A 71,142-nucleotide genomic window follows, 5' to 3' on the forward strand; every position below is an offset into this window, starting at 1 on the left:
ACAACCAGCACAGACTGTATGCCACGCTTCACTCTGAATGCTCTGCGTAGTCACTCCTGATGAGGATCCTATGAGGAAGGTGTTTCTGACACTTTCTGGGAGTGTGAACTAAGCAAATCATTTAACCTTTCTGTGCCTCAGTTTCCTCATTTGTAAGATGGAGGTGACAATAATACCCATTCAGGGTGACTGTGGTGAGTTATTAATGTAATGCACTTGGAACCGTGCCTGGCATGAAAAGAGACTGGAAAGAACGGATGCTTGAGTCTGCCACAAAGTCACTAATTTGCTTCCTTGAGGGAACTATAGCAACCCTTCATTCTAAGGTGGAGGAAGCTGCCTCAGAAGTGATGTGTCTGAGATCACTGGGCAGGGGCTCAGAAGCCCCGAGTCTGGGTCCCTGTGTGTCCCTGGCCCCACCACCACTTCCTTCTGCTGCCAGGGACTTAACTCCCGAGTGAATAAAAGAAAGGCAAAACCAAGAACGGGCAAAGACCCCACAGCTTCTCAGAAGCCAGAACTAGCTTTGTATATTTAAGTCAATAAACGAGGAGAGTTTTCATTTCGTTGTAGGGGGAGCATCAGAGCTACCGGGGTCAGACCGGGTACCAGTGGCGCGAGCCAGGCCCCCTTAACCTCTCCTCTCTCGGCAGGCAGAAGCGACCAAGGACGGGAGATGTGTGCGAGGGACTGGGGGAAAGGGGTGTTGCAAGGGCTGTGTCACTGGGACTTCCCCAAGCTCCCAGGAGCCGGGCAGTCCTGGGTTGGGATCCCAGCTTGGCCCTCACTAAGTGCGCGTCCTTCAGCAAGTTACGTATCTCCTCCTAACCTCGGTTTTCCCACCCGCAAAATGGGCAGGACACTCCCTGCGCCCCCGGGTGCTGTGCGCTGCAGCGCTAACTCGGGCCTCGCCTAGGGCACTGCGCAAGGGCTCTGCGCCCGCGGACACGTCCGGGGAAGGGGGGAGGGGATCGGCCGCAGCCGCCCGGCTCTCAGCAGCCGGCGTCAGCGCCGAGGGGCGGGGCGCGCTTGGGGAGACGGCTGGAGCTGCGCCGGTGGCGGCTCGGCGCAAGCTCGCCGGCCCGGCCTCCGCCGCCCGCTGACTCGCATCCCCGCTTCCCTCCCGCCGCGTCCCCGCTCGAAGATGGCAACAGACGGGCTGCACGAGAACGAGACGCTGGCGTCGCTCAAGAGCGAGGCCGAGAGCCTCAAGGGCAAACTGGAGGAGGAGCGGGCCAAGCTGCACGACGTGGAGCGTGAGTGCGGGCCGGGGCGGGGCCGGGGTCTGCGCGCCGGGAGGCGGGCGGGGGAAAGGAGACCGGCTCCGGCTCCCGGGGGGGGATAGGGGGAGAGGATGGAGGGGGGCGGCCCGGGCCCGGAGCCAGGCCCGCGCCATCGCCCTGGATGAGGGCCCCGGTGCCCGGGCGCCAAATGAGACGCGGGTAGCGGCCCGAGCCCCCGGACGCGCGGGTGGGGGACCCGAGACGGACGCTCGCGGGCTCCCGGCACCTCGCAGAGCCCCTGCCGGCTAGTGGAAGCCAGCCCGCCTCTGGGCGGGGGCGGCCCCTGGCCGCTGTCCTCCTGACGTTGGATCGTGGGACCAGTTACGGTCATCACCTGCCTGCCTGGGAGACGCAAGCTGATCTCATTCTTGCCCTTCCCCAGCGGAGCGGGGTGGGCGGGGCGGGGGTTGGTTGTCAGCAAGGGCAAGCGCAGCGAGCTCTTGTGGACGCGGCCTAGGGTAAACTCCAGGGTTTTTTGGTAAGCGTTTTACTTTCTCCATCACTGTTGTCTTTTCTCAGTTTTGCTTTTGCAAGGACCCAGACTCTGATATAAAAGCTCACTTTTCCAGTCCGAGAGTGGAGAGCCAGATGGGGGAAGGGAAGCAGAGGAGCTTACCAAATCCAAACATTTAGTTCCTTTAAGGCTGTTTAAGAAGCTTTTGGATGGATGAGGTGTGGTTAGCATAAAACAGCAGTAGCAATCTTAAATAAACTTACATTATTGACCACGACCATAATTCAGAACCGGTCTGTGACTTTTGTGAGGGAACAGTTAAATAGCCAGGTTACATGACTCTTAGTGGGATCAGCTTCCCCTTACTCTGTGGGATGCTTTGTGCTCAGTAGTGCTTGGGCTCAGGCCAGGCTTGGGGAAGCGGCTTCATCTGCTTCCTTTTCAGCCCTGAGGGTGGCAGCTCCCCTTTGCTGAACAGGGCCTCCTCATGCGTGGTGTTCTCAGGCACACCTATACATTGTGATCCTGCTCTTTTGGCACCACCCCTCTACATTCACTTTGGAAAAGAAAGACGGGGTTTATGCTAGGTCCTTTAGCACCTGATTCCTTTCTTTGGAAAAAAAAAAAATCACTTGATAGAAGCAGGTGACCTGAATTTCAAATGTGCTGTGCTTTTGTAGGAGGCAGGCTAAGCCCCTATATCATTTAGAAATGTATTCAGCTACAATTAGCTATAAACCCCAAATAAAGTAATTAAGCAAATTGGGAGTTATTTTTCTTAACAAGGACAAGGGTAGGCGATTGTCAGCTTTGGTTCAGCTGCCCGGTGTGCTCTCAGGAACCCATGCTTCTTTTGTCTCCACTACCTCAGAGCACTGGCATTTGCCCCACGATTATAACTGCCACAGCGCCCAGCATCACCTCCGTATCCAGGGCAGGAAGAAGAGGGAATGTGGCACCAGCTTCTGTTTCTCCTTCTCTTCAGGAAGGCAAAAGTTTTTTCAGAAACCTCCTTTCTCCCCAACAGATTTCTGTTTGCACTTCATTGGCCAGAACTAGGTCACATGGCTACAGCAAGGGAGGCTGAGAAAGGGAGAAGTGAGCTGAGTACGCTGCCATCCCCAAACAAAGTTGGGTTCTGTTATCAGAGAAGTAGGGAACGGATAATGGGTCTGCCCCATTTCCCTTTGCAAATTCCTACACTCTGCAGATAATAGTGACGATGCTGCAAGCATGGTGTTAGTGCCTCGGAGGTAGGTCGTCTGATTTCTCCATTTTACAGACGAGGAAACTGAGGCACAGAGAGGTGAAAGGACTTGCCGAAAGATCCCAGCTAGTAAGTAGTGGACCCAGGATTCCAGCCCAGCGAGTCAGAGCTCCAGCCCATCCTCACTTCAGCTTTTTTGCCAAACGTCTTAGTGCTCAGTGCAGAGGGCATTCTCCAGAAACGCTCTGGAGAGTAAAGGCTGCCCACTGGGATATTTTTCAGGCTTTTCTGTGAATCTGGTAAATTGCCTAAGGCAGAGGGATGGTCAAGATGCAGCTTTTCAACAGGGAACCTCTGTCCTGCAGAGAATGCAGTGCTGTCAGAGGTCAGGGCCAAATTTTGGACCCACAGTGGAAGGATTTATCCCCACCCTCATATGTTAGAATTTTTAAGTAGAAAAGACCAGAAGCCATGTGGTCAGGGTTCCCTTTATTCCCTCTGTATCTTCCGGACCACTTCTCTTCCACTCTCATGTAAAGCCCTTGTTCCTTTGAGGCTCCGAGCATTCAACTGATCTCCCTCTCCATGCTGCTGTCTCCTGACCCCCCAGCCAGGATCCCTCCGTTTTTGAGGACTATGGCACATGGCTCAAGCCTTCCTTTTGACCCTAAGCCCTGTCCTATCCCTGGTGTCTTCAGGATCCACAAGGGTGAACAGGAGAGTCACTCCGTCACAGCCCCCCGGGGTCTTGTAAGCACGCAGCACTGCTTCTCCTCTTGTGACCGCAGTCTCTCCCACAGAGATCTCCATGATCCCTGGGCTCTTCTCTCTTCCAGTCTCTCAGCCTCTTCCTGAGCATGCGCGTTTTTGCATTTTGGTGATGTTAAATCATAGGTTGCCCTGTGGCCCCTACCCTGGTCGGGGAAAGGTCTTTAGGCCGTAGCCAAGGTGACCAAGTCATCCTGGTGCACCTGGGACTCTTGGTTTTAAAATGGAAAGCCTTGCATACTGGGAAGCCTTCAGTCCTGGGCAAACCAGGACAGTTGTTCAGCCTTCTGTTAGCTCTGACTTGCCCAAATTCTTGCTGTAAAAAACTCAACACAACAAAACTACAGAGCATAAACTTGGAGGAAAGAGACCTTAACTGAACTTCAGACTCTCAGTTCTTCAGCTCCCATCCCTTTGACCCTCAAACCAGCATCCATTTTGTTGGACCCTCATTCCCCAGTCAGACCCTGGGCCAACTTTAACTACAGGAAATGGCCTTTATGGGTGGCCTAAGGGGAAGCCAGCCTACATCAAACTCCACAGCCCCAGGCCTCGGGCCCCTGCCCTGCCTTTCCCCTCACTCCTCCAGCATTTCCTGCTTCTCTCCACATGTTTTCCGTCATCACCTTCTGCTTACCTTCTCCCATGGGTAGGTGCTCGCTTGTTGGATTCTCAGGCATTTTAGAACCGTGAGGTGGCAGCTTGTGTTAGTTTCCTATCGCTCTTGTACAAATCTCCATAAACATAGTGTCTTAAAACAACATAAATTTATTCTCTTACAGTTCTGGAGATGAGAGATCTAAAATGGGTCGGAAGGGTTGCATTCCTTCTGAGGCTTTGTGGGAGAGTCCATTCCTTGCTGTTCCCACCTTCTAGAGGTTGCCTGCATGCCTTGGCTTGTGACCCCACCCCACTCCAACCTCGTTTCTGTCATCACATCTCTTTCTTTGACTTTGATCCCCCCTGCCTCCCTCTTATAAGGACCCTTGTAATTACTTACATTGGGCCCACCTGTATAATTCAGACTACTCTTCCCATCTCTAGATCCCTAACTTCATCACATCTTCAAAGCACCTTTTGTCACATAAGGTAACATATTCACAGGTTCTGAGAATTAGGATGTGGACATCTTTGGGGGGGCCTATCACACAGCTCTTGAAACTAGAGGGGTCACCTGCTTCAGCCTCAGTTTTCGGGCACAAGAAGTTTTCTTCCCCTCCCAACAACCCTCTCCCCTTTCCTTGGGGCTGAAGTAGCAGCAGAGATCCAGGGAAGGGTTAAGGGATTTCCCAGAGGTTATGCAGCTACTCTAAGGGCAAATGGGGAGTACAGCTCTCCTTCTCACCATGCTAGACGGTCTCTCAGAAGGCTGAGAGTCACATTAAAATGGAAAAAAAACAGAAACGAAAAACTAAATCTGTGTGCGTGTGTGTGAAGAGGTGTCAGTATTGAGTAAGAAAAAAAAAGCACCCAACAGTGTGTATGATATAGTCTCATTAGCTTGAACAAGAGCTGCTTGTATATGCATTAAATTTGTGGCAGGAGACACAGGAAGCTTGTTATCTCTAGAGAGGGGAGTGGGGGGATGTAGAGGTACGTTTTACTTTATACACGTGTGCATTTATTGCTTTTATAATAAAAAATGAATACTGAAATGGGAGTCAAGATCCAGAGAAAAGGAGAGAGTTCAGTTTTAAAGAGTTCTTAACTTGAAATTAAAGGGACAAATGATCTGGAAGACAGGCTGAAACCAGACAGCAGGAGGGAGGCCGTGTTCATTTTGGCCGACATACGTGGCAGCCTTGTGGGCCTGTTTGGGGATGACTTCATTCCGGTTCCCAGCTCCTTTGGGGAAGATTCTGTTATTATCTAGGAGCAGAGCAGCTCAAAAAAGATTTGTGTAATGTCTTTAGGTTAAAAATCAGACGAAATATGGGAAACCACAGGATTTATCATCTGATGCTATTCCCTTTTCTTTGTGTTCTAAGTGTAACTTTGTGAACTTGTGGCTAGAGCCTTGGGCTATTCTGACTTTACAGTGTAAGGAGAAATTTAGGAAAACCGTATTTCTGGATTAGTCTGAAGCAAATATGTTGATCCACTTTTTCCACGTTCTAAGGAAATATGCTGCGTGTACTGAGGCTTACAAAAGTGAGTTTCCCAGCAGAGTAATCTGCTTCCGGCTGCTCTTCCATGTGTGGCCTGTGGAGTCAGAAGGAGCAGAAAGCAAACTTGCCTTTCATTTCCCCGCCCCTTCCTCTTGCTAGAAAACTGTCATAATACGCTAACGCCACTGTAGCAGATTCAGAAATACAGGAGAACAAGTCATCCATAACCCCACCACCCAGAGGTAGCCACTTTTAATATTTTGATGTTTTCATGTTTGTGTGTGTATTTATGAGCTTACTTGGGACTTTATAGCTTACGTTTTCATGTCTGTGTATGTATTTATAAGCATACTTGGGATTGTAGTAGGTATAGTTTGAGTTTAGTTTTTTTTTTTTGTATGAGTCTAGTTTTAATTTAACCCAATGGATTGAATAGCTCCTCATGTCATTTTACAGTTCTTTTTAATGTCAGTATTTAAAAATTATGATTTGGAACCATATAGTATTCCATCATAAAGGCTATACCATAACTTAACCCTTCCAACTTGTAATTCAGGAATTCAGGCTTTTTTGTCTGTGGCTAATTTATGGTTTTGGGGCAATTCAAAAATCTCTGACAGAGTGAAATAAGTCAGATAGAGAAAAACAAATACCGTATGCTAACACATATATATGGAATCTAAAAAAAAAAAAGTGGTCATGAAGAGCCTAGGGGAAGATGGGAATAAAGATGCAGACCTACTAGAGAATGGACTTGAGGATATGGGGAGGGGGAAGGGTAAGCTGCGACAAAGTGAGAGAGTGGCATGGACATATAAACACTACCAAACGTAAAATAGATAGCTAGTGGGAAGCAGCCGCATAGCACAGGGAGTGGGAAGCAGCCGCATAGCACAGGGAGATCAGCTCGGTGCTTTGTGACCACCTACAGGGGTGGGATAGGGAAGGTGGGAGGGAGGGAGACACAAGAGGGAAGAGATATGGGAACATATGTATATGTATAACTGATTCACTTTGTTATAAAGCAGAAAGTAACACACCATTATAAAGCAATTATACTCTAATAAAGATGTTAAAAAAAATCTCTAACACAAGTGAGGTAATGTGCTTATAAATATTTTCCTTCCATCCAGGTGTGTGAGGGTTTTGTATACATCCCACCCCATTCTACCTTGGGGTAGAATCAGACAGAATGAGTTTTCAAAAATTAGCTTTGGATAAGTTTTCTTCCTTGATTCCTTTGATCTTCTACCAAATTGTGGCCATCACAAGACTGTATGTTGGTGCAAAATTTAGTAAGTTATTCAAGATCATTTTTTTAATATTTATTTATTTTTGGCTGTGTTGGGTCTTCGCTTCTGTGTGAGGGCTTTCTCCAGTTGCGGCAAGTGGGGGCCACTCTTCATCGCGATGCACAGGCCTCTCACTATCGCGGCCACTCTTGTTGCGGAGCACAGGCTCCAGACGCGCAGGATCAGTAGTTGCGGCTCACGGGCCTAGTTGCTCCGCGGCATGTGGGATCTTCCCAGACCAGGGATGGAACCTGTGTCCCCTGCATTGGCAGGCAGATTCCCAACCACTGCGCCACCAGGCAAGCCCCCAAGATCATTTTTAAAATAGTTCTGTTTTCGTATTTAAGACCTCTCATATGTCTTTGAACTTGTGTTCTGTATTTACAATCAATTTCACAGTGTTCATTTTAAGGGAAATTTTAGAGCGTGTTCATGCTGGGGTTATTTTTTCACGGCCTTATGGAACAACAGGAATGACGCTGTTGCATAATTGCACTTTATGAAGTTACATGGCTTGAGTTCTTGTGTATTGACCTCCACGTTCTACATTTTACTTTAGGTTCCTGTGTGCAGTGATTATAAAATAAATAGCAAAACTATTCCCTGAAAGTTGAGAGGAAGCCACATCTTTTTCTTTTTTTTTTTTTTTTTTTACATCTTTATTGGAGTATAATTGCTTTACAATGGTGTGTTAGTTTCTGCTTTATAACAAAGTGAATCAGTTATACATATACATATGTTCCCATATCTCTTCCCTCTTGCGTCTCCCTCCCTCTCACCCTCCCTATCCCACCCCTGTAGGTGGTCACAAAGCACCTAGCTGATCTCCCTGTGCTGTGCAGCTGCTTCCCACTAGCTATCTATTTTACGTTTGGTAGTGTTTATATGTCCATGCCACTCTCTCACTTTGTCGCAGCTTACCCTTCCCCCTCCCCATATCCTCAAGTCCATTCTCTACTAGGTCTGTGTCTTTATTCCTGTCTTACCCCTAGGTTCTTCATGACATTTTTTTTTCTTAGATTCCATATATATGTGTTAGCATATGGTATTTGTCTTTCTCTTTCTGACTTACTTCACTCTGTATAACAGACTCTAGGTCCATCCACCTCACTACAAATAACTCAATTTGGTTTCTTTTAATGGCTGAATAATACTCTATTGTATATATGTGCCACATCTTCTTTATCCACTCATCTCCAAAATTTACAAGCAGCTCATGCAGCTTAATAACAAAAAAACAAACAACCCAATCCAAAAATGGGCAGAAGACCTAAACAGACATTTTTCCAAAGAAGATATACAGATTGCCAACAAACACATGAAAGAGTGCTCAACATCACCCATCATTAGAGAAATGCAAATCAAAACTACAATGAGATATCATCTCACACCAGTCAGAATGGCCATCATCAAAAAATCTAGAAACAATAAATGCTGGAGAGGGTGTGGAGAAAAGGGAACCCTCTTGCACTGTTGATGAGAATGTAAATTGATACAGCCACTGTGGAGAACAGTATGGAGGTTCCTTAAAAAAGTACAAATAGAACTACCATATGACCCAGCAATCCCACTACTGGGCGTATACCCTGGGAAGCCACATCTTGATGAAAAGTTCATCTTTGTCTGAAGCCAGTATTACAGGTCATTTCCAAGGCCCCACAGATAAACTCTTCACACCCTCGTTTTACAGAGGAGGGCACAGGCTCAGAGGACACATTTGTTTACCTCTAATTTATAAGTGTGCCCTCCTCTCAGGCCTCATTTTCCTTTCTGAGGAGTGACAGGGCTGGCGCCCTACGTCGGCCTGCACGCTTGCTGTTTGGACCTTGGGAGCCCCGGGGCTCGAGGTGTGCAGAGCAGAAGCGCCTCTGAACCCAGCACCTCGCTCGACTGTTCACCAGCCTGACTTTGCTCTGTCTAGTTTCTAGATTGGGCTTCTAGTAAGATTTTATCTATGAGAGAAAGTAGAAGCAGGCAGGGGGAGGGAGCCTTGTGCAACTCAAATAGAAGCTTGAAAACAACTGCTCCACATGACTGCCCGACCCCAGGCCCCGGGCAGGGAGGGTTCAGCCCTGCACACAGGACACCCCGCACAGGGTGCCGGGGGATGATGCTGGGCACTGCTTGTCGAGTTGCTAAGGTTTCTTTTGGCTCTAACTTGGCACCCCTCTCCCTGCCAGGTGGTGGCTGAGCCAGGTGAGGGCGGGTTTCTTGACTCTTGGTCTAAATGACCCATTGCTCTGGCTACATCAGGAAGTGGGAGGGATCCAAGGTTGGGGTGTCTTCTGGACCAGGAAGCCTTTGTCACTGCCTCACCTAGTCCTTGATTTTCTAAAGAATCACAGCCACCTGCCCAGAGTTTACCCCATGATGGGAGGTGTTTATCTGTCCTTAGAGGCCCAAGTCTGTGTGTGCATAAGGTCCTTAGCCTCCCTGAGCCTGTTTTCTTTTTGGTAGAAATGGAGATAAAGCCTGTGACCTCAGACCACGTGTAAAGCTCTCAGCCCAGCACCTGTCACGCGGGAGACACACAATAAATGATGGATAATGGCAATGGGCATTGAAAGCCTTCAAAAATGTGCTTTCTGTTTAACTCAGCAATGCCCCAAATTGGAATTTCTAAGGAGGTAATGCAATGCAAGGGTGTCACAGTGGCCCTGGAGCAAAGTAAGTGTCCACTGGTTGGGGATTTTTAGTTAATGGTATATTCATAAGTGGAATGTTCTGCCGTCATTAAAAATGACAGGTAATTACGTTTGACATTTCATGGCCCTTCCATTTCAGAATCTCTCTTTCCTCCAGGTCATGTTGTTTCCAGTGTTTTGGTCCTCAGAGCCCTAGTCCCCACCTGTACATTTTTGATTCCTGGCCAGCCAAGTATCATTAAGCACTTTAATTTGCTTTCCCTATTAAACCACAGCACACCCCATGGATTAGGTCATGTCTTCCATTTTACTGAATAACGAACAAAAGTAAATGGTAAGAAACTAATTTCCTGCCTCCCCCTTCCCTACCCCAACTCCTATGCATCCTTCAAAACCAGGTTCCTGTGACGTCTCCTCCAATGGCTGCACCTGCAGCATAGTCAGCCATGTTGCCCTCGGCTCCCCAACACCTCTGTTAGCTACCTTCTCACTACACTGCAGTGGTTACCTGTGTGCTGGCCTGTCCGTGCCCTGCAGACTGTGAGCCCAGTAAGAGCAGGAACTGTCTTCTTCTTTTCTGTACCCAAGCATTTGGCGCATAGGAGGGAAACATCATTCAAGCAGTAGACAGTTACTAGCCTATACTTCCAGCTCTATCCCTCTTCTTGAGTTCCAGCCATGGCTTTCAGTTTCCAGCAACTACCCTACCTGCACATCATTCATAAGAAAGAGCGCTTACCATCTTAATTCCCAACCAGCTCCTTTATTTCTTCTTTTTTAAATTTTATTGGAGTATAGTTGATGTACAATGTTGTGTTAGTTTCAGGTGTACAGCAAAATGATTCAGTTATACATATACATATATTCATTCTTTTTCAGATTCTTTTCTCATATAGGTTATCACAGAATGTTGAGTAGAGTTCCCTGTGCTATACAGTAGGTCCTTGTTGGTTATCTGTCTTATATATAGTAGTGTGTGTATGTTATCCCAAGCTCCTGATTTATCCCTCCCCACCACGTTTCCCCTTTGGTAACCATAAGTTTGTTTTCAATATCTGTAAGTCTGTTTCTGTTTTGTAAATAGGTTCGTTTGTATCATTTTTAAAAATTAGCCTCCACATATGAGTGATAGCATATGATATTTGCCTTTTTCTGACTTACTGCACTTAGTATGATAATCTCTAGGTCCATCCATGTTGCTGCAAATGGCACTATTTCATTCTTTTTTATGGCTGAGTAGTATTCTATTGTATATATGTACCACACCTTTATCCATTCCTCTGTCAGTGGACATTTAGGTTCTTTCCATGTCTTGGCTATTGTAAATAGTGCTGCAGTGCACGTATGGGGGCTGGGTGCACGTATCTTTTTGAATTATGGCTTTCTCCCCAACCAGCTCCTTTCTGAATTGTCCGTTGGGGTTTGAGGCATCATTGTGTTCTCAACCACAGACTCTGGAATCCTCCCCTTATCTGCCCCATTTCCCCGCCCCACCCTCCCATCCAAGAAGCTGCCTTTCTGAACCTTCTCAGAGCTGCCCCACCTCCACCTTTAGTGGGTATAACTCACCTGGGGAGTATGTGGAAATGCAGCATCCTGGCTCCATCCCGTGGATTCGGACTCCTTGGATCAGGAAACGAGTGAGGCTCCCACTGCCAGTGCTAGCAAGTTTGCGCTGATAAATTTAGGAGTTGGTTGGTAGGTGAAGCAGAGATGATGGGTTAGGGGTAGAGAGAGGTACAGAAAAAGAAGGGAAAGGGGCTGAAAAGTTAGGTTAGCCCACCAAAACCTGCTGCCTAGGATTGCTGCAGTTGACTGAAATTTAGTAATCACTGAGCATTCCCTTTATCCTTTCAATAAATATTTACTGGGTACCCACTGTGTGCCAAGCTGGAGAGTAATAGCTAACATTCATTGAGTGCTCCCTTTGTGCCAGGCTGGGATAGTTGTCCCAACAACCCCATGAGGGAAGCGAGGGGGCAGGAAGGTGAGCGGAGGCTCACGGTTGCACAGCTGGTGTGCGACTGCGCAGGACTGTGACCCGGAGCCCGGGCTCCTGACCGCTCTGTTGCAGTGAATGCTCCAAGGAGATCCAACAAGACAGCACTCCATCCTCCTGCCACTTACCTTCTAGTGGAATTTCTTAACAGGCTATCATTCTATTCTAGTAAGTTATTATTATAGAAACCAGCTAGCCGTGTTCATCATTTCTTTCTTTAAAAAAGAAAAAGTTAAATCCTGAAGTCATGGTTCATCAGAAGGCAAAGGAGAGAAGCCACATGTGTTCTGAACCAAGCTCCCACAAATGAGTTACAGAGCATGTTCCACTCGTTCCCAGTTTTTTTTGGTTTTTGTTTTTACTTTCCGGTGTTTAAAGTTTTTAAAAAAGTCTTTAATTCAGCAGATGTGAGATTTGGCAGGTAGAAACAGGATAGAGTAGGTTGGGAGTGAATCTATATATGGGAAGAGAAAATGCAGTGAGAAAAAATAATTAATAGTTGGGATGTGTTCAAATTCTTGCTTTGCAGGGAGGCCCTGTTTTGGTTGGTGAGTCATCTTTTTTTTTTTTTTTTTTGGTAAGAGTGACATTAAATGGCTATGATTGTCCTAATGCTGAACTGGGGGAAGCAGCACTAATATTGGTATGAAGTTTCAAAGTAAAATACTAACTAGAATATGCTGACAGCTCTGAGCTGGTATAGGCTTGTGTAAAAGGCCTATAAGAAATTAGAAACCTTCAGTCTGTTTTTAAATTGCATTCAATACGTTTTTGTAAAGAATGTTTCCATAAAAGACTAACATGCCGTTGGTGGCAATAAAGAATGCGATGTCTTCGCAGAAGCGATGGCATAATAATTGCACACTCGTGTAGCACTTTATAAAGTTTAGCAAGTACTTTTTACAGCGTGGGTTTTCACAGAGACTTTTAACCTGTTCTCTCATTTTTATTTCATCACAAAGAAATGGGGCAACTAAAAGAGACCAAGACTTCTTGGAGAAATAAATGTCTGCTTCCAGGGCTAGGGCAGGGAGGGAACATGAGCCCGCAAGAAGACGTGCTCCGAGGATGATGGGGACGTGTGGGAAGGTCTCGGGAGCCTGCCTGATAGGGCTCGCACTGAGCAAATCAGGGATGAGTTGGGCATCAAAAGAAATAGTAGTAAAGGATTATAACTTCTTGAATAAAATGAGAATCCATGAGTCCCTACTAAGGTAAACGAATGAATAAATACCTTGGGGAAGAAGGAACACTTCTCTTCATATTAGAAAGTCAACTAAACAATGCACAAGGAATGATGGAATTAGAAGTCACCATTTACCAACCATCATAATAATTGGTTCAGGCAAGAATCATGAATGGATGTTAAAAGTAGGGTATTCGGACTTCCCTGGTGGCGTAGTGGTTGAGAGTCCACCTGCCGATGCAGGGGACACAGGTTCGTGCCCCGGTTCGGGAAGATCCCACATGCCGCGGAGCGGATGGGCCCGTGAGCCATGGCCGCTGGGCCTGCGCATCTGGAGCCTGTGCTCCACAACGGGAGAGGCCACAACAGTGAGAGGCCCGCATACCGCAAAAAAAAAAAAAAAAAAAAAGGGTATTCAAGTTTGAGGAGTATTGTGATGTTTATATATTCTCAGAGTACATCCCCACAAGGTACTTTTTCATGACAGAAGGCAAAATGGTAACTGTACAGTGGAGAACCCTGGCAGCCGCCACCTTGACCAAATGATCCGAGTAAACATTGCTGGTGATGGGACTAGCGAGCTGCCTCCTGAGGGGACAGGTGTTCAGGGCAGGACCTCAGCGCTAGTCTGTGGTGTCCCTGCCAAACGTGCATTACCCAAAGCTAATCTTGAGGAAGCATCAGACAAGCCCAGGTTGGGGAACAAAATAACTAGACAGGAAGGAAAGCGACCAGTGACTGCAACACGTGATCTTAGGTTTTCTTTTGCTATAAAGATATTGTTGGGACAAAGGAGAGCATCTCAATAAGGTCTATAGATTAGACATCGTATTGTTTCAGTGTCAGTTCTCTGACTTTGATAGTCTCCTTGTTTTCAGGAAATACACACTGAAATGTTTAAAGAGAAGGAAGGGAAGAGGGGAGGGAAGAAGGAAGGAAGGATTTCCTGAGAAGGGGCACTGTTGTCACAAGGGTTAAAGCACAGAGTCGGCCCCTCAGCCCAGGCTTCAAGTGAGGGAGGTGGGCACTTCCCCAGCGAGCGCCAGCAGCTCCCTGGGAAGGCCAGAGCCAGTGCCTTGCCTCTCTCTACCCGTGGTGTTCTGTCTGTGCCAAGACACCACACCTTTCCTGGGGCTGTCCCCCGGCCTAGAATGCCCCCTTCCCTCCTCCCCACCTGCCCAGAAAAAGGCCCAGCTGAGAGATTTAGAGGAAGGAGAAGCAGAGCTGGGGTTAGGAGCCTGGCGCAGCCTCCAACCTGAAAGGGAGTGGCGCCGCACAAGGGGACAGAAGCCACGTGACCCCCACCTCAGTTTCCTCACCTCCACAATGACGGCATGGACTGGACCGTTTCTGGGGCCCTTCCTGCTACTTCGCGTGAACTTGTCTCCCTCTGACAGCCTCTCCAAAAGCCCTTCAAAAGCTCTCCCTTGACCTCAGGAAAGAGGCTGTGTTCCCAGCCCCTGAGAGATTGATTTTTGGAGTGCCTTCCTGAGGTATGTACCTTCTGCAGATCATGTGTTCAGACTTGTGGAATGTTGCGTTGATCTCTCCCCGCCCTGTGAGTTTTCAGTAAATCCACAGTGTACTGTTTGGAGGGTCAGTCAATTTGCTCTTTCCTGCAGCACGTGGATTGGGCAATTACCATGTCCCAGACCCGTGCCCGGCATGGGGGGGACCAGTGAGGAAACACAGGGCCTGCTGTTGAGCAGATGGTGCACGTCCTGGCACCTGATAGGACGGTTTCTGTAAAGTCAGTTGTCCCTGTGACTGGAAAGTAGTAGGTAAAAGAACCAGAAGCCCCCACTTTGCTCCTGGTCAGTTGTATGAACTCGTATCAGCCGGATAACCTCTGTAAGCCTCAGTCTCTTCACCCATTCAAAGGGAATAGCGATCTCACTCCACTGCCTACCTGCCCGCCTTGCAGAGCTGTGGCCCTTCAGTGGGAGAGTTCTATGTAGAGCTTTGCAGATATGAGGCAGTCCTGTCCTTATTCCCTCAACGTGCATATATGGAAGTGCTTTGAAAAACAGGGTCATTTTTTATTGAAGTATAGTTGATGCACGATATTATATAAGTTATAAATGTAGGGTCTTAAACACAGAGAGAATGACAGCATGTCTCTGCCTTCTCCTGAGCTTGAAAGAGACAGCATCGCGAGGGCAATAGGGTGAAGCGCAGGAGAGTGAAGCGCCGATGGCTTCCCTGTGCCAACTTGTGGCTCAGACCTGGTCCTTGGTCACGGGATTGAGTGTGTCTTGTCCTTGCAGTACACCAGGTGGCCGAGCGCGTGGAGGCCCTGGGGCAGTTTGTCATGAAGACCAGAAGGACCCTCAAAGGCCACGGGAACAAGGTTCTGTGCATGGACTGGTGCAAGGATAAGAGGAGGATCGTGAGCTCCTCGCAGGTACGTCACACCTGTCAGGTGATGGTGGGCACATTTCTGATTGTAAGCTGAAGGGAAAGAGCCGTCCTTTTCAAAAGACCCTCTCCGAATGTTATGTCTCTGCCTGTTCGCCAAAGGACACGAGTTACCCCGGTAAGAATTCTCTGGCGTACTTGAAAACTTCACTAATTTGGGTAGATTTGAAATTAGTAATAACTGAAATATTATAAACTCTATTTTACAAACCATTCAAAAATTTTCTTCCTGAGTACATTTCAAGGTCTTATTTGTAAGTGAAACCATTTTTAAGGTTTTAAACCATTTTAGAGGTTTTTTTCCTCCAAGTGGAGGGCGTAAGTGGTTGAAGTGCCATTGTGGCTTCTTTTAGTTTAAGAGTTTAGCAGTTTTTATGCCTTAAAGAACAAATTTAAACTATGTATTTTGTGAAGTATACTTTTTTCATTCATTTTATATAGCTGACATGGTTTATTTTTACATCTTATGTATTAGTTATTAAACTGCTACATAACAGATTACCCCCAGGTTTAACAACTTACACAGTGAATATTTCATATCTTACATGGTTTCTGAGAGTGAGGAATCAGGAGCAGCTCAGCCGGATAGTTCTGGCTCAGGGTGTCTCACAAGGTTGCAGTCAAGATGTTGGTCAGGGATGCAGTCATTAGACAGTTTGGCTAAGGCAGAAGCTCCCTTCCAAAATGACTCACTCACATGGCTCTTGGCTAAGGCCTTAGCTCCTCACCATATGGACCTTTCCATCGGGCTGCTCACGACATGGTAGCTGGCCTCCACCAGAGCAGGAGAGGGAGACAAAGGCAGAAGCCGTGCTGTCTTTGATGACCTGGCCTCAGAAGTGACATTCCTTCCCTTCTTCTGCATTCCGCTGGTCACACAGACCAACACCGATATAATGAGAGAGGGTCCTGGACAAGGACATGTCTTTCAGGAGGCTAGCTACCACTGCTTAGTGCTTTTTATGTCTATTTTGATGTTACATTCGTTGAACATAATACCATAAACTAAAGTCATATATTTTTATGGCCAGTTTACCACCCCTCTGACCCCTGCCTCTGCCATTAGTCCAGCTTTTTCAAAGGAAAATTTGGTTTTTATTTATAACCCTTTTAAGTATCAAAACTGTACATATTCTGAATAATCCATGAGTTCTAATATCTCTGTCGGTACTATGTTTGATAGGACAGGTGTTATTAATCTCCTGTATTACCTGCAAATCTAGTATATCACGTTGCACTTGCTTTTTTAATGTTCATAAAAAAATTTAATGTATCAGTTATGTATTTAACTGGAAAAAAGAAAAGGTTTTTACCCCTACCGCCCTGTTACAATCATTATTATCTTAGAGCACCTCTTTCTAGACTTTTTTCCAAAGGCTCCTTTTTACAAAGTGGTTGTTGAGATGTACGTGTTGCCATCTAGCCTTTTAGACTTTTTTTTTAATCCTTAAAAGGATGCCATATGTTGGACTTTCTGTCGCTCGTGTACCACTCTTACTAGAGAGGGTGGGAGAGGAGGAGGGATGCTTCAGCACTGCTGACTGACTCCATCCATCCACCTCTACTGCAGAGAGAGTCGGAGAGGTGGGTGGGGGAAGGGAGGAAGGTGGGAAACAGCAGAAGGGCTCTGGAACAGACTTTGAGTGACTCAGAGCAGCCTTTCTCCCTTAAAAGGCAGGAAATTCATCTGCCTGACTGAGTGGGTTGGGGTTTGGGGTGGAGGCACAGTCTCTCCAGGTACGTAGGCCCCTGGTGTCTGTGCTCACGGAGGGACCACATTTAGTTATGAGACTGCTTTTAGCTTCTTGGTTGCCTTTCTCTCTCCAGAGCGCACAGTAGGTGGGCGGTGGAGCCAGGCAGGCGGGCTGTGCGGTGGAGGAAGCCTCTGAAGGGAACGCTGACTTGGGTGATACACTGAGTCTCTACCCCCGGCCCCGCCGCAGCCCTCTGCTCTGTTATCTAATTCACCCACACAGCATGTATGGGCGTTTAGTCAGAAAAATTAGAAGCACAAATGTGCTTAGGAGTGTTAAAAGGCCCCAAACCGCCAACTTTGCCTTTGATCACGGCCTCTCAGCTCCACGCAGCGTGAATATGGAAATCCTCCATCAGGTCAAGTGAAGCAGGCAGCTGTGTCACTTTCATTACTCAGACCTTGCTGGCGCCCCTAAGTGGCATTCACCTCACTCACCAGATCTGGCTCCAAATGGCTTGAGTGATTTAAAAAATCAAGCCTGCGGTGGAGACTGCAGATTCTCCATCCCTGAGGATGTGGGGGGGGACCCACGTGCTGAAGGAGGTCGGCTCAGCCGTCCTCCTCTACTGCCAGCGGGAGCCTGGGGGCCCAGACAACCCTCACACCACGTTCTGGGTAGACGACTGCGCTGCAGTCACCGGGGCTTGCGTGGGTTTACCTCTGATGGGTTTGTGTTACAAACAGATGGCATCATAGCCCCTCCCCACACCCCCTACTGGGGCTGCAGAGCGGATCGCAGTGAAAGTGGCTGTGTTGTCTGTGGCATCGCCCAGAGCTCACCCTCCACAGGGAGTGCTCTTTGTTTCCGGAACAGCTGCCCACGGGGGCCCCCACCATCATAGGTGTGAGTCCCATGTTGTTTTGCAGGGTGGGTGGGGGTGAGGCTGTGATGTCCCTGAGCACCTGGGGGAGTCAGACTGATGTCAGGCCCACCCAGTTCCCCTCCACAGCTTCCACACAGGGAGGGGGGGCGAAGAGTGGGGTGAGGCTCTTACACGATCCTGCAGGGAACGTGGACTCAGGCGAATGGTGGGGAGGACAGGCTGGGGAGGTGGGGTGGGGGGACCATTAGTTACTGTCAGGCATCTGAAGGTAAATTCAGCTTTACCTTATCCCTGTATAACTTACTGACATTCGGGGTACGATGGTGATGACAGTTTACCAACAATTTGTGCTTGGTTTATAATTGGCATAAAAGAAGTGTCTGAGTGTTGCTTTCTGTCATTGTATCTACACAAGGGATGCAAGGTTGAGAACTAAGACTTGCATCATGCTGGAAAGTGCTGTCGCCACCTACTCGCATTTCTTCAAGGATGGGTTGGAGGGTCTTGATTGTCCAGATACTCGCTCTGGCTTTCCACTTGGCACTGCCCAGCTGGACTTGGCTTTCCATGAGGTTCTCAGCAGTTAACGTGTTAGGGCTTGTTGACAATTTTTGAACTGTTTACTCTTTTTTGTTTTTCTTCAAGTGTAGTTGATGTACAATATTATATAAGTTACAGGTGTACAGTATAGTGACTCACAAGTTTTAAAGGTTATGTACTCCATTTATAGTTATTATTAAATATTGGCTGTATTCCCTGTGTTGTACAATATATCCTTGTAGCTTATGTTATACATAACAATTTGTACCTCTTCATCCCCTACCCCTATACTGCCCTTCCCCGCTGCCATCTCCCCAGTGGTGACCTCTAGCTTGTTCAACTGTTTACTTATTTCCTTCCAGGATGGGAAGGTGATCGTGTGGGATTCCTTCACTACTAACAAGGTAAGGCATTGTCCCTGGTGGATTGAGGCACTTCAGAACCCCAGCCCTGTCCTCGTCCTCTCCAAGCACCCCACTACTGGTCGCCCTGCCCTTCAGGAGCCTATTTGGGGGTGCAAACCCCATGAAAGCCCACCCGTGTTCGGATGGTTCAGCAGCCCACTGTAGCGTTCATTCCTCTCTTGAGCCGAACCCCTCGCCCAGAGAAGAGCATGCAGGGCGAACACAGAGGGTGCCGATACGGAAACAGGAAAGGGCATGGCCCCGAAACTTGTCGCATTCACACATGCTACTACTAAATTTAGGATTCTTCTTCTGGCTGATGATAAGAGGTACCCAACCCCCAGTTTCCTCTCCCCTCTCTGTCTTCGACTAGACTCCATAGCACGTGGACTTGAGCAAACAGTGGGTGGGGAGCTGAGACCTCAGTGGGATTAAACTGCTCTCCACAGGGATGCCGTGGAGTCTCAGCCCCTTGCAAGTCTGGCATAGGCATGTACTGCTCCAAGCGAGACCTAAGTTTAGACTTGTAATGAAACAGAAAGGCCAGAATCTATGTGTAGGTGCGCTTGCATGCCTGCATCGTGTTGGCATTTGCAGTAACAAGTACTGTATATTCAATATGGACTCCAGTGTTTACTTAGAAAGAAAGTCTTCCTTTTCACTGTATAAAAAAGAAACCTATTATCTGTCTCAAATTGAACAGCGTCCTTATTCCGCATTATTGAACGTGTTCAGTAAGTGTCACAATAGGCAGTTGTTATACAGCCTGCTCAAGGGGGCCCAGAACCATCTTGTAGAGCAGAGTCTGGAATGGTCAGGCCCCTGGGGAATAATAAAAATGACAACGTAACAATTTGCAGAGGGCTTTCCTATACATCACTCTGCCTCTCCAGAACTCCTCAGCATCTTCAGGGGTGGGGCTAGGGGGTTGCTTCTGCTTATGCCTTAGCATGGCGTAGAGCACACGCCTCCTGATGTCTGGGGAGCCATTGGGTTGCCGCTTGTGGTCCCTGGCAGGGCCATAGTTACCACTTGTCAGCAAAGGGGCCGGGATGCCCTGTGCTGAGAGTGGCCACTCATTCGTGGAAGTAGGTTATTCATGATGTCTGAAGGGCTACTACTCCGTGAGTGACAAAGAACTTTGACAGGCAGTATCAAGGCCCATGTCTCCCCACAAAAACACAGAGAATCATAACAGGAAAGAAGACCAGCACTTGAATGTACTTTACAAACCATCTAGTCCCATCCTCTCCCTTCCCAGACGGAGAAGGAGAATGAGGTAAGACAATGGCCAGCCTGTGTGAGGCTGCACATCTCGCTGGTGTTAGAACCAGGTCCAGGGCCCATGGCTCCCATGGAAATAGGGCCACAGACTCAGAAGTTTTTGAATCATGCCTTAGTTGCTTATATGCGTGCAGGAGAATACGGATGACTCAGACCCCAGCCAGGAGCCGAGGACTTACACCTCCTCCGCATGCTTCCATGTTACAGGTTTCCTTTTCTCCCAGAGCACAACTCTAATCCCCCTCCCCAAGCCCACCCCCATTCCTACCTGCCCAGGAATGGTTTAAGACCCACAGAGGACAGAGGCTCGTGTATACTCACTCACAGGTAAACAAACTTGTAACATACATGTAAAAAGATTCAAGAATACGTTTTTAAAATAGAGGGAATCTGAGTAAATAAGGTGAAGCATATACGTATGTGAAATGAGATTCAGACAGATCTTTCAAAGAAAATGAGCCCCAGTATTCATTCAGAACAGCAGGGGGAGTATAACAGTAAGAAAGAAGTAAGACGTGAAGGATATTCTTTTGCTAGTTGAGATTTTTAACTTTTAGAATGTAGGACATAAAGTTTGGTTGATTATAGAGGATCTGAGTCTCCTCTTCAGTCTCAGCCCAAACCACTGACCTTTGAGACTAGAGAGTAATTTGGTAGATGCTTCAGTGATTTTACTTGGTACAAACTGACGTTTGTGTAGAAGTGCCCTCGTTCATTGCGTGCGTGGTGTGTGCTGTGTTGCAGGAGCACGCGGTCACGATGCCCTGCACGTGGGTGATGGCGTGCGCGTATGCCCCATCGGGATGTGCCATTGCATGCGGGTAAGTATGGGTGACACAGCGGCGTTTCACATGTCCTGTTGGCCATAAAATGCTGTTCTATGACCTCTCTCCTGGAGGTCAGGTTAATATCTTTAGTCTCTACTTCCTTCAGAGGTGAGAACTCACAGGATGTGTCCCAAAACCTCCATCACAGATCACAGTGTTAGACTGTCCAGTGGCCAAAACCCCAGGCAAAGACACACCCAACAGACAGGACATTCCAGGGCCTTAGAGATCACCTCCCAGTAGCGAAGGGCAAAGGCCAGACCTTCCATTAAGTAAGGTTAATTCTTCAGTACTCAGTAGGAATGATAAATACTCTACATTTTTAAAAACCCTCAGGTAATATGTTTCTAATCGGGCATTAATTCTAGCAAATGCATAGCGTTGGATGGGTTATATAAATTTCTCAATATTTGCTATTGAGATATCAGATGTCTAGCACCAAATTACAAAAAGAACACGTTGGGTATATCCTTCTGTGATATATGATGAATATAATAATATAGCACACAATGTCTTCAACAGTAGTTCAGAAAATGATTCTGTAGGCTATTTCTTATTTTAACTCTCACTACATGAAACCCAGTGGAGGGATTTCCAGGAGGACAGGGGGACAGTCAGGGGTGAGAATAATTTTACAAGGCCCAGGTAGACAGCTTTTTTGGTGACACCCGGTGCAGAGAGAGTACAGAGTGGAGGAATGGCTGGCGCCTTAATCTCTTGTCATCTCTGTTTCCCGGGTCCTGGCATGTGGTAGATGGTCAAGGTCTGCATTGGCTGTCTTACAGGCTGATATAAAAACCAAAGTAGAAGTTCAAGGTGTGAATATTTGGGAAAGCACTTTTTAAAATATCGGGAGTCCCATGGATGAGGAGAGAGCAGAAAAACTAAACTGAGAAAGACTGAGTCCTCATCTTAGATAAAAGCACCATCTGCCCTAGTCAGACCATGCCGCGATTCGTTTTCAGTTTCCAGTGATAATCTAACATAGTGTTTCCCAGCTATGGCTTGTGACATCCCTGTAACTCCATTATCACACAGATCCACACCTATGTCATATTCTCTAAATGTCGTTACAGGTGACAAAAGGGTGTTTTTCTCTTCCTCTGGGTCTATCTCTCAGTTGGTTCCAAACTTGAAAGCTGAAACTCTACCAGTATTTACACAATTCCGTTCTCAAAAAAATGTGTCAGTTGATTTTATATACATATATGTGTATTTTTTATTTGAAGCCATATCACCAAGAAGCCTTCATTCAGGTATTGTACACTTGCTATGAGCACCTGTGTGCAAGGCACTGGACTGGGTGTCCTAGGGAAATTCAAAGATGAATAAAACGTAGTACCTGCCTCCAAGAAAGAATAAAAAAATAACAATAATGACCACTTCTTGAGCCTCTATCATGTGTCAAGGGCCATTCTGAACTCTATATTATCTTCACAACAGCCCCTTGTGAAAGGTGAGTGGGATCCACTCCATTTTATAGTTAAGAACACTGAGGCTTAGAGAGGCTAAAAAACATAACAAAGGTCACAGAATGAGTTCGGTACTAAAGCAGAGATGCAATACCAAATGCATCACATTGCAAAACCTTTCTGCTTCTCATAGCAATGCAAATAAACCCAAGTGTGAGTGAGTATCCCGACAGAGCTACAGAAATTACTCTGAAGCTTCAGAATAAGAGAACATGTTTCACCTTGAGAGTCAGGGAAGCCCATAGTCTGAAGCATGCTGGTTCATTGTCACAGCCAAGTGCAAATCATTCCCACTCACACCATCTATAAACATGCTGCCAAAGCTAGTTACTGGTAAGAGACTACCCAAGTCTACACCTGCACCTCCAAGCATTTGGAAAGGCAAAGGGGTCCCCTAGGTTCCCCAGGGCCTCAGAAGGGAATGCCCCTCCTAAATGTCATTCCCCACTAAATGGAAGCAGAGCTCCTTGGAGTAAGACTGATTGTAGGTCTGGGGCAGGAAAAGAGTAAAGTGAGCCTAGGATATTTTCTTGTTCCAGAAAGCAAGGGAACACTCAAGTCATATTAATGGAACCTTATCAAACAGAAACAGGAGCCACTTGAAGGGCCCCCCGCCAACTTTCCAAACTGGGATGATTTTAGCATCACATGGAATAATGGTAGTAATGGATCATAACCCAGTTGAAGAGAAAAAAGAATCCATGGGTGTGCAGTGATACTGGGAGGAGGAGGGATTGGATTTGTCTTTACAGAAAAATATCAGCTGATAAATGCAGAAGGAATTATCAAATTAGAGGATCACCATTTTGTACCATAAAGTAATATTTTATTCAAGCAAGGATAATCATGCTAAAGCCATTGTATGATGGTTGTTGGGAACAGGATATTAACATGACCTAAAGGTGTCACACCACAGATTATTATTACAGGCATACCTTGGAAATATTGCAGGTTTGGTTCCAGACAATTGCAATAGAGCAAATATCACAATGAAGTGCGTCACACAAATTTTTTGGTTTCCTAGTGCATATAAAAGTCAAGTTTACACTATACTATAGTCTAAGTGTGCAGTAGCATTATGTCTAAAAAAAAATGTATATACCTTAATTAAAAAATGCTTTATTGCTGGGCTTCCCTGGTGGCGCAGTGGTGGAGAATCTGCCTGCCGATACAGGGCACATGGGTTCGTGCCCCAGTCCGGGAGGATCCCACATGCCACAGAGTGGCTGGGTCCGTGAGCCATGGCCGCTGAGCCTGTGCGTCCGGAGCCTGTGCTCCGCAACGGGAGAGGCCACAACAGTGAGAGGCCCGCATACTGCAAAGAAAAAAAAAAGCTTTATTGCTAAAAAATACTAACCATCAACTGAGCCTTCAATGAGTCTTAATCTTTTTGCTGGTGGAGGGTCTTGCCTCAGTGTTGATGGCTGCTGACTGAGCAGGATGGTGGTTGCTGAAGGCTGGGGTGCCTGTGGATATTTCTTAAAGTAAGACAGCAGTGAAATTTGTTTTATCGGTTGAGTCTTCCTTTCACAAACAATTTCTCTGTCACATGCAGTGCTGTTTGATAGCATTATAGCCACAGTAGAACTTCTTTCAAAATTGGAGTCCATCCTCGCAAAACTTGCCACTGCTTTATCAACTAAGTCTGTTAATATTCTAAATCCTTTGTTGTCATTTCAACCACCTTCACGGAATAGATTCCATCTTAGGAAACCACCTTCATTGCTCATCCGTAAGAAGCAACTCCTCCTTCGTTCAAGTTTTATCATAAGATCGCAGCAATTCAGTCGCATCTTCAGGCTCCACTGCTCATTCTAGTTCTCTTGCTGTTTTCACCATATCTGCAGTTACTTCCTCCACTGAAGTCTTGAACCCCTTACTGAAGTCTTAAACCCTTCAAAGTCAGCCACGAGGGTTGAAATCAGCTTCTTCCAAACTCATATTAATGTTGATATTTTGACCTCTTCCGATGAATCACAAATGGTCTTAATGGCATCTAGAATGGGGAATCCTTTCCAAAGGTTTTCAACTTACTCTGCCCAGATCCATCAGAGGAATCCTATCTATGGCAGTTATAGCCTTATGAACCGTATTTCTTAAAGAATGACTTGAAAATCAAAATTTCTCTTTGAACCATGGGCTGCAGAATGGATGTTGTGTTAACAGGCATGAAGACAGCATGAATCTTTTGTACATCTCCATTAGAGCTCTTGGGTGACTGGGTGCATTGTCCATGAGCAGTAATATTTTGAAAGGAATCTTTTTTTCTGAGCAGTAGTTCTCAACAGTGGGATTAAAATATTCAGTAAACCGTGTTGTAAACAGATGTGTTGTCACCCAGGCTTCATTGTTCCACTTATAAAGCACAGGCAGAGTAGATTTAGCATAATTCTTAAGGGTCCTAGGATTTGGGGAATGGTAAATGAGCATCGGCTTCAACCTAAAGTCACCAGCTGCATTGACCCCTAACAAGAGAGTCAGCCTGCCTTTTGAAGCTTTGAAGCCAGACGTTGACTTTTCCTCTCTAGTTGTGAAAATCCTGGATAGCATTTTCTTCCAATATAAGGCTCATTTGTCTATATTAAAAATCTGTTGTTTAGTGTACCACCTTCTAATTATCTTAGCTAGATCTTCAGGATAACTTGCTGCAGCTTCTACACCAGCCCTTGCTGCTTCACCTTGCACTCATGTTATGGACAACGGCTTCTTTTCTTAAATCTCATGAACCACCTCTGCTAGCTTCAGACTTTCCTTCTGCAGCTTCCTCACCTCTCTCAGCCGTCATAGAATTGAAGAGAGTCAGGGCCTTGCTCTGGATTAGTCTTTGGCTTAAGGGGATGTTGTGGCTGGTTTCATCTATCCAGACCAGACTAACACTTTCTTCCTTTCAGCAATGAGGCTGTTCTGCTTTCTTACTCGTGTGTTCCCTGGAGCAGCAATTTTAATTTCCTTCAAGAACTTTTCCTTTGCTTTCACAGCCTGGCTGTTTTGCACAAGAGGCCTAGCTTTCAGCCTGTCTTGGCTTTCAGCATGCCTTCCTCACTAAGCTTAATCATTTCTGGCTTTTTATTTAAAGTGAGAGGCATGCAGCTCTTCCTTTCACTTGAATGCTTGGATGCTATTGTAGGGTTATTAATTGGCCTAATTTCAATATTGTTGTGCCTTAGGGAATAGGGAGGCCTGGGGAGAGGGAGAGAGAGAGAAGAACGCCAGTCAGTTGGAGCAGTCAGAACACACACAACATTTATCGGTTAAGTTCACCATCTTACATGGGCATGGTTCATGGTGCCTCAAAACCATTACAATAGTAACAGCAAAGATTACTGATCACAGATCACCATAACAAATATAACAATAATGAAAAAGTTTGAAATATTTGTGAGAATTACCAAAATGTGACAGAGACACAGAGTGAGCAAGTGCTGTTGGAAAACTGACACCAATAGACTTGCTTGATGCCAGGTTGCCACAAGCATTCAATTTGTAAAAATGCAATAAAGCAAAGCGCAATAAAACAAAATATGCTTGTAATTACAAACAAATCACCCTTACCATGGAGAGATCTGGTGGTCCCCACTTTGACCAAGTAATCAAAGTTGGCGTCACCAATCTTGACACAAGAGGCATTGCAAGCCTCTTAAAGTGAAGCAGTAAGAAAGAAATAACACAATATCACCTTTATATATCACATTTATATTATTGTTAAAAATGTTATACTTGAGGGACTTCCCTGGTGGCGCAGTGGTTAAGAATCTGCCTGCCAATGCAGGGGACACGGGTTTGAACCCTGGTCCGGGAAGATCCCACATGCTGCGGAGCAGCTAAGCCCGTGTGCCACAACTACTGAGCCTGTGCTCTAGAGCCTGCGAGCCACAACTACTGAAGCCCGTGTACCACAACTACTGAAGCCCGTACACCTAGAGCCCATGCTCTGCAACAAAGAGAAGCCACTGCAATGAGAAGCCCATGCACTGCAACTAAGAGTAGCCCCCGCTCGCCGCAACTGGAGAAAGCCCATGCGCAGCGATGAAGACCCAACGCAACCAAAAATAAGTAAAATAAAATAAAATTTAAAAAAAATGTTAAACATAACCATTAAGAAACAACATGACAAATCCAGACTGTGTGACATTCTGTAGGACAACTGACCTAAGTTTTCTCATTATAAACAACCAAAAAAATGTGTCTGTTCTCCATTAAAAGTTCTAAAAAAGATATAAAAACAGAATGTAATGTGTGGATCTAAATGGGCCCTGGATCCTGGAGACAGTTGGGAAAGACTGAATATGGATAGCTTATTAAACGGTGTTTGGAATTTTTGTTTTCGCAGATGTGATAATGAGTTAGTGATTATAGAATATGTTCTTAGTTTTAGGAGATGTAAATTTGCAGATTGAAGTATTTAGATGTAATGTGTCATGTCTGCCACTTGTATTCAGATGGTTCAGAATTTGCTCCCACAAATATGGCAAAATGTTAAGTTAGTGAACGTATGTGAAGAGATCTGGGTGTTCATAGTACTATTTTCTCTTTCAATTTTACTGTACACTTGAAAATCTTCAAAGTAAAAGCTGAGGGAAAGGTTATAGCATATGATACTGCCAAAGGAAAACCATTTGAAAAGTTTGTGTGAATGAGAAAGCATATGAATATTCTACTGCCCTATGTTAACATTTGACACCTCTGTCTTTCCGTGCTAGTGGCTTGGATAATAAGTGTTCTGTGTATCCACTGACGTTTGACAAAAATGAAAACATGGCTGCCAAAAAGAAGTCCGTTGCTATGCACACCAACTACCTGTCGGCCTGCAGCTTTACCAACTCTGACATGCAGGTAAATAAGGGGATGCATGATGACGGGCCAGCCTACTGGGGAGCAGGGTTGGTCGTGGAGAGCTAAAGTGGAGTTGCAGGCGAGGAAGCTGTTCTGGTGTCCCTCTTCACAGGAGGCTGTGTGCACTCCAGTTGACTCTAAGAGGAAGCTCCTGTTGTTTTTCATATATATGTGTATATGTGTGTATATGTATATATGTTTATATGTGTATGTTTATATATGTGTATATGTGTGTGTACATGTATATATGTTTATATATGTGTGTATACGTGTATGTGTGTGTATGTGTTTATATATGTGTATATGTGTGTGTATACGTGTATATATGTGTGTGTATGTGTATATGTGTGTATACATGTTTATGTGTGTATATGTGTGTGTGTATATATGCATTTTTTTTTTTTTTTTGAGCATGCCACTCAGCTTGTGGGATCTCAATTCCCCTACCAGGGATTGAACCCAGGCCACGGCAGTGAAAGGGCCGAATCCTAACCACTAGACCACCAGGGAATTCCTGGTTATATTATTATTTTTAATAAAATCAGAAATGGGGAAATTCAGGGCTGTTGACTGTTGGCAGAGATGAGATGAACTCCATGCCATATTGAACCTCCTCCTCTAATTGACTTGGTGGGGGTGGGAGTGGGTCAAGGAAACTTCTGGGGTGGTGGAAATTCCTGTCTGGGTCAGAGAGGTGGTTCCAAGGTGCCTCCGTATGTAAACCTTCACAGGGTGCTGACTTTCAGAGTTGTGCACGTGACACGCTTCATCGTACCTATTTTTCACTCCTGTTTTAACACATTCGAAAAGAAAAAGCATCAGAGGGTAAATCTGTGCCCTACTTTGAACAAGCCACAAAGTGGAGACAATCCAGCTTCAACGCTTTGGCCACGTTTTCTCTCACAAGTCCTAAAGCATCCTATCGCGTCTCTGTCACATCTCTCCAGAAAGCCTGCACAGATGCCACCACCCGCATTGCCAGATACCAGGGGTGACTGAATAGCAGGGGAGGCTGGGAGTTCAGAGCAGGAGTGGGGGGTCGTAAACGTGCTGCAGGGGCCACCCTGGAGGATGAGTGTGTTGCCAGTGAGGTGGAGGGGAGCATTGTAGGAGGCAGGTGGCCCGAGAGGTGGGCAGGGCCCGATCACAGGGTGCCCTGAGTGGCGGGGCTGACCCTACAAATGGCAGGGAGCCATTGCTGGGGCTGGGGCAGATTGGGTTTGCTTGAAGGAGGAGACTGAGTCAGATTAAAGGCCACTCTGGCTTCAGCTGACTGACGTCAGCAGCGGGGTTGGGGGTGGCAAGGATAGCGGCAAGGAGACCCGGGGATGGGTAATTGTCTCACTTCTGACGGGAGGGCTGTTCGGACTTAGAGGGCAGCGTTTACACCTGTTTTTCGCGACCAGGAGTCTTGCAGGCCTGTGCAGTAGAGAGTGCTGTTGCCCTGGCTGCTGTAGTGGCCACATCGGATGTCTTTGGGCCTGAGGGGCAGCCAAAGCAACAGAGGATGTTTAGTCTCCTGTTCTGGATGGTGAATCCTGAGCAAGCTTTTATTATCCTCTGTGTTTTGTTTTTCTCACTTGCAAGTGAGGATCGTAGTAAATTCCTCCCTCATGAGGTTTTCTGAGGATTAAATGAGATGATTCATCTCAAATACTTAGTAAATATCAATAAACATTAGCTCTTATTGTTTTGTTATTTATATTAACGCAAAGCTTCATGGGTGATTCAGATGCATAGCCTAGTTTGGGTACCACTGAACTCATGAACTAAGCTTCCTTCCAGCTCTGGGATCTAAGATGAAAAACAGAAACCTCAAAAAGCTGTTATAAGACCTACAGATTCTCTACATTCCAGAATAAATGAGTGACAATGAGTTAGAGGATCTGTTTAGTGCATTTATCATAATGAATGTTTGGTTTATAAAATTTATTTTTACTTACATTGTAATGAAGAGCACAAATATTTAAAATATTTTTTAAATATTAAGAAGTTACTGTTAACTTTTAAAGCCTATTCATTTCTTTGACTGAAGAGTATGGTATGGAAAATTCCCATTAAAGAGCTAGACCGAGGGAATCATTTCAGGCAGTCATTTGTTTGGACCTGATGTCCCAAAAAAGGTTGGCAATTACTGGCCCCTTTGCAAATGTTAGGACAGGACTGGGGTGGAGCATCCCCTAGTGGGTGTGGCCAGCAGAGATTGGAGGGAATTGTAGCACATCACAGAATACAAGTTCTCAAATTAAGACATGGTCCAAGTCTTGTGTGTTCCTAAGCTGCTCTGACCAGCCTGAGTCCTCTTGTCAGGTGTACAAAGGCCTCTTAAGGGAAGTCGAGGCCAGAGGGAGTCCCATGGGCAGCTGCATGGGCTTTGTAGCCTGGAGGGTCTCCAAATTTGAGAGCTGCCTGCAAGTGGGGGCTTTGAGGAGGGCCTTGGGGCCCACACCCAAGAAGCCTGAGAACTCTGGAACTCAGCCAGCTCTTTCTCCATGGAGGGGCCTCTCCTGGCTGCAAGAAGATCCTAGGCCTCCCAGACTGCTGGCAGGAACACACTCCCAAGACGGTGTGGCCAGCAGGTGCAAGGCCAGGGTGGGAATGGATTCTTTCCTTGTAATATGTCCCCTCCCTGCAAGAAACAGAAGATTCTTTTACAAGTGCTAGGCCTAGCGTGTGAGAGGGAAGGGAAGAGAGGGGGAAGGAGGGAGAGGATGAGAGGAGACCACCAGCACGTGGAAACTAGGGGTGCAGCACAGTCAGTGGGTGCACTGAATGCTGGCAGTCCTTTAAGGCCTACTTCCTGTTTTCTTTCCTCAGCCATCAGTAATCTCCACCCACAGAGGGCTCTGTTGTGGGCACTTACACTGCAAGAGCCCCTTCCCACACTGTCTTATCACCTCGTCCAGCCCCTGTGAGCAGCAGGAAGGTGGGGCGTAGGGAGGCTCTGCTTGCCAGGGCTTAACCTTTGTGGGTCCCCCTATGGCTGCTCAGAACCATGCTGGCTCCAGGGCTCTGCGATACCATCAGCTGGGTCTTTGAGGCCTTGAGCCCTGGATCCCCACTGCCTTTCTCCCAATTGCAGCAGAGCCCAAGCCTCACACACACTGGCAGCAACAAAATTTAAAACCCTAGTTCTGGCCACCATGCCTTTCCCCAGGCACCCCAGTGTTCTTCTTCATTCATGGGCCAGCCTTTGTACTTGAAACTATCCAGAGTCTGCTTGAGGGACAGCTGCACTGACCTCAGACAGATTTTCCTAAAATATACCCTTGATTTGGTCATTCTGCTCAGAAGCTTTCCACAGGTCCCTCTTGCCTACAGGCTAAAGTCCTGACTCCGTACCCAGGCACACCTTTCATCCACTGCACAGGTGCGCCTTCCCCTCAGCTCGCTCTGCTCTCCTCCCCTTCCTTAGTGAGTGGCCAGCTCTCAGTCCTCCTCTGAGATCAGCTCACATGTTGCCAAAGTGGGTTTGGTGTCCCTCTCACAGACCTACCTATATCTCAGCACTTCTCACTCTGTCGTAAGTGATCATTGTCTCGTCTGCCAAGACCATCAGAAACACCTGCCACCCAGCAATGCTAAGTTTATTAGACCTACTGCAGCAAGGGAGAACCCCAACTTGACAGAATCACTATACCGTCTCAAAATGAAGAAACTGGGGAAGGGTCCTTAGAGGGTTTCAGGGTCCAGGGTGAGTGGTCCAACCTCACCATGGTTGCAGACCCTGAATTGCAGTTCTCTGTGGGTCCTGAATAAACCCATCTTTGCTGGAGAAATACCTGGCAGTCTATTTGTTTCAGGTCAACAGCTTGCTCACCAGGACTTGCTTTATAAGACCCTTACCTCGCTGGGCTTACCAACCCTAAGCTATTATGTCATAACTAGTTTTCCACCTTAAAAGACCCACCTTAAAATGGGAGGGCACACACCTTGGCAGCGGTTGTGGAGGAAACCGGCGAGGCTTCCGGAAAGAGCTGGTGAGCAAGCTGCTGCCCCTGCGCTTTTTTTGCCTGCAACCATAGCGAGTGGACCATGGCGAGGCATGTGCAAGTCCCCACACAGCAAGGCAAGGAGAACCGTTTTACAGGGTGGAAAAGGAAGTTGGGAGGATTAAACAGAGTTCATGGCTTTTCTTTTTTTTTTTTAATTTATTTATTTTATTTATTCATTTTTGGCTGCATCGGGTCTTCATTGCTGCACGTGGGCTTTCTCTAGTTGTGGTGAGCGGGGGCTACTCTTCATTGTGATGCGTGGGCTTCTCACTGTGGTGGCTTCTCTTGTTGCAGAGCACGGGCTCTAGGCTCGCGGGCTCAGTAGTTGTGACTTGCAGGCTCTAGAGTGCAGGCTCAGTAGTTGTGGCATGTGGGATCTTCCCGGACCAGGGATCGAACCCGTGTTCCCTGCATTGGGAGGTGGATTCTTAACCACTGCGCCACCAGGGAAGCCCGAGTCCATGGCTTTTCATTGGCTGAATCCTTCCCAGGAAAGAAGAGAAGTCTGTCTTCTTCCTGTTGGTCTCTATCATCACAGGACATGAAAGCTCCCCCTTCCGGTCTCCCACTGTATTTAATTGAGGCTTCTGTTTCATTAATTTTTTACAAAGCTGTTAGTCTTGATAAGTAAGCTTAGTTGGTTCACAGTTTTATCTTGCAGGAGCAGTTATTTCCTGGAGCGGGCAGCTAGGTTATTTTTACTTGGTTTCTCAGTATTGTCTAATGCAGCACCGGGAAGTGTGCCTGGCCCTGGAATTGATTAACGTAGGGACAGGGAGTTTGGTGGGTTTCAGTCCTTCCTGACAATCCTGTTAACCAAGTTCCAGGAGAGCAGAGACCAAGACACAGTCTTTCTGCAAACCCTGATGCCTAGCGGAGGGCCTGGACGTGGTCAGCACACGGCAGATGCTGGTTGACCCTGTGTGTCTGTCAGCACCACTCAGTGGCCCAGGGAGCCTCTGGGGGATCCAGCTACAGGAGACTGTGTTTAGCAAAATCCTGCTCCAGGTGGGTCCTGGCAAGCAACGTCAGCATCACCTGGGAGTTTGTGGGAAATACAGAATCTCAGGCCCCACCCCAGGCTCTCTATTAGCAGCTGCGTGTGGGGTTGCACATTAATGTCTGGGAAGCACGACGCTGGGCTTGGGTGCTTGTGGGAGCCGCTTGAGGTTCTGTGAAGCAAGCGTTCACAGAGCCCTTCCTACGTGGCAGGCAGGTATAGAGCCCCGCAGGTACCACAGGGAGACCTCTGGATTCCATACTCTGCAGGAGGACAGGCACATAAACAGCTCCAGGACAACGAGGGTGTCAAAAATGAACTGTTTCTTTCTCAGTACCAGAGAAAGAGTTCTGTGCTTGAGTCCAGATTTAGCAGGGGTGTGTGTGTGTGTGTGTGTGTGTGTGTGTGTGTGTGTGTGTGTGTGTGTGTGTGTGTGTGTGTGTGTGTGTGTGTGTGTGTGTAAGGAGCCTCCTCTTCCCTGTGGAACTGTAAGCATCTGCTTGGCTTCCCCTGACAGGGACATTAATGACAGCCACACCCTTCCTGTCCTTTCCTGCGGCAGATCCTGACAGCGAGTGGCGACGGCACGTGTGCCCTGTGGGACGTGGAGAGCGGGCAGCTGCTGCAGAGCTTCCATGGGCACGGGGCCGACGTGCTCTGCTTGGACCTGGCTCCCTCAGAAACCGGGAACACCTTCGTGTCCGGGGTAAAGACCCAAGGAAGATCTCTGGGGGGTCCTTTGTCCACTAGGGAGGCTCATGGTAGCACTTCCTGTTAATCTGTGGGACTAGACTGGACACTTCCCTGGATGGGGCTGAGATTCCTTAAATAAGTAGCAGAGAGTGAGCCTCTGAGACCTTTAGAGACAGTCGCTAGGCACCAGGAGGCTCAGGTGGCAGTGGTGGCGAAGCATCGCTGTGGCGTGATCAGAGCTTTGACACTGGTGGGACACTCTCCCGCCCCACCCCTGCCAGTCGCCAGCCCCTCCCACTCTCGGGCACAGGGAACAGCGTATCTGAAGGCTACGAGTCGGACAGGCAGGCCACCATGGCAGAGGACACCAGATGAGCCAGGACACCTGGGACCCACGTTTGCTACCTGACTCTCCATTTCATCCTCTGTAAATTGGGCATAAGGCACGACAGCATTTGCCCCCCACCTTCCCCAGGATATTGTGAGCAGTAGAGGGAAGAGTTTACAGTGTGGTATGCAGAGAGGCAAGTATTTCTATGGACACCTGGGAATAAGAATGGAGAACTGAGGTGGCTGGCCTGACCCCTGGGTCCTGTCTCATCTCGCTCAGGAGACAAGTGATGAGAGAGGACAGAGATGCAAACGCTGTCTAATGATGTTTGCTCCGAGCTGCCCACATCTTAGTCCTGGGCCTCAGGTGAGGGCTGTGAGGCCTCGAGTGGGCAGGGACCCTGATTTTCTTCTTGGGTATTTGGCCCTATCTGTGTACATTTCATTCTTGTGTCTTTGTATAACTGTATTTATCCCTACTCAACGACACTCTTTTTTCAAATTGTTGGTATCATTGTGGACTGTATCGTCTCTTTCAGAGTATTAAACTCCATCTGATTTAGGGTCCAGTAACGATTTGAAGAGACTCGCTGATTCCTTTGTCCACATTCTCAGTAAAGATGCTTGGAGTGCTGAACTCCCACAGCAGGTCTCGCTGAGACATCAGTCGTGGCACCTCATCCACCCTCTCCTCTGAGTTGAAACCAACAACTTGGACACTAATTTTAACCCATGACTCCTTCTGTTTGACCTTTGAGAGTCTAATTATACTGCTCATGCTTGATCACGGAAGGCTCTGCAGGAATTTATCAAAATGCTCCCAGAAGCAAGAGAGTATGTGAAAGCCTAGTGTTCATGATTCTCTGGGTCATGGTAGCAGCCCAGAGAAGGTTCACTTTACAGGTGTTGAGGCAGAAGTCCAGGGAGGTGACTTGCCTGAGCCACCCAGCCGACTGCGGGCAACACCCTGACTAGGCTGCTGGGGTGCAGCTGGCCCAGGGGCTGCCCCACACACCTGAGGCAAAGCTGGGAGGTCCCACCACACCCACTGTCCACCTGCCCTCCTCTCCTCTGGGCTTACAGAGGCAGAGATAAAGAGGAGGGGGAAAGAGAGGGAAAAGTGAAGAGAGATGCCCAGGAGGAAGGAGAGAAGGAGGCTCTGGAGAGTTTGCAGCCCCTCAGAAAGGTGGGAGAGAAGAAAACGTGCTTAAAAGGGGGCTGGGTGCCTTCCCTTGCTCGTCACCCTGACCCCAAGACCTCTCTCTGGCCGCGTGAGGGCTTGTCAGTTGAGGAAAGTGGCCTTAGGTAAAGCTAGTGCCAGAAGAGCATATTGTCAGCCATTTACTAATGGGAACCAAAAGGTCTCTGTGACATAACCAGAACTCATGCCTGTCTGTAGACATTCCTTGCATTGTACATAACTCTGGGTAACTTTCTGTTTGTAGGGATGTGACAAGAAAGCCATGGTGTGGGACATGCGCTCCGGACAGTGCGTGCAGGCCTTCGAAACGCACGAATCTGACATCAACAGTGTCCGGTCAGTGAGTAGAACGTTCACGTTGCTCCTCTGTCCTCCAGTGTTCCCCGGCCTGGGCTAGCACTTAGCCTCTAGGCTCAATTTACTTGGCCGAGAGAGGCTTTTCCAGCAATAATGGCTGATTTGTGGTGGGACTGAACAGCACTCCCGATTTCTTGGAGAATTTTAATATAATTGCACTAGGGGCAATGGATATTATCCTGTCTAGGTCAAGTCAGTGTTTCTCATTCATTCATTCAACAAATGTTGATGAAGTCCTTATCTGCGAGACATTATTCCAGAAACTGGGAGTACTGTTTTGAACAAGACAACATCGCTACTGTCCTACAGAAGACAAAGCACAGATAAACGTGCTGTTTAAGTACTGCTAAGTGCTAAGAGAAAGTAAAACAGGGAACTGTGATAAGATGGGGTATTTTTTTGAATGGTCAGGCCTCTCTGATAAATTGATGTTTAAATTGAGACCAGGATAATGAAGGAGCCAGGCTTGCAAAGAGCCGGGGGGAAGATCAGGGAGGTGAGATGTTCAGGGACCTAACAAAAGGCCAGGTCACCACTAGCGAGTCCTGAGTTGGGGAGGTGGCCAGCGTGATCCATGTTTTGCCTTTGAAAGGTCACTCTGGGTGCTGTATGGAGAATGGATTGTAGGGGAGCAAGAATGGAAGTATGACGGCCAGTTAGAAGGTTGTTGTGTGAGTTTTAGAATGAAATGATGGTGGCTGCAACTAAAGAAGACACACAGGGAGGACAGAAATGTCTAGAATTGTGAAGGATTTGAGATTTTACCCTAGCTGCAAGCTATGAAGTAAGGCTGCCACAGATTCATGGATGCTGCTAGAAGGCATGAGACTCCTGGGTTAGAGATGAAGGATAGTTGGTTACTCATAGTGATGGCAGTAGCTGGGGTATCAGCATCTTTTTGCTGGTTACCTAAGCCCCAATTCTACAGGGTCACATGAAAAGGGCCAAATGACACCTGCCCATGCAAAGGGCTGCATTATAGGAGAAGAACCCTCAGCTCAGGGAACCTGTATCTTTTATAAGGGGCAGTAAGCACTGATACATTTGCTAAGACAGGGAGGGTTGGAGGCAGTGCAGGGAGAAGGCAGTGGTTGCATATGGATTCTGGAGCTCTGTCTTGGGCTAGCTAAGTCTGAGACGCTATTATACGACCAAGTGGAAATGTCAAGTAGGTAGCAGGAGCTGTGAACCGGATTCCAAGAGAGAGGTCAGGACTTGACATATATATTTAGAAGCTGGCACTGTCAGGACAGCATTTAAAGTATAATCACGCAAGAATATTTATACTTAGAGGAAAGTACTAGACTTATTCCCCTTAAAAGCCAGAACACAGGGCTTCCCTGGTGGTGCAGTGGTTAAGAATCCACCTGCCAATTCAGGGGACACGGGTTTGAGCCCTGGTCCGGGAAGATCCCACAGGCCGCAGAGCAACTAATCCCGTGCGCCACAACTACTGAGCCTGCGCTCTAGAGCCCGTGAGCCACAACTACTGAGCCCGTGTGCCACAACTACTGAAGCCTGCACGCATAGAGCCCGTGCTCTGCAACAAGAGAAGCCACAGCAATGAGAAGCCCTCACACTGCAACCAGAGAAAAGTCCACATGCAGCAGTGAAGACCCAACACAGCCAAAAATAAATAAATAAAATAATAATAATAATAATTTTTGCCAGAACACAATAAGAATACTTAATTACCTTAGTGGTAGAAATATTAATGAGAATTTTCTAGCTCTTTGACCTCAAATGTAGGAAAGGAAAACAGGGGAAAAAAAACTATCACTTTTTGCAAATGTGCAGTAATTACCCAGAAAATCCAAGGAAATCAATTGAGAAATTACTACAGATAGTAAATGAGGTTTTTTGTGTTTTTTTTTGTTTGTGGTACACGGGCCCCCCCACTGTTGTGGCCTCTCCCATTGCAAAGCACAGGCTCCGGACACGCAGGCTCAGCGGCCGTGGCTCACGGGCCCAGCTGCTCCGCATGTGGGATCTTGCTGGACCGGGGCACGAACCCGTGTCCTCTGCATCGGCAGGCGGACTCTCAACCACTGCGCCACCAGGGAAGCCCAGTAAATGAGGTTTTTAAGATACAGGATAGAATATAAAGCCACAAAACTAAATTAAATCCCTATACATTCATGAAATAACAGCTTAAACATGCACGTTCTCTCACCCATGCTGTTCCCTCTACCCAGAACCCTCTTCTTCTAATATCCACCAGGTCTCTACTTAGGCTGCCCTCTGTCCAGAAGGCCTGATTATTTTTCTTTTTAGATATTTATTTATTTTGGCTGTGCCAGGTCTTAGTTGCAGCACGCGGGATCTTCGTTGCGGCGTGCGGCATGCACACGCGATCTAGTTCCCCGACCAGGGATCGAACCCGGGCCCCCTGCACTGGGAGCGCGGAGTCTTACCTACTGGACCACCAGGGAAGTCCCTGAAGGCCTGATTAGAGGAGAGGATGACTATAACAGTAATAATCATTAGTTATTGCATGCTTTTTATTTGGTACCATGCCACGTTCTTTGTATAATATATATAGTGTCTCATTCAGTCTTTACAGCAGGAAATGTACATTATCCTCCTCACTTTTCAGATGAAGAAACTGAGGCTGGGCCAGGTGAAGGCACTTGCCAGAAGTATCCCATGTAGTGAGTGGTCAGTGCAGACAGCTTCCCGTGGCTCTGTATATCTGATTGCAGTGTCTGTGTTTATAACCACTGTCTTATCCCTTAGCTCTGGCCAAGTCTTGGGAATGGGGTATATGACCAAGGGGAAGCAAGGATACAGGGGACCTGCCTGTGTTCGGTGTCTGGTACAGATATACATATTATCTCATTTACTCCTTGCCAATACTCTGCAAGGCCAGTGTCACTGTCCCCTGTTTACAGAGAAGAAAATTAGGTCAATGGGACCTTCCAGATGAGCCTCCCTTTCTGGCCTCTGTAATGAGTGGTCTGTGTATCCCTAGAAGTCTGGGGGACCAGCATGGGACAGCCTTCCCAGATGGTTCTGATGGGCACCCAGGACCACTCTAAGTGCTTTCTCCCCACACTTTCTCTCTGCAGATACTACCCGAGTGGAGATGCCTTTGCTTCAGGATCAGATGATGCTACGGTATGTTTCTAAGTTATTGAGAGCTTTTCCTATCCAAAGGAGAGATATGCTGACCTAATTTTAGTTTTCAAAAATAACTTTTTTCCTGATTACAGAACTGATGTGACTTCAATAAAGAAAACTTGGGGGAAAACACTAAATTATGTTAATCATTATACCCAAGAAAAATCACAGTTCAGTGAATTCCTTTCTGTCTTTTTAGTTTTTAAACAAAATGCTTTATAATTTGCTTTTTTCACTTAGCAATAGATTGTGAACATTTTCCCATGCCAATACATATTTTTCTCCCACATTATATTTTCTTAATGATTGAATAGTTTTCCACGTTATGGATATGCCATCATTTACTTAACCAGTCTTCAAGTTTTGGGTCATTAGGTTTTTTCCAAGGTTTTTTTTTCCTGTTAAAAACACTGCTATAAGCAAATATTTTTGGTACCTCTCTTATCATTTCCTTAGAATTAATTCTCTGACATGAGCTTGTTGAGTTAAAAATCAGCCTAGTTTTTTTTTTGTTGTTTTTTTGTTTTGTTTTGTTTTTTGCGGTACACGGGCCTCTCACTGTTGTGGCCTCTCCCGTTGCGGAGCACAGGCTCCGGACGCGCAGGCTCAGCGGCCATGGCTCACGGGCCCAGCCGCCCCGCGTCATGTGGGATCTTCCCGGACCGGGGCACGAACCCGCGTCCCCTGCATCGGCAGGTGGACTCTCAACTACTGCGCCACCAGGGAAGCCCAAAATCAACCTAGTTTTAAGGCTTTTGATACTAATTGTCAAATTATGTTGACCTATATTTCAGGAGAAAAAAAATATCCTCCTGTGCCCTCAAAATAGCAAATATCTTATTAAATAATGAACTGCACTTTAATTTGCTATCCTGGAAGAAATTACAGGGGAATAGATTGAGGGTTTGATAATCATGAAAATTTAAAACTTCTGTATTTCAAAAAATATTTAACAAAATTTAAGGGCATACATTTGGGAGAATTCAAGAGCTTTCAAAACTTCCCTACCCTTTGATCCAGCCATTGCTATTTCTTGGGAACAATTCTATTCTAAGGATTCTATTTTTTAGCTATTCTAAGGAAAATATCAGAGATGCATATAAAGATTTTTATAGAAGAAGGATCATGGCTTCCCCATAATTTTATTTGTAAAAGAGAAAAATCAGACGTAATCAAACACTTAGCAGGGTATAGCTAAGTAGATTCTGATATATCCACATGAGGAATATAACAACCATATTACTCCTGTTTTTTTTTAAGATTATTTAATGATATGAGAAAATGCTCATAACATAATGCTAATAGAAGCAATAATGAAACATCCTCCCCATTTAAATCCACACATAAAATAGATTAAGGCTGAAGGGAATAGTCCAGATGTTAGTAAATACCTCTAGGATTGGGGGTGACATTTATTTCCTTCTTTATGCATTTCTGAGTTTTCCTGAATTTTCTGCAGTGAACACACATTCTTTGTCAGAAAAAAAAAGAGGGCTTTCATTTTTATTTTTGTACCTAAAGAAATCTGTATTTGCTGTTTCTTTGAATCTCCAGTAATCCCTGGAGATTGATAGGAATCGGGATTGAGGGAGAAAATACTAGGAGAGAAAACGAAAGAGGTTTTTCCCTTATCCCTCAAACTACACAAGCCACTGGCACCAGCCTGTAGCTCTGTAGCCATCAATGCACCAAACAGGATCCAGAAACAAGTGCCTCTTTGTCTTCTTTGTCACCCCAGTGTCGCCTCTACGACCTCCGGGCAGACAGGGAGGTTGCCATCTATTCCAAAGAGAGTATCATCTTTGGAGCTTCCAGCGTGGACTTCTCCCTCAGTGGTAAGATTTTATTTCAGAAACTTTCCCAGGACTGTAAAACAGGACTTCAATGAAACCCAGCTCTGCCAAGCTTCCCTCCTAGCTAAACTTCCTGTGGGTCCATGTGCTAAAGAGTCTACTTTTGCACCAGTTTTCCTCCACTGCATTTTTGACAGCCCGCTTTGCCCTGCCTGAAGCAGCTTCCCCAGCCCAGTTCACTCCACGGGAAATGAAGGCTGGGCCCACCTAATGCTCTTCTTCAAAACAATGATGTATCAAAACTGCATCTGTGCCTTTAGGCATTTCCTCTCCAGCCTTCCATTTTCCTTTCACACCTGAAAAGGGACCTTTTTTTCCAGAGGTGGGGCGGTGGGGGGGGGGGGGGAGTGAGCAAGAGTCCCTTTCTTAATTCCCTGAAGCTCATGGCACCTCTGCCCTCACAGCTGGGGAGGCTGCCTGTGAAAGTTAAGGCAGCACTCGTATGCTGGGTCACTGGACCATTCAGTTTTCCCAGACACCCCCCGGTTGTGTAGCTGTGCTTTTGTGCATACATGCTGCTACTGGAACGTCTTTTCCCGTCCTTCTCTGCATTGCAAACTCCTATTCAGTCCTCAAAAGCCAGCTCAAATGTTGCTTTCCCTGTAGTGCCCTTTTTTTAAAATTTTTTAATTTAATTTTAATTTATTTATATATTTTTGGTTGCGTTGGGTCTTTGTTGCTGTGCGTGGGCTTTCTCTAGTTGCATCGAGCAGGGGCTACTCTTCATTGCAGTGCGCGGGCTTCTCATTGCGGTGGCTTCTCTTGTTGTGGAGCACGGGCTCTAGGTGCGCGGGCTTCAGTAGTTGTGGCACGCAGGCTCATTAGTCATGGCTTGCAGGCTCTAGAGCGCAGGCTCAGTAGTTGTGGTGCATGGGCTTAGTTGCTCCGCGGCATGTGGGATCTTCCCAGACCAGGGCTCGAGCCCGTGTCCCCTGCATTGGCAGGCGGATTCTTAACCACTGCGCCACCAGGGAAGTCCCCTGTAGTGCCCTTCTTGATCCCCCTTCCTCTATGATCACATAACACTTCACACATAGCTGAGCACTTCCATGACAGCCCTTACCACAGGGTGCTGCAATGATTTATGAGTCAGCCTGCCCACCACCACCCTCCACAGGGGCCAGCAACTGTGCTTTCTCCTCTTTGAAACCCCAGGGCAAAGCACAGTGCCTGGCACATAATGGGCACTAAATCACTGTTTATTAAATGAATGAATGAATGAATGAATGAGTGAGTGCATGAGTGAGAGTCACGAAAAGAAAAACAAGAAGGAAGGAACTGGTTTCATAACCATCATATCCTTCTGCTTTAAGGTCGCCTGCTGTTTGCTGGATACAACGATTATACCATCAACGTCTGGGATGTCCTCAAGGGATCCCGAGTCTCCATCTTGTTTGGACATGAAAACCGTGTTAGTACTCTACGAGTTTCCCCTGATGGGACTGCCTTTTGCTCAGGATCATGGGATCATACCCTCAGAGTAAGAGAGAAGTCTTTCTACTTTCCTGTGTGTGTGAGAGCAGGAGTGATTGGCCTTCCTGAAAGCAGAGGGGTCAGAGTAAGCTAGGATGGGCCTGGGCAGCCAAAATGGAGCTCTACTTTCAATTCTATAGCCACAGAGAAATGATTTGCCTGGGGAGGTAGTGAGTTCCCCATCGATGCAGCTATTCAAGCAGATACCCTAAAAGTCTGATTCCAGCCTTTGACAAGTCAGATTGCCAGTCTCACCTCCCAGTAGTGCTGGGTTCTTAATCTTTGGTCACAGACCCCTGTGAAGCCCACACAGGGGCTTCAGGAGACCTATGAAGCCCCTGCAATTATATGCTAAATTGTGTGTGTGTGCGCGCGCGTGCGCATTTTTCCAGGAAAAGTGTCCTCATGGCTTTTATTAGATTCTCAAAGAGCTCCATGACTTTGTCAGATGTTGGCTCCCTAGAAATGCCACCAAAGTAACCTGTTCATCAAGCAAAGCTTACCTCACTGTGGAAGATCACAAACTTCACAGTCTTATTAGCATTTCAGAAGGGGAGAGCAAAGGCAGGTATTTATGAGGTTTGGGGAGTCTGGTTGAAGGCAGGTCTTTTGATGGAGGGACTTAATTAGGATTGGACAAATTTGTGGCATAGTTTAAGATTGTTGGACACAGGGTGGGGGGAGGGAGAGAATTTCGAAGACCGTCTTGAAAAGTAGGCGGTCATTTGATGCTGTGTACTGTCGTGAGAAGTGTGTCTTTTCTAAAGAGGGTAATTGAGTAGTCTAGTCTTAGGGTAAATAGATAAAAGGATTTTTGCAAAGTTCCTGAAACAAACAGTAAAGTTATCTGTGGCTTCATCATCCTGGGCAAGAGTTTGCTAAATTAATAAACATGTCAGTGTACCCAGTGAGCTGAATGGGTACAGAGGGTTCTGGTTTTCAATCTAAGAGTTACCTTCCCTAGCAAGAAGGCCACAGATGCCCTTCAGATGATTAACTAAGGGAGAGGGGGAGCCAGGGCCAAAGAAGCCCCTTTGAGTTGCTACGAGTAAAGTGTTATCTTTCTAAGACATGTGAATGCTCTATTTTGGATGTCGTGTGTATGTTTGTGTATAGTAGACTTTGATTTTATCTCTTTAAACTCAGGTTTTACAAGTCATTAACTGAAAACAGACTAAAAATTATCTATTTGTGTCTTTGCAGGTCTGGGCTTAATCATAATTCACATATAGGTACCTGAGAATAGAATTTGAAATCGTCACATGTAAATAGATCTTGCTTCTAGAGGATCTCAGAGTTTATTGCAACTTAGCTTAAGGGAGCAGCTCCATGACTGAAAGTTCAGCAAGCATCTCCAATATTACTGTTAAAACCACCACCTGGAAAGATCCCAGTGTGAGCCTTTAGCACTATGAGAACACCTTCAAGTACAGTGTTTTTCATTTCAAACACTTTTTAAAATGTATCTGTTTTTAAGGTTATTCTAAACTATCGTCTCAACTCATTCTATCCCCAGTACAGTTCAGCATATAATATATTCTATATTGTTTCCTTGAATCAAATTTATTTTTCGGAGCACTTTAAAAGCTGATTTTTCTCAGTGTACACTGTGACTTTTGGAACGTCCCCCTGCAAGTGCTGACTTTAATGCACTGTGTGAGAAGGACAGTGTTAATTGGTCTTTGATAGAAGAGAATGCCAATTCCAAATGTAATTAGACAGAATCAATTTTTTTAAAGTGTGTTTTTATGGTGAAAGTATCCTTTTCAGCCTTGCGTCCAATTGTATTTTTTCAGATAAAACATTTTCATATGTGTAAACAGTTATAAATGAAGCAGAGATATCATAAAATAGAAGGTTTGATGTGTGAATCTTGTGATTGTGGGATATATCTCTGCATCATGGGGACAGGACGTTTTCTTAGAGGGAAACGCTGAATGTTGTTTGTGACACAAATGCTTCTCAGAGCAACCAAAACCTTTCTGTGTAGGAACACAAGACAGTAAACTCATTTAAAAATCTGTTTGTAGTGTTAGACGTATTACGATTAGTAGCATCTACTCAGGCTAAAATGAATCTTGTTCATATCAGTTATACTCATCTTTATTGCATTGCAAGTGCAATTACATATACAAATTAATTGATAGGTCTCGAATGATAATGTCTTAGTTTCACTTATATTGAGGAAAAATAGCATAAAATATATCTTGTCTTTATGTGAAATTCAGCAGTTCCTTCTGGAAGGTACCAAGTGTTTTAGTTACAGGATCCCTTATTTTCAGTTCTGTTTTGTTTTAAGGTGTAGAGGCTGATTCTTTGCTTTAGAAAACTCCTCACTCATAAAGATGGCATGCACCACTTAGGGAAACAGAAGGTCATCTCAGACCAAAAATGGTGCCTGGGTGAGGCTTGCCCTGTGGGTGGTCTGGGGTCTGGCAGGCCAGGTTCTCCTGGTGCCCGAGGGCTGTGTGTGCTGAGTCCCCTGGATCCTCGGTCCCCTCTCTTGGCCCTGCTCCAGCCCGGACCTTTTCCTAACGGTAGTTCTGGCTTTGCAGGCCCAGCCGCAGGCTCTGCTGCTTGAAGTTGCCCTTCCAGGGCTGGAGCCACCCGATAGGCCTGGACCCAGTGCCCCTGTAAACCTCAGGGGGCGTGCCAGGCCCACCTGCAAAACAACTTGTTCAGGTATCAAGATGGGCCCAGTCAGTCAAAAATTACCCAAGCCAGCTTTTCAATCAACTCTTTTTAAATAAACATAATGATTATATGCAATCATTTGCCAAGAAAACATTTACCAAGGGTTTTACTACACAACAGGCCCTGGAGTAGAGAGAGAAAATATGAAAGGCTCCTGCTCACCCCCCTACCCCCTCACCCCCCCTCCTCTCGCATCCCCCAGACCTCCACCCCGCCCTACCCACCTTGAGAGCCCAGAGGGAAGGGGGGACGGAGCATGGTCCAGAGGGACAACTTTTCAGCCACCTTCTCCCTCTAGTATAGATTCCAGTCTGAACAGGCGCTCAGGGAAATGGGCACAGGGTCTACCCAGCTCCTGCCAACTGCTGAAGGGCTGGCCCCACAATGTGTCCTGTGAAATTCTCAAGCTCTGCTCCCAGAATGTTCCTGAGCTTGTTCCTGGGCTCCTAGTTATGGCATCCCCTTCCCTCTCTCCCACAGACCTTTTTGTGCCTCTGCACTCTGACCTGGGCCTCCCAGAAGTGAAGGAAGGCAGGGCAAAGGAAAAGTTACCCAGACTCTGGGGAAGCAAATTCAAGGTTATATGTTTGGAGAGGTGGGGGAGCATCTTCAGTAAATGTGCAAAATAGGCCCTAACTTTCCAATCAAAAAAGTGACCACAATGTGACCACAAAAGTGACCACATTTCAGCCATAAAAAGAAATGAAATTGAGTTATTTGTAGTGAGGTGGATGGAACTAGAGACTGTCATACAGGGTGAAGTAAGTCAGAAAAAAAAAACAAATACCGTATGCTAACACATACATATGGCATCTTAAAAAAAAATGGTTCTTCTAGGGGCAGGACAGGAATAAAGATGCAGATGTAGAGAATGGACTTGAGGACACGGGGAGGGGGAGGGGTAAGCTGGGACGAAGTGAGAGAGTGACATGGACTTATATACGCTACCAAATGTAAAACAGATAGCTAGTGGGAAGCAGCCACATAGCACAGGGAGATCAGCTCTCGGTACTTTGTGACCACCTAGAGGGGTGGGAGAGAGACGCAAGAGGGAGGGGATATGGGGATATATGTATACGTATAGCTGCTTCACTTTGTTATACAGCAGAAACTAACACACCATTGTAAAGCAATTATACTCCCATAAAGATGTTTTAAAAAATAAATAAAAAATAATTTTTAAAAAAGTGACCTTCAAGGCCCTAAGAAAGTATTCCCTCAAACACTCACCCCCATGGGCAGTTAGCCACCTCCCCTATAAGTATTTACTCTCACAGTGCCTGTTGTTTAGTATTTATTGATGAAATACTTGGTTGGAAATATATTACACCACATGGAGACTGAAGGATAAACCCCAGGTAATAAATTATATTTTGCATATTCAAAATAATGCTGAGTGGAGTGTTTTAATCTGGTTTTCTTTCTTTAGAGGACTTGGAGGCAAAGCTACCAAACGATTGTGGTGAAGGGGCCAAATAGATGTGCCCTGAGGTGTGCATAGCCTTGGACACCCCCTTTCCAGCCAGAGAAGAGAAAGGTTAGGCAGACAAGGGGGTTAAACAAGGAGGTATGTGATGACAGGTGTTTGTGGGAAATACCTGTGAACTGAAACCAAGGCAGCTGCTTTGGAGGGAATGGGCAGCTGGCCTCCCAGAAGTAGGGCCCTGCTGCTGGTCCTGTTCTGGAATGAGCCCAAGGCCAGAGCAGGCACCCAATATCCACTTCCCTCTTCCCACCCTGGACCTCCTCTATACCCTTCCCGGGATTATAAGTGGCTTAAAGGCAGTACAGGTTGTAAGGGCCTTAGCATCCTTGCCTCTCATAGTTGCTTGGCCATCTGGCTAGAAGGTGGTCCTGCTGACACTAGGACTCATCTATAAGAGGGGGACAGCATGGGGACAAAGGATGTGCACCTAGTTTCAGACCCAGCTCTACCACTTTTACAGGATATACAATGTCTAAATTTGTCTCAGCCTTAGTTCCCTCATCTAGGAAATGGGACAGTTCCAAGGTATGTAAAGTACCTTCCCCTCCTCCCTTTCCTGTTTCCTTACTCTCCTTTCCAACTCCTTTCCCTTCTCCCTCCTTCTCCCCACTCCCTTGCAACATCTCCTCCCTCCTGTCTCTTCTTCTTTTTTTTTTTTTTTGCGGGTACGCGGGCCTCTCACTGCTGTGGCCTCTCCCGTTGCGGAGCACAGGCTCCGGACGCGCAGGCTCAGCGGCCATGGCTCACGGGCCCAGCCGCTCCGCGGCATGTGGGATCTTCCTGGACCGGGGCACGAACCCGTGTCCCCTGCATCGGCAGGTGGGCTCTCAACCACTGGGCCACCAGGGAAGTGCATCTTCTTGTCTCACCTCTTTCCTTATCCCCGTTCTCCTCCCCCCTCTCCCCCTCTTCTTCTCCCCCTCCTCCCTATATTCCCCTTCCTCTTGTTCATTCCTTTCTCTCCTCTCCCCCCACCCCACATAAGCGATCCCTACTCATGTATCAAATTGGTAATTATCATCAATTAGAGATTCATCTGGGCCAGTGGTTCTCAAAGTTTTCCATCTTAGGATCCCTCTAGACTCTTAAAAATTATTGAGGACCCCGAAGAGCTTTTTGTTTATATGGATTATATCTATCAGTATTTATCATATTAGAAATTCAAACTGAGAAAAATCATAAAACACAAGAATACAGAAGCACATATTCCAGTGATGATGCCTTCACCACACATCAGTAGCCTCTGGAAAACTCCTGAGAAAGTGAGTGTTTTAAAAGCCACACATATTATTATGTAATATATATTATTATGAAAATAGTTTTGACCTTGGAGGATCCCCTGGAAGGACTCCCAGGGTCAGATCAACTTTGAAAGCAGCTTATCTGGGCTAATGAGCCCTTTTCCAGCCCCTCCCTGTGAGACCTCCCTGGGGCCATTCAGGCCCTTGTAGGGGTTTGGAAGTGGAGGAGGAAGGTAATTGAGAGAGGGGGGCTCAAGCGGAGGCTCTGGGGCAACCATATGTGGCAGAGGAGGGGCCCTGCGGGCACAGAGGGGCAGTGGGAAAGGCAAGAGACCAATGGGGGCTGTGAATCACTGAAAATCTCTAGATATTTTCAGTATTTTAAAAACAAAAACAAAACCAGAAACCATATAAGTAAGGCTCACCAAAAATGTCACATCTTGGTTTTTTGGTTAAAAGTGGGACAAGCGAGCCTGGTAACCCTGGTCAACTCATACTAATAATACAAGCTCCTCTGTAAAGAGCTTTTACTATGTGCCAGGTACTATGCTAAGGCCTTTGCACATACCAACTCATGTAATCCTTGTAACAGCCTATTATGCAGTTTATTGCCTCCATTTCATAGGTGGGGAAATTGAAGTTGGGAGGGCTGAATAACTTGCTCATGGTCGCCCAGCTTCTGAGTGGCAGAGGGGGGATTGTAACCAAATCTGACTACATACTGCATAGGAAATTCTGTGTGGAGGTTAATTTATTCATTTGTTGTTTGATTGCACTGATAACTATTCGAGTTAACCAATGGCAGGGCCAGAGGATCTACCACTAACCCCCAAGCTACTCCAAATCTAAGAAAAAACTGTGTGCTTGCTGCTAAAATATAATGTCCAAAAAGATAAAATCATGACTCCCCTGAAAATAAAACATGAACATATATCAAAATGTTTATTTAACTGAATAATTAGTTAATAAGGGAATTCATAAGATGTCACAACCAGCTCAGCTTGACGTACAGAGATTTATATTCCCTTCGGGCAAAATTCATTTGGCTCACCATAGAGGAATCGCTGGCACTCGCAGATCAGGCACTCAGTAGTGGCATTAGCCAGCTCAGCCTTTGTAAGGGGAGTTCTGTTGTTGCCACATCCTCGCTCCCTGCTGCATGGCCTCTTCATTCACGGTCCCATGGAGCAAGCACTGTGGCAGCTGTGTAAAGAAGCTCTGCGACCTCCACAGAGCACAGGAGTTTGTCTACCTGATTATTAAGAGTCTTCTCTGCAGTGGCTGCCCTTTGGAGGCGTTGACATGGGAGACGAGTATCTTCATTCTGCCTCTTCAGAGGGGTCCAGCCACATATCTCTGTCCAAGATTTCCTTGTCACCAATCTTCAAGGCCCTGACCATCCAGCCAAACCATCAGCAACTGCCCATGAATCAATGTAGATCTGTACTCTGGCCATCTCTCCCCCCAGACATAGTGTACAGTCATATATCCTGTTTGAATTTCTGCCCACTGGGAGGATTTTCCTTCACCATTGTCTTCACAGTCCCCCATGAGTGGGGCTATAATGCTCCAGCTGTCCACTTTCATGTAATACCAGCATATCATACAGACCCATCTATAATCCAGGCTTGAGTTTTCTCCCTCAGTCAGCTGGTCATAAGCAATCCCCTGAAGGTCATAGGCACGGAACAAGAGAAGAGGCAAACAACAGGAGCTGTGTTGCAGGGGTCTGAGCCGCCTACTCACAATTTACTTGTACATCATGGACCCGCCTGAGTTCAGTCTCTCATATACCATTTCCACTTGATGAAAGGTTGCTGCTGTGCACACCCAACCTTAAAACAAGGCATGTCAGACAACGTCCATATTATGAGGAGAACTCAAGCTGCATGGTCACCTCATTCAGCCTCTATGAAGACCTAGTAGCAAGCCAGAACCTGCTTCTCAGAAGGATAGTCATCTGCAGAAGAGGACGTAGATTTGCTTCACAATCCTAGAGGTCTGCACCGTAACTGTATCGGTGCTTGCCAGAGGCTCCATACAGCTTCTCTGTTTGACACTTCAAGTATCATTGGACTCGCTGGATCATAAAACCCAAGTGATAGAGTAGCTTGTACTGTAGCCTAGACAGCTGTAGAGCCTTCTCTTGTTCTGCTTCCCAATCCACCCGCCTGTAGATGGGTTGAGGTTGCGTATGTTGCCTCCAAAGTGACCTACCAAGGGTTGTGCCTCTTGCTTTTTGTCGGTAATACAAGCTGCAGCAATTCATCTTCCACCCTGACGGGGATATTTCAAAATGCTCCAGACCAATGGACCCTCACAAATTTCACTGCTGGTACAATTCTATGTCAGTCTGTGTCCAGTCAGGAGAAAGAAGCCATAGAGTAACATGAACAGAGAAAGATTAGTATAAGAAGTATTAGAAGAAGTAACGGATTGGCCAGTAAAAAGTGGAGAATTCTAAGCAATATAGGGATGGTAGCTTTAAGAAGCAGCCAAAAGCTGGGTACTCCCGCAACCTCTATTTTGGTGATAATTTAACTGTACTGTGATTGCCTGTTTCTTTGTCCCATCGCTAGACTCTAGGGTCCTTGAGAGCAGGAACCACATGCCTTGTTCTCCATTATATCTCCAGTGCTAAGGGGGAGACCTACCACCCCAAAGACTAGGAGTAAATGAGTGAATGAATGAGTGAATGCAGCCAATATTGGCACTCTAGCAACCTGCAGGAGAATCATCCTGTTTCCTGCTACATATCCCAGACCCAAAGAAAGGTACCTCCCACACACACCTGGATGCTTCAGTCCAATCTGAGAAGATGCTGATAATCCTTTCAAGGGAGCCGCCAGTGGAGGGCTGTGTGTAGCCTTTGTCAACCTTTCCTAAAAGGGAGGCAAAAGTCTAGCTCAGCTTCCCAGACTGTCCCCACTGGGTTCTTAGTCCCCAAGCCGAGAGCTAAACAATAACCCCAGAAGAGTCTCACTGTGCCCCTGATTGCTATGTGAACACATGCACACAGCTGGGCCTCGCCTATTGGGGCTGGAACAGGTGTAGATGGGATTCCCATCAAAGGCTCCTCTCCGGACCTGGGAAAGCAACTGCCCGGGGCGGACCGGGCCGAGCCGAGCCAAAGCGGAGCGGGGAGGGGCGGGGCGGGGCGGGGCGCGGGCGAGCCTATAAAACAGGCCGGGTCAGGCCCCGGCAGAGGTGGAGTCATGGGGGACGCGTTCAGGCGGCGCACAGCTAGGCTGCTGACGGACTACCTGGAGTACTGCGCCAGCGAGCGCGGCACCCCCGTGCGGGCGCCGTCCACGCCCGAGGCCGCCGTGCTGCGCCCGTGGCCGCCTGGAAACAGAAGACCAACCTGCACTTCTTGTCGCAGTACCGCGGCTTCCGCGGGAACCGCGTCGAGCTGGTGGCCTGGATGGCGCAGGAGCTAGTCGCCAACAACCGTGGCGGCCCCAGCTGGGGCCGCGTGGCAGCGCTCGTGACCTTCGCGGGGACGCTGCTGGAGAGGCCGCCGCGGGGGGCCCTTAGGCGGAAGAAGACGGAGAATGAAGACGTTAGCAGAGACTGCCGGTTCCTGGTGGCCTTGCTGTGTGCTCAGCTCTCCGGACGGCACCGCGCCTGACTGATGGCGAACGGCGGCTGGGTGAGCGCGGCGGGCGTGGGGACCCGGGGCGGGTGGGCAGCCCGGGACGCGCCCACGCGGCCGGCGCCCGGAGGGACCCTGCGGCACCAGCCCCGTGGGGCGTTCGTTTCAGCAGGCCTGGGACATTCGTGGTGAAGTCCGGCTTTCTCCTCTACTGGCGGAGTCAGTCACCAAAACAGGCCTAGCTAGACGGCTCTCATACTAACCCATTCTGAAACAGCAGCGCACGACTTGGGTTTGCACACTTCGGCCTTGTCCTTGACCGCCCTCGGGGTTTTAGGGTGAGCTCATGTTAGGTCTGGATGCTTTGCTTAGGTAGAAATTCCCAAAGTGGCGAAGTCAGCAACGGCGTGGCCTGGGCCAGGTGGGTTCTTTCTCCAACACTTATTAGATGCACCTTTCTCCATAGACCCCCACGGCTCTGCAAGTCAGAGCACACCAGCCTAAAACGTTAGAATGAAAAGGCAGACCCTTGTCCAGCCCCCCCATCCCTCAGGAAGAGCTGAGGCAGAGGTCTCTGGGGGGTGGGGGGGCGGTGGTTGCGCGGGCACCCCGTGGTGCTGACAACTTGAGGTTCCTTAACTGCCAATTCACTGCACCCAGCCCTCAATGGGGAGATAGCCAGGCGCCCTGGCGCGCAGCTGTAAGCCATTGATCTCTGTGGTCTAGGCTAGAGCGGGAGGCCCTTGCACTGCGGCTTCTAAACTGAGCTCATGATCAGTGAGAGTCTGGCCAGCCTTCAGTAAGAGGGGAGAATGCCTCCTGGGTTCTGAGCGAGACCCCTGCTTCTTTCTTCTCCTCCTTACTGGGGTTGAATCAGCAACCGTGGTGACCCAGGTTATAGAAGAAACACAGCCAAACTATTAAAACCAACAATTAAAAAAAATCTAAGAATCTAGGGAAGACACTGCAGGAAACTTAGCCTCCTGTTTTGCAATTTCCTGGTAGACCTGTATTGATGAATTGGGTTCCATTTGTGGAGGAGAGGTAGTATTTGAATCAACCTTGACCTTGCATGAACAGTTTGAGGTGTTAGCATTAATTCCATTCTTTTGGGATGGGAAGGGATCGGGAGGCGGGGTCTTCAACTATTCAGACCTGTGAACTCTCAGAACGCCACCTGAGCCGTTTTTTCTTAACAAGGCATTTGGCCCCCAAGGGCACTCCGCAATAAAGATGAAATTGATAGGGGCGCATTGTTTTTGTTCTCATCTTTTGGCTAATCACCATTGAGTAAGGAACAATCTTTTAACATCAAGAAGCAGAAATTCCACAAATGAGTAAACTAGACATGCCCACACCTCTCTCAGCTGCAGTTAAAATGCCACAGGCTGGCTTTCATGTCCCGCCCCCCCCCCCCCGGCCATTTTTCTGACTGGAACTGCTTGCTTTATTGTCTCAGGGGATACCTTTCAATTTAGCGATTTGTCAGTTTCCCAAAATGGCATCAGTTCCTTGCTCAGGAAAGAACATGATATAGTATTCTACCTTCCTCTCGGCTTTTGAAAGAAGAGATTGAAAAGATGAGTATTCTTGCTCTAACTGACAAAGTTGTGTCCCCTACGACCTTCTATCCCCTATGTTAGCCTACTTCTTACAAATACTAACTCGAAGCTTCTTAATTACAAGTTACCTATTACTCAGGATTTCTTTTTTTCTTTTTTTTTTTTTTTTTGCGGTACGCGGGCCTCTCACTGTTGTGGCCTCTCCCGTTGCGGAGCACAGGCTCCGGACGCGCCGCCTCAGCGGCCATGGCTCACGGGCCCAGCCGCTCCGCGGCATGTGGGATCTTCCGGACCGGGGCACGAACCCGTGTCTCCTGCATCGGCAGGCGGACTCTCAACCACTGGGCCACCAGGGAAGCCCTAGGATTTCCTTTTTTTACATTTTAAATTCAGGAGTTGTCTTAGTGTTTAATTTAGAACCCCTGGTGCATTTTATTGAGTACAGGTTTTGAGTGTTATGAAGCAATCTAGTTCTCTTCTCCCTCCCCTTATGGGATGGATTTTGTCTCTCCTTCCAACGCTCATTGCCGCCATCTTGGGAAAGACAGCTGGTCTGGGTTTTTCTCTCATACTCTACAGCAATGATCTTAATCTACTTCTGGTCAAAATTATCGTGAGATCTAAAATTCTTAACTCATTTCTACCTGCCGAACTGTGACCAGCCAAGCAAATTTGAGATGTGAAAGAACAAACCAGAGTAAACCACCTCCTGAGATATTTTTACCTGCATTCATATGAGTCCTACAGTGATTCAGCCAGCATTTTAACTCCTGACAAGTACTGAGAGATATTAGGACAAAGGCACAAATGGCTCTTCTTTAAATGGGAGACACGGGTCTAAAGGCTTATTGCTCCAAAGAATTACAGAAGAAACTGCTTTCCATTAAATAGGAAATACGGGGCTATTTGCTACCTTTGGATAAGAGTGGATATGTATCTCTCATTTATCCATGATTTCATGTGCTACTGCTGACTAATTTATCAAGGCACTGTGTCAGGGGTGTAAAATGATACTACAAGTCTTCCCAATCACAGTTTAGTTTAACAAAGAATGTAATAGTAAATACTTTTTTAAGGAATTCTTTCTAAATCCTTTAAAGTATAATTTCTGGGACTTCTAGGTTTTTAGAGTTAATATATTGAAATTTTATTTTTCTGACTTCAATAAATTATTAAATCTTTAAAGTTTTAATTTATGCATCTTTAAAAAAAAACAGTTGGGGGCTTCCCTGGTGGCGCAGTGATTGAGAGTCCGCCTGCCAATGCAGGGGACACGGGTTCACGCCCCGGTCCGGGAAGATCCCACATGCCGCGGAGCGGCTGGGCCCGTGAGCCATGGCCGCTGAGCCTGCGCTTCCGGAGGCTGCGCGTCCGGAGCCTGTGCTCCGCAACGGGAGAGGCCACAACAGTGAGAGGCCCGAGTACCGCAAAAAAACAAACAAAAAAATTTGGTTCGGCTTGGGATTCAATAAGCCTTTATTCTTAGGAGTAACTTAATTGATGACAATTTCCTTTTTATTGTCTCTTTAAATACAACACATACAATTATTTTAAACATTTAATCAATACACAGGCACATAACAAGTCCTTCTCTTTCACCTTCCATTCTGTAGTCAACCCATCGCTTGAAGTAGATGGAGAAAGAAAACTTTGCCCTGTACCTGAGCCCTATGAATTTCAAAGACAAAAAATAGCTTAACAGGAGAGAAACATACAAATCTTATTTGATGTTAATGTTTTTTACAGGGACTTCATAGAAAAGAAGTGAAAACTCAAAGAAGCAGTAAAACTTGGGGTTTACATACCATTTTAACAAAGGGTGATAAATTGTGGAGATATGACTAAACAAAGAAAAGGGGTTTGGGCTTCCACGGGTGGTATATTGTGGGACAGTGACTAGGACTATATGGGGGAAACTAATGGAAGATGAGGATTATTTTAGTAAAATTAATGTAGATTCATCTTGGCATTAACTCCCATCACCAGTGATAAGAGTGTTCTCCCCTTCCTGGTACAAGAAGGCACCTTTCTCACAGGAAATTTATGCCCTGCTTTTAGGCAGCAGGGGGTCAGAGAGCCCTTCCTATATATATTATTTCTCAGTTGCCTTCAGCTAAAATAATCAGTATGCCAAAGTGGCATATTTGGGGGTAACATGTTCTGATCCCCTTCAGTGGTTAACAGTGAACACAGTTATTCTAGTGCCCGCTGGAATCTGCATTCGTCTGTCCTTCGGAGCCCACACAGACCCAACCAAGCTTGCTAGCAGCCAGGGGCAAAGCACCCGTGAGGACAAGAAGCCAGCCCAGATCTGCTTCAGCAGCATCTTCATGGCCAAAGCTGTTGCCGATGCATTAGATCAAGACTTGGACCAAAAGGAATGGATAAAATGATTCAAGATGGAAGAGGTGATGTGACCATTACAAATGGTGCTACCATTCTGAAACAAACACAAGCATTACATCCAACAGCCAGAATGCCGCGAGAGCTAAGGCTCAAGAGAAAGAAGGAAATGACACCACATCAGTGGTCATCGTTGCTGGCTCTCTCTTTGATTCCTGTACCAGGTTTTTTTTCAGAAATGGATTCATCATTTCCAGATCACTTTAGAAGGATTTGGAAAGGGTACTGAAATCTTGACATGCCGTGACCTGTGGAAGCGAGTGACAGAGAAGTGTTGTTAAACAGTGCAGCCACTTCACTGAGCTCAGCAGTTGTCTCTCAGTATTCAAGTCTTTCTCTTACGTGAGTGTAAATGCAGGGAGGAAAGTGATTGATCCAGCCACAGCTACTGTTGTAGATCTCAGAATAGTTAAGGAACCTGCTAATGCCCTCCAGGGTGTAATGCTAAGTGAAATAAATCAGAAAGACAAATACTGTGTGATCTCTCTTACTGGTGGAATCTAAAAATAAAAACAAAAAAAGAAGCTCATAGATAGAGCAGGTTGGTGGTTTCCAGAGGTGGGGGTAGAGGGGTGAGAGAAATGGGTGGGTAAACTATTCTTGTTTTTTTGCTTGTTTTTAGTTTAAATAAACTGTCTTTTTTTTTTTTAAAGGAAACTTGGTGGGACAATTGATGATTTTGTGTTGGTGGAAGGGCTGGTTCTCACCCACAAGGTGACCAATTCTGACATATCCAAAGTTGAAAAGATTAAGATTGGGCTTAAAAACAGATCATGATAATCAAACAGTTGATTCTTAAGACATATGCTCTTAGTGATCTTGTATTAAATTTCCGGATCAAAATGAAGATTGTGGTAGTTAAGGACATTGAAAGAGAAAATATTGGAACCAAGCCAATTGCTCATACTGACCAACTTGACTGCTGACATGCTGGGTTTGGCTGAATGAGCTGAGGGGGTCAGTTTACATGGTTCTGGCACACTGCTCAAGATTACAGGCTGTATTATCCCAGGAAAAAGTTATAGCTGTTGTTCCTGGTTCTAACACATTGGTGATTGAAGAAGCCGGGCCCTCAGGTCATGATGCCCTATGTGTTATTCATTGTTTAGTAAAGCAGAGAGCTCTAATTGGAGCTCTCTGGAGGTAGTGCTCCAGAGATAGAGTGGGCCCTGTGGTTAACCGGATATTCATGAACATTGAGTGGTATGAAATCCTACTGCGTTCATGCCTTTGCAGATGTTACTACGGAGCTCATTCCATCTACACTAGCTGAAACTGCTGGACTGAATCCCATGTCTACAGTCACAGAACTAAGAAAACCGGCATGCCAAGGAGAAAAACTATAGGCATTAATGTCCAAAAGGATGGTATTTCCAACGTTTTGGAGGAACTGGTTATTCAGCCTTTGTTGGTTTCAGTCAGTGTACTGACTAGCAACTGAAACTGTGTGGCCCTGCAATAAACCTTTCTCTGCTCCAAACTCTGATGTTTCAGTTTGTTTTTCACTGTATGTGGGGCATATGAACTTGCATTTGGTAACAGTATGAAGTAGGACTCACTTCTTATAAAAGAAGAGTTGGGGTGGGTGTTTCAGCACTGTTTATAGATGGTCCATTTTTTCCCAGCTAATTTGAATGTTTAGTTTGTTGACTTATCTTTTTCTCTACTAATAGCACTGTGTCTCAATTACTATATGTTTATGACATGTTTAAACATCTGGTGTTATAGTCTAATTTACCCCACCATTCTTCTTTCTCAAAAAAAAAAAAAATCCTTGGCCATTTCTGTGAATTGTTTAAGTTGAATTCTGAAAACCAGTTTATAAAGAATCCATTAAGACATTGCTTTAGGATTTTGAATAGAATGGGATTGGATTATAAATCAATTTGGAAAAAAGTAGTAACTTTACAATATTGTGTCTTCCCTTCTTATTTAGGTCTCTTATGGTTTTCTTCATACAGGTCCTGTGTTTTTGCCAGGAGTATTCCAACTCTTTGAGTTCTTTTGCCACTGGGAATAGAATCTGGAGAGGATGTTTTGCCTTCCCAAAGGGAGCCTGCCTTGAAGAGAAGAGCTCACAGGACAGAGGTCAGAGATTGGGGGTGGGATGGAGCATGGAGAAAAAGTTTTGATGACATGACTGAAATCTCACAGTTTGGCTGAGCCTAAAGCTTGTTGGGGCTCAATAAATTTCCGTTTCTTCTTAAACTGATTTTTTTTTTTACTTTTATTTTATACTGGAGTATAGTTGATTAACAATGCTGTGTTAGTCTCAGGTGTACAGCAGAGTGATTGTTATATACATGTATCTACTCTTTTTCAAATTATTTTCCCATTTACATTGTTACATAATATTGAGCAGAGTTCCCTGTGCTATACAGTAGGTCCTTTTTGGGTATCTATTTTATATATAGCAGTGTATACATGTCAGTCCCAAACTCCCTGATGATCCCTCTCCACCCCCCACCCTTCCCCTCTGGTGACCATTTGCTCTGTAAGTCTGTGAGTCTGTTTCTGTTTTGTAAATAAGTTCATTTGTATCATTTGTAAAAGATTTTTTATATAAGTGATATCATATGATATTTGTCTTTCCCTGTCTGACTTATTTCACTTAGTACAATAATCTCCAGGTCCATCCATGTTGCTGCAAATGGCATTATTTCATTCTTGTTAATGGCTGAGTAATATTCCATTGTTTATATGTACCATATCTTCTTTATCCATTCTGTCAATGGACATTTGGGTTGTCTCCATGTCTTGGCTATTGTAAACATTGCTGCAGTGAACACTGAGGTGCATGAATCCTTTCAAACCATGGTTTTCTCCAGATATATGCCCAGGAGTGGAATTCCTGGATCATATGGTAGCTCTATTTTTAGTTATTTTAAGGAACCTCCATACTATTCTCCTTAGTAGCTGTACCAATTTACATTCCTACCAATAATGTAGGAGGGTTCCCTTTTCTCCACACCCCCTCCAGCATTTATTGTTTGTAGACTTTTTGATGATGGCCATTCTGACTGGTGTGAGGTGATATCTCATTGTAGTTTTGATTTGCATTTCTCTAATAATTAGCAATGTTGAGCATCCTTTCATGTGCCTGTTGGCCATCTGTATGGCTTCTTCGGAGAAATATCTATTTAGGTCTTCTACTCATTTTTTGATTGGGTTGTTTGTCTTTTTGATATTGAGCTGCATGAGCTGTTTATAAATTCTGGAGACCAGTCCCTTGTCGGTCACATCACTTGCTAATATTTTCTCCCATTCTGTGGGATGTCTTTTCATTTTGTTTATGGTTTACTTTGATGTGCAAAAGCTTTTGAGTTTAATTAGGTTCCATTTGTTTATTTTTGTTTTTATTTCCATAACTCTGGGAGACGGATCAAAAAAGATGTTGCTGCGATTTGTGTCAAAGTGTTCTGCCTATGTTTTCCTTTAAGAGTTTTATAGTGCCTGGTCTTCAGTTTAGGTCTTTAATCCATTTTGAGTTTATTTTTGTGTATGGTGTTAAAGAGTGTTCTAATTTCTTTTTTTTTTTTTACATGTAGCTGTCCAGTTTTCCCAGCACCATTTATTGAAGAGACTGTATTTCCCTCATTGTAGTCTTGCCTCCTGTGTCATAGATTAATTGACATAGCTGCATGTGTTTATTTCTGGGCTTTCTGTCCTGTTCCATTGAACTATATTTCTATTTCTGTGCTAGTACCATAATGTTTTGATGACTATACCTTTGCAGTATAGTCTGAAGTCAGAGCGCCTAATTGCTCCAGCTCCATTTTTGCTTCTCAGGATTGCTTTGGCTATTCAGGGTCTTTTGTGTCTCCATACAAATTTTAAGATTTTTTTCTTCTAGTTCTGTGAAAAATGCCATTGGTAATTTGATAGGGATTGCATTGAATCTGTAGAGTGCCCTGGGTAGTATAGTCATTGTGACAATATTGATTCTTTCAATCCAAGAACATGGTATATCTTTCCATCTGTTTGTGTCATCTTCAATTTCTTTCATCAGCATCTTATAGTTTTCAGAGTACAGGTCTTTTGTCTCCTTAGGTAGTTTTATTCCTAGCTATTTTATTCTTTTTGATGTGATGGTAAATGGGATTGTTTCTTTAATTTCTTTTTCTGATCTTTCATTGTTAGTGAATAGAAGTGCAACAGATTTCTTTCCTTTTTTTTTAAACATCTTTATTGGAGTATAATTGCTTTACAATGGTGTGTTAGTTTCTGCTTTATAACAAAGTGAATCAGTTATACATATACATATGTCCCCATATCTCTTCCCTCTTACATCTCCCTCCCTCTCACCCTCCCTATCCCACCCCTCTAGGTGGTCACAAAGCACCGAGCTGATCTCCCTGGGCTATCATCAGTGTCTTATAATTTTCTGCATACAGGTCTTCTGTCTCCTTAGGTAGGTTCATTCCTAGATATTTTATTCTTTTTGTTGCAGTGGTAAATGGGAGTGTTTTCTTGATTTCACTTTCAGATTTTTCATCACTAGTGTATAAGAATGCTGGAGATTTCTGTGCATTAATTTTGTATCCTGCTACTTTACCAAATTCATCGATTAGCTCTAGTTTTCTGGTAGCATCTTTAGGATTCTCTATGTATAGAATCATGTCATCTGCAAATAGTGACAGCTTTACTTCTTCTTTTCAGATTTGGATTCCTTTTATTTCCTTTTCTTCTCTGATTCCTGTGGCTAAAACTTCCAAAACTATGTTGAATAAGAGGGTTGAGAGTGGGCAAACTTGTCTTGGTCCTGATCTTACTGGAAATGCTTTCAGTTTTTCACCACTGAGGACGATGTTGGCTGTGGGTTTGTCATATATGGCCTTTATTATGTTGAGGAAAGTTCCCTCTATGCCTACTTTCTGCAGGGTTTTTATCATAAATGGGTGTTGAATTTTGTCGAAAGCTTTCTCTGTACCTATTGAGATGACCATATGGTTTTTCTCCTTCAGTTTGTTAATATGGTGTATCACATTGATAGATTTGCTTATATTTAAGAATCCTTGCATTCCTGGAATAAACCCCACTTGATCGTGGTGTATGATCCTTTTAATGTGCCTATGGATTCTGTTTGCTAGTATTTTGTTGAGGATTTTTGCATCTATGTTCATCAGTGATATTAGCCTGTAGTTTTCTTTCTTTGTGACATCCTTGTGTGGTTTTGGTATCAGGGTGATGGTGGCCTCATAGAATGAGTTTGGGAGTGTTCCTCCCTCTGCTATATTTTGGAAGAGTTTGAGAAGGATAGGTGTTAGCTCTTCTCTAAATGTTTGATAGAATTCGCCTGTGAAGCCATCTGGTCCTGGGCTTTTGTTTGTTGGAAGAATTTTAATCACTTTTTCGATTTCAGAGCTCGTGATTGGTCTGTTAATTTTTTCCTATTTCTTCCTGATTCAGTCTCAGCAGGTTGTGCATTTCTAAGAATTTGTGCATTTCTTCCAGTTGTCCAGTTAATTGGCAAGAGTCGCTTGTAGTAATCTCTCATGATCTTTTGTATTTCTGCAGTGTCAGTTGTTACTTCTCCTTTTCATTTCTAATTCTGTTGATTTGAGTCTCCTCCCTTTTTTCTTCATGAGTTTGGCTAATGGTTATCAATTTTGTTTATCTTCTCAAAGAACCAGCTTTTAGTTTTACTGAATTTTGCTATTGTTTCCTTCATTTCTTTTTCATTTATTTCTGATCTGATCTTTATGATTTCTTTCCTTCTGCTAAATTTGTTTGGTTTTTTTTGTTCTTCTTTCTCTAATTGCTTTAGGTGCAAGGATAGGTTGTTTATTCGAGGTGTTTCTTGTTTCTTAAGGTAGGATTGTATTGCTATAAACTTCCGTCTTAGAACTGCTTTTGCTGCATCCCATAGGTTTTGGGTCGTCGTGTCTCCATTGTCATTTGTTTGTAGGTATTTTTTTATTTCCTATTTGATTTCTTCAGTGATCACTTCGTTATTAAGTAGTGTATTGTTTAGTCTCCATTAGTTTGTATGTTTTACAGATCTTTTCCTGTAATTGATACCTAGTCTCATAGCATTATGGTTGGAAAAGACACTTGATACGATTTCAGTTTTCTTAAATATACCAAGGCTAGATTTGTGACCCAAGATATGATCTATCCTGGAGAATGTTCCATGAGCACTTGAGAAAAATGTGTATTCTGTTGTTTTTGTATGGAATGTCCTATAAATATCAATTAAGTCCATATTGTTTAATGTATCATTTGCAGCTTGTGTTTCTTTATTTTCATTTTGGATGATCTGTCCATTGGTGAAAGTGGGGTGTTAAAGTCCCCTACTATATTGTGTTGCTGTCGATTTACCCTTTTATGGCTGTTAGTATTTGCCTTACGTATTGAAGTGTTCCTATGTTGGGTGCATAAATATTTACAATTGTTATACCTTCTTCTTGGATCGATCCCTTGATTATGTGATGTCCTTCTTTGTCTCTTGTAATACTCTTTATTTTAAAGTCTGTTTTGTCTGATATGAGAATTGCTACTCCAGCTTTCTTCTGATTTCCATTTGCATGGAATATCTTTTTCCATCCCCTCACATTCAGTCTGTATGTGTCCCTAGGTCTGAAGTGGGTCTCTTGTAGACAGCATGTATACGGGTCTTGTTTTTTGTTTTTTTAACATCTTTATTGGAGTATAATTGCTTTACAATGGTGTGTTAGTTTCTGCTTTATAACAAAGTGAATCAATTATACATAAACATATGTTCCCATATCTCTTCACTCTTGCGTCTCCCTCCCTCCCACCTTCCCTATCCCACCCCTCTAGATGGTCACAAAGCACCTAGCTGACCTCCCTGTACTATGTGGCTGCTTCCCACTAGCTATCTATTTTACGTTTGGTAGTGTTTATATGTCCATGCCACTCTCTCACTTTGTCACAGCTTACCCTTCCCCCTCCCCATATCCTCAACTCCATGCTCTAGTAGGTCTGTGTCTTTATTCCTGTCTTACCCCTAGGTTCTTCATGACATTTTCTTTTTTCTTAGATTCCATATATATATATGTATTAGCATACGGTATTGGTCTTTCTCTTTCTGACTTACTTCACTCTGTATGACAGACTATGTCCATCCACATCATTACAAATAGCTCAATTTCGTTTCTTTTTATGGCTGAGTAATATTCCATTGTATATATATGTGCCACATCTTCTTTATCCGTTCATCTGCTGATGGGCACTTAGGTTGTTTTCATCTCCGGGCTATTGTAAATAGATCTGCAATGAGCATTTTGGTACATGACTCTTTGAATTATGGTTTTCTCAGGATATATGCCCAGTGGTGGGATTGCTGGGTCATATGGTAGTTCTATTTGTAGTTTTTTAAGGAACCTCCATACTGTTCTCCATAGTGGGTCTTCCAATTCACATTCCCACTGGCAGTGCAAGAGTGTTCCCTCTTCTCCACACCCTCTTCAGCATTTATTGTTTCTAGATTTTTTGATGATGGCCATTCTGACCGGTGTGAGGTGATATCTCATTGTAGTTTTGATTTGCATTTCCCTAATTATTAATGCTGTTGAGCATTCTTTCATGTGTTTGTTGGCAATCTGTATATCTTCTTTGGAGAAATGTGTATTTAGGTTTTCTGCCCATTTTTGGATTGGGTTTTTTTTTTGTTGTTGTTATTGAGCTGCATGAGCGGCTCGTAAAATTTGGAGATTAATCCTTTGTCAGTTGCTTCATTTGCAAATATTTTCTCCCATTCTGAGGGTTGTCTTTGGGTCTTGTTTATGGTTTCCTTTGCTGTGCAAAAGCTTTGAAGGTTCATTAGGTTCCATTTGTTTATTTTTGTTTTTATTTCCATTTCTCTAGCAGGTGAGTCAAAAAGGATCTTGCTGTGATTTATGTCATAGAGTGTTCTGCCTATGTTTTCCTCTAAGAATTTTATAGTGTCTGGCCTTACATTTAGGTCTTTAATCCATTTTGAGCTTATTTTTGTGTATGGTGTTAGGGATTGATCTAATCTCATACTTTTACATGTACCTGTCCAGTTTTCACAGCACCACTTATTGAAGAGGCTGTCCTTTCTCCACTGTACATTCCTGCCTCCTTTATCAAAGATAAGGTGACCATATGTGCGTGGGTTTATCTCTGGGCTTTGTATTCTGTTCCATTGATCTATATTTCTGTTTTTGTGCCAGTACCATACTGTCTTGATTACTGTAGATTTGTAGTATAGTCTGAAGTCAGGGAGCCTGATTCCTCCAGCTCCGTTTTTCGTTGTCAAGATTGCTTTGTGTTTCCATACAAATTGTGAAAAAAATTTTTCTAGTTCTGTGAAAAATGCCAGTGGTAGTTTGATAAGGATTGCATTGAATCTGTAGATTGCTTTGGGTACTAGAGTCATTTTCACAATGTTGATTCTTCCAATCCAAGAACATGGTATATCTCTCCATCTATTTGCATCATCTTTAATTTCTTTCATAAGTGTCTTATAATTTTCTGCATACAGGTCTTTTGTCTCCTTAGGTAGGTTTACTCCTAGATATTTTATTCTTTTGTTGCAGTGGTAAATGGGAGTGTTTTCTTGATTGCACCTTCAGATTTTTCATCACTACTGTATAAGAATGCCGGAGATTTCTGTGCATTAATTTTGTATCCTGCTACTTTACTAAATTCATTGATTAGCTCTAGTAGTTTTCTGGTAGCATCTTAAGGATTCTCTATGTATAGTATCATGTCATCTGCAAACAGTGACAGTTTTACTTCTTCTTTTCAGATTTGGATTCCTTTTATTTCCTTTTCCTCTCTGATTTCTGTGGCTAAACCCTCCAAAACTATGTTGAATAAGAGTGGTGAGAGTGGGCAACCTTGTCTTGTTCCTGATCTTAGTGGAAATGGTTTCCGTTTTTCACCATCGAGGACGATGTTGGCTGTGGGTTTGTCATATATGGCCTTTATCATGTTGAGGAAAGTTCCCTCTATGCCTACTTTCTGCAGGGTTTTTATCATAAATGGGTGTTGAATTTTGTCAAAGTCTTTCTCTGCATCTATTGAGATGACCATATGGTTTTTCTCCTTCAGTTTGTTAATATGGTGTATCACATTGATTGATTTGCGTATATTGAAAAATCCTTGCATTCCTGGAATAAACCCCATTTGATCATGGTGTATGATCCTTTTAATGTGCTGTTGGATTCTGTTTGCGAGTTTTGTTTTGTTTTGTTTTTTGCGGAACGCAGGCCTCTCACTGTTGTGGCCTCTCCCATTGAGGAGCACAGGCTCCGGTCGTGCAGGCTCAGTAGCCGTGGCTCGTGGGCCCAGCTGCTCCACAGCATGTGGGATCTTCCCCGACCGGGGCACGATCCCGTGTCCCGTGCGTCAGTAGGCGGACTCTAAGCCACTGTGCCGCCAGGGAAGCCCCCTGTTTGCTAGTATTTTGTTGAGGATTTTTTAATCTATGTTCATCGGTGATATTGGCCTGTAGTTTTCTTTCTTTGTGACATCCTTGTGTGGTTTTGGTATCAGGGTGATGGTGGCCTTGTAGAATGAGTTTGGGAGTGTTCCTCCCTCTGCTATATTTTGGAAGAGTTTGAGAAGGATAGGTGTTAGCTCTTCTCTAAATGTTTGATAGAATTCGCCTGTGAATCCATATGGTCCTGGTCTTTTGTTTGTTGGAAGAATTTTAATCACATTTTCAATTTCAGAGCTCGTGATTGGTCTGTTCATATTTTCTATTTCTTCCTGATTCAGTCTTGGCAGGTTGTGCATTTCTAAGAATTTGTCCGTTTCTTCCAGGTTGTTCATTTTATTGGCATAGTGTTGCTTGTAGTAATCTCTCATGATCTTTTGTATTTCTGCAGTGTCAGTTGTTACTTCTCCTTTTTCATTTCTAATTCTGTTGATTTGAGTCTCCTCCCTTTTTTTCTTCATGAATTTGGCTAACGGTTTATCAATTTGGTTTATCTTCTCAAAGAACCAGCTTTTCATTTTACTGAATTTTGCTATCATTTCCTTCATTTCTTTTTCATTTATTTCTGATCTGATCTTTATGATTTCTTTGCTTCTGCTAAATTTGTTTTTTTGTTGTTGTTGTTGTTCTTCTTTCTCTAATTGCTTTAGGTGCAAGGTTAGGTTGTTTATTCGAGATGTTTCCTGTTTCTTAAGGTAGGATTATATTGCTATAAACTTCTCTCTTAGAACTGCTTTTGCTGCATCCCATAGGTTTTGGGTCATCGTATCTCCATTGTCATTTGTTTCTAGGTATTTTTTTTATTTCCTCTTTGATTTCTTCAGTGATCACTTCGTTATTAAGTAGTGTATTGTTTAGCCTCCATGTATTTGTAATTTTTACAGATCTTATCTTGTAATTGATATCTAGTCTTATAGTGTTATGGTCAGAAAAGATACTTGATACAATTTCAGGTTTCTTAAATTTACCAAGGCTTGCTTTGTGACCCTAGATATGATCTATCCTGGACAATGTTCCATGAGCACTTGAGAAAAATGTGTATTCTGTTGTTTCTGGATGGAATGTCCTATGAATATCAATTAAGTCCATATTGTTTAATGTATCATTTAAAGTTTGTGTTTCCTTATTTATTTCATTTTGGATGATCTGTCCATTGGTGAAAATGGGGTGTTAAAGTCCCCTACTATGAATGTGTTACTTTCGATTTCCCTTTTTATGGCTGTTAGTATTTGCCTTATGTATTGAGGTGCTCCTATGTTGGGTGCATAAATATTTACAATTGTTATATCTTCTTCTTGGATCAATCCCTTGATTATTATGTAGTGTCCTTCTTTGTCTCTTGTAATAGTCTTTATTTTAAAGTCTATTTTGTCTGATATGAGAATTGCTACTCCAGCTTTCTTTTGCTTTCCATTTGCATGGAATATCTTTTTCCATCCCCTCACTTTCAGTCTGTATGTGGCCCTAGGTCTGAAGTGGGTCTCTTGTAGACAGCATATATATGGGTCTTCTTTTTGTATGCATTCAACCAGTCTGTGTCTTTTGGTGGAAGCATTTAATCCATTTACATTTAAGGTAATTATTGATATGTATGTTCCTATTTCCATTTTCTTAATTGTTTTGGGTTTGTTATTTTAGGTCTTTTCTTTCTCTTGTGTTTCTTGCCTAGAGAAGATCCTTTAGCATTTGTTGTAAAGCTGGTTTGGTGGTGCTGAACTCTCTCAGCTTTTGCTTGTCTGTAAAGGTTTTAATTTCTCCATCAAATCTGAATGAGATCCTTGCTGGGTAGAGTAATCTTGGTTGTAGGTTTTTCTCCTTCATCACTTTAAGTATGTCCTGCCAGTCCGTTCAGGGTTGCAGAGTTTCTTCTGAAAGATCAGCTGTTAACCTAATGGGGATTCCCTTGTGTGTTATTTGTTGTTTTTCCCTTGCTGCTTTTAATATGTTTTCTTTGTATTTAATTTTTGACAGTTTGATTAATATGTGTCTTGGCGTATTTCTCCTTGGATTTATCCTGTATGGGACTCTCTATGCTTCCTGGACTTGATTAACTATTTCCTTTCACATATTAGGGAAGTTTTCAACTATAATCTCTTCAAATATTTTCTCAGTCCCTTTCTTTTTCCCTTCTTCTTCTGGAACCCCTATAATTCGAATGTTGGTGCATTTAATGTTGTCCCAGAGGTCTCTGAGTCTGTCCTTGGTTCTTTTCAGTCTTTTTTCTTTATATTGCTCTGTTTTAGTTATTTCCACTATTCTATCTTCTCCGTTCTTCTGCCTCCGTTATTCTGCTATTGATCCCTTCTTGAGTATTTTTAATTTCATTTATTGTGTTGTTCATTGTTGCTTGTTTCATCTTTAGTTCTTCTAGGTCCTTGTTAAATGTTTCTTGAATTTTCTCTATTCTATTTCCAAGATTTTGCTTCATCTTTACTATCATTATTCTGAATTCTTTTTCAGGTAGACTGCCTATTTCCTCTTCATTTGTTAGGTCTGGTGGGTTTTTATCTTGCTCCTTCATCTGCTGTGTGTTTTTTTGTCTTCTTATTTTGCTTATCTTACTGTGTTTGGGGTCTCCTTTTTGCAGGCTGCAGGTTCATAGTTCCTGTTGTTTTTGGTGTCTGTCCCCAGTGGCTAAAGTTGGTTCAGTGGGTTGTGTAGGCTTCCTGGTGGAGGGGACTAGTGCCTGTGTTCTGGTGGATGAGGCTGGATCTTGTCTTTCTGGTGGGCAGGTCCACGTTTGGTGGTGTGTTTTGGGGTGTCTGGGGACTTATTATGATTTTAGGCAGCCTCTCTGCTAATGGGTGGGGTTGTGTTCCTGTCTTCCTAGTTGATTGGCATAGGGTGTCCAGCACTGTAGCTTGCTGGTCAATGAGTGAAGCTGGGTGTTGGTGTTGAGATGGAGATCTCTGGGAGATTTTCGCCGTTTGATATTACGTGGAGCTGGGAGGTCTCTTGTGGACCAGTGTCCTGAAGTTGTCTCTCCCACCTCACAGGCACAGCACTGACTCCTGGCTGCAGCAGCACCAAGAGCGTTTCATCCACACAGCTCAGAATAAAAGGGAAAAAAAGTAGGAAGGGAGGAAGGATAAAAGAAAATAAAATAAAGTAAGGTAAAATAAAGTTATTAAAATAAATAAATAATTAAGAAAAAAATTTTTTTAAAAGTAAAAACAAAAAATGGACGGATAGAACCCTAGGACAAATGGTGAAAGCAAAGCTATACAGACAAAATCTCACACAGAAGCATACACATACACACTCAAAAAGAGAGGAAAAGGGGAGAAAATAATCTCTCTTGCTACCAAAGTCCACCTCCTCAATTTGGGATGATTTGTTGTCTATTCAGGTATTCCACAGATGCAGGGTACATCAAGTTGATTTTGGAGATTTAATCTGCTGCTCCTGAGGCTGCGGGGAGAGATTTCCCTTTCTCTTCTTTGTTCGCACAGCTTCCTCGGCTTAGCTTTGGATTTGGCCCCGTCTCCGTGTGTAGGTCGCTGGAGGGCGTCTGTTCTTCGCTCATACAAGACGGAGTTAAAGGCGTCACTCATTGGGGGCTCTGGCTCACTCAGCCCGGGGGGTGGGAGGGGTACGGCGTGCTGGGCGAGCCTTTGGCAGCAGTGGCCAGCGTGACTCTGCACCACCCTGAGTCGTGCCGTGCGTTCTCCTGGGGAAGTTGGGCTGCACAGCCTCCCCGGAAGGGAGGTGTGGAGAGTGAACTGTGCTTGCACACAGGCTTCTTGGTGGCGGTAGCAGCAGCCTTAGCGTCTCATGCCCGTCTCTGGGGTGCGTGCTGTTAGCCATGGCTTGCGCTCATCTCTGGAGCTCCTTTTAGCAGCGCTCTTAATCCCCTTTTCTCGCGCATCAGGAAACAAAGAGGGAAGAAGAAGTCTCTTGCCCCTTCGGCAGGTCCAGACTTTTTTCCGGACTCCCTCCCAGCTAGCCGAGGTGCAGTAACCCTTTCAGGCTGTGTTCTCTCACCAGCCTCAGCTCCCAGCTCCACCCTCCCCGGCGGGTGAGCAGACTAGCCTCTCGGGCTGGTGAGTGCTGGTTGGCACCAATCCTCTGTGCCAGAATCTCTCCGCTTTGCCGTCCGCACCCCTGTTGCTGCGCTCTCCTCCGCGGCTCCAAAGCTCCCCTGCTCCACCACCCGCAGTCTCCGCCCGTGAAGGGGCTTCTAATGTGTGGAAACCTTTCCTCCTTCATGGCTCCCTCCCACTGGTGCAGGTCCTGTTCCTATTCTTTTGTCTCTGTTGATTCTTTTTTCTTTTGCCCTACCCAGGTACGTGGGGAGTTTCTTGCCTTTTGGGAGGTCTGAGGTCTTCTGCCAGCATTCAGTAGGTGTTCTGTAGGAGTTGTTCCACGTATAGATGTATTTCTCATGTATCTCTGGGGAGGAAGGTGATCTCCACGTCTTACTCTTCCGTCATCTTCTCTCAAAACCCTGGATAACATATGTTGACCTATAACTATATCTACTTGTTTTCAACTGGTACTCATTTAAGTCCAAACACACCTGAGAGATGTACATTTTTTTTTACTCCCCTCCACCACATTTTTTGTTTTTGATGTCATATTTTACACCATGTTTATCCCTTAACTGTTTACTGTAGTTATAATTGCTTTTACATTTTTTTTGTCTTTTAGTCTTCAGGCTGGCTTCTTGAAGTGGTTGATCCTCAGTCCTTGCTCTATATTTGCCTTTCCTATTGGTATTTTCCCTTTCCTCTGGATTCTTCTTTTCATGTAGAGAGGGCCCTTTAACACTTCTTTAACAGTAGATTTAGTATTGATAAACTCCTTTAGTTTTTCCTTGTTTGTGAAGTTCTTTATCTCTCCTATTCTAAATGATAATTTTGCTGGGTAGAGTATCGTAGGTTGCAGATTTTTCCCTTTCTGCACTTGAATATATCATGCCCCTCCCTTCTGGACTGCAGTGTTTCTGCAGATAAGTCAACTGATAGCCTTCTAGCAGGGGTGGTTCTCTTGTGTATGACTCTTTGTTTTTCTCTTGCTGACTTGAGAATTCTCTTTTTAGCTTTAACTTTTGCCATTTTAATTATGATATACCTTGGTGTGGGTCTGTTTGGATTCATCTTGTTTGGGACCCTCTGTGCTTCCTGTACCTGATATCTATTTCCTTCTTCAGGTTTGGGAAGTTTTCAGCCATAATTTCCTCAAATACATTTTCAATCCCTTCTGTCTCTCTCCTCCTTTTGGGACCCCTATAATGCACGTGTTCGTATGCTTAATGTTTCCCAGAGATCTCTTAAATTGTTTTCATTTTTTTTAATTTTCTTTTTGTTGTTCTGATTGGGTGATTTCCATTATTCTGTCTTCCAGATAATTTATGCATACTTCTGTATCACTTAGTCTGCTATTCATTCCTTCTAGTGTGTTTTTTATTCCAGCTATTGAATTCTTCACTTCTGATTGGGTCTTTTTTATATTTTCCAGTTCCTTGTTAAATTTTTCACTGTGTACATCTATTCTTCTGTCTAATTCAGTTAACATTTTTATTACCAATGCTTTGAATTCTTTATCTGGTAAATTACTTATTTCTGTTTCATTGTTTTTTTCAAGGGTTTTCTCTTGCTCTTTCAATTGAGAGCAATTCCTCTGCCTTTCCATTTTGCTTAACTTTCTCTGCCTCTATGAATTTAGGTGAAACAGTTACCTATTGCATCTTGAAGGGGTGTTATTAAGTGGGAGTGTCCCTGTACAGACTGTGTGTGCCCAATGCCTTTGATGGGAGAGCTGGATTAGACATGGATGCATGCTCCCTCTTTCCTCAGGGTGTGCTGGCAGCTATCACCTTGGTAGGGGGTGGGGCTGGAGATGAAGGGCCTGGAGCTGGAGCTTCGTATAAGGCAGGACTTCCCCTCTGCTCAGTGGCTGTCACCACCCTCTCATGGGCAGGGTCTGATCCCAAGGTGCTGGAGCAGAAGCCCTGAGGGTTGGGCTGACCTGGTTGTGTTCCCTTTAAGTGTGTGTTGTCCCTTCTTCCCAGATGGGGACAGTTGCCCCAGAGCAAGGGAGTGCTGAAGCAAATGGGGCCCATGTGGAGCCACACCACAGGGCAGGAGGGGCCCACATGGACTCTGAGCATGTATTGGGGAGTAAGCTGTGGAGTAGCAGCACCGTCAGAATCTGGGCTGCTTCTGGTATGCCGCTTGAGTAAGCACCAACAGTGGCCACCGCTGCCCTACCCAGGCTCCACGCCAGGACCAGGTCACCTCTATATCCCACAGTCAAGTCTTCTCCCTGGTGATGGCCACCCCGAGATCCAGTGCTGCACCGTGACATGGAATGAATGGCGGGCTGACCATTCACTTGGTTCAGGTTGGGGTGCACACCACCATGGTTTCAGGAAACCCAGCAGCTGCTGGAGAAGATCTCTCTCTGCCCTGCCTCAGGGGCAAGCCAGCACATGTGTGCTCCCCTCAAGTGGAGTCCAGGCTTCCCATAGGCCTTCTATTAGTCCCAGCAGTCCTCCAACCAGCAAAGGAGGCTGTTCTCTTCCTTCTGGTGTAGGACTCCAGGACTGGGATGCTCAATCTGTGGCTCTCACCACTCACTCCCTAGGGTGGGTGTCCACCCATGTAATCTCCCTTTTCCTCTGAGTTCCCTCCCAGGGGCATAGGTCCCTACCCAATTTCTCTTCTTCCCTTCCTACCTGATTACACGTGTATCTTTCTTAACGTCCTTGGTTGTATAGGAGTCCTCCTACCAGTTTCCAGTTAGTTGTTAGTGAGAATTGTTACACATGTAGATGTATTTTTGATGTGTTCATGGGGGAAGGTGAGCTCCACATCCTCTTACTCCACACCGTGATTGATCCCCTGCACATATAATTGATTGTATGTATTTTGCAATGTGTCAGTTATCTAACACTCACCTGATTAGTGTGCTCAGCCTTCATGGATTAAGGTCTATGTCCATGATTATTATTTACAACATCTAAAACTTAGAGTAAACAGTTGTATTAGTCCGCATGGGCTACCATAACAAAATGCCATAGACTAGATGTGTTAACAGAAATTGATTTCTCACAGTTCTGGAGGCTGTAAATCCAAGATCAAGGTGTTGGCAGCATTGGTTTCTCCTGAGGCTCCTCTCCTCGCAGATGGCCATCTCCTCATGTCCTCACATGGACTTCTCTGCACAGGCATCCTTGGTTCCTCCCTTCTCATAATGACACCAGTCTTATTGGATTAAAGCCCCACCCTTATAACCTTATTTACCGCTAATTACCTCTTTAAAGTTCCTATCTCCGAATATAATCACACTGGGGGTGGGGGGTAGGATTTCAATATACAAATTTGTCAATATACCAATTTAGTCCATAACAACTGTCAGTTCCTCATTCCCTTTGAAGCAGGACCCAAGAAGCTCAACCCTCCTAA

At 45.1% G+C, this 71,142-nt stretch overlaps 2 protein-coding genes and 1 pseudogene across 3 annotated transcripts; all 3 read left to right on the forward strand.

Annotated features, from left to right (window-relative positions):
* Positions 1 to 1,018: 1,018 nt before the first annotated feature.
* GNB5 (G protein subunit beta 5) lies at positions 1,019 to 45,394 on the forward strand. 2 transcript variants are annotated; one of them, XM_060005955.1, is made up of 11 exons: positions 1,019 to 1,256; positions 15,210 to 15,346; positions 18,843 to 18,884; positions 20,913 to 20,989; positions 27,168 to 27,300; positions 32,858 to 33,001; positions 34,764 to 34,855; positions 37,945 to 37,993; positions 39,735 to 39,831; positions 41,163 to 41,329; positions 42,526 to 45,394. In XM_060005955.1, exons 1-11 carry the CDS (start codon positions 1,145 to 1,147, stop codon positions 42,535 to 42,537), a joined length of 1,062 nt encoding a protein of 353 aa, XP_059861938.1. In that variant the 5' UTR covers positions 1,019 to 1,144; the 3' UTR covers positions 42,538 to 45,394. The 2 variants fall into 2 exon arrangements, with proteins under 2 accessions (XP_059861938.1, XP_059861939.1); XM_060005956.1 differs by lacking the exon at positions 1,019 to 1,256 and adding an exon at positions 14,358 to 14,435.
* Positions 45,395 to 49,958: 4,564 nt separating this feature from the next.
* On the forward strand, positions 49,959 to 56,417 carry BCL2L10 (BCL2 like 10). The gene is given in 3 exon segments (XM_060003749.1): positions 49,959 to 50,076; positions 50,079 to 50,395; positions 56,265 to 56,417. Coding segments are annotated over 2 exon segments (414 nt in total). The 3' UTR covers positions 50,375 to 50,395; positions 56,265 to 56,417.
* Positions 50,378 to 55,850, forward strand: LOC132418922 (T-complex protein 1 subunit delta-like; annotated as a pseudogene).
* Positions 56,418 to 71,142: the final 14,725 nt, after the last annotated feature.

The sequence above is a fragment of the Delphinus delphis genome, chromosome 2, assembly GCF_949987515.2.
Source record: "Delphinus delphis chromosome 2, mDelDel1.2, whole genome shotgun sequence".
NCBI classification, from domain to species: Eukaryota; Metazoa; Chordata; class Mammalia; order Artiodactyla; family Delphinidae; genus Delphinus; species Delphinus delphis.

Bases quoted from the DNA above. Each gene is read 5' to 3' on its own strand.
- GNB5 (XM_060005955.1), top strand. From the start codon at position 1,145: ATGGCAACAGACGGGCTGCACGAGAACGAGACGCTGGCGTCGCTCAAG. The intron at 1,257-15,209 runs GTGAGTGCGGGC...TTGTCCTTGCAG, and splicing joins CAAGCTGCACGACGTGGAGC to TACACCAGGTGGCCGAGCGC. The intron at 34,856-37,944 runs GTCAGTGAGTAG...TTCTCTCTGCAG, and splicing joins TCTGACATCAACAGTGTCCG to ATACTACCCGAGTGGAGATG.